Genomic DNA, 72,089 nt, shown 5'->3' on the forward strand with positions numbered 1-72,089 from the left:
ATCCTTGTCAGATGCCCGAACCACCTCAACTGGCTCCTTTCGATGTGGAGGAGCAGCGGCTCTACTCTGAGCCCCTCCCGGATGGCCGAACTTCTCACCCTATCTCTAAGGGAGAGGCCAGCCACCCTTCGGAGGAAGCTCATTTCTGCCGCTTGTATCCGCGATCTCGTTCTTTTCGGTCACTACCCACAGCTAAATGGCCATAGGTGAGGGTAGGGACGAGATCGACCTGTAAATTGAGAGCTTTGCTTTTTCACTCAGCTCCCTCTTTACCACGACGGACCGGTGCAGCGTCCGCATCACTGCAGCCGCAGCACCAATCCGCCTGTCGATCTCCGGCCCCCTCTCCCATCACTCGCGAACAAGACCCCGAGATACTTGAACTCCTCCACTTGGGGCAGGAACTCATCCCGACCCGGAGTGGGCACTCCACCCTTTTCCGGCTGAGAACTATGGCCTCAGATTTGAGGTGCTGATCCTCATTCCCGCTGCTTCACACTGGCCGCGAACTGCTCCAGTGCGAGCTGGAGGCCTTCACCTGATGAAGCCAACAGAACCACATCATCCGCAAAAAGCAGAGATGAGATTCTGAGGCCACCGGGCGAAAGCCCTCCGCCACTTGGCTGCACTCTAGAAATCCTGTCCATAAAATTATGAACAGAACCGGTGACAAAGGGCAGCTCTGGCGGAGCCCATCACCCACCGGGAACGAGTCCGACTTATTGCCGGCAATGCGAACCAAACTCTTGCAACGGTTGTATAGGGATCGAATGGCCCGTAGCAATGGGCCAGACACCCCATACTCCAGATGCAGGACAACACCTCCCACAGGACACCCGAGGGACACGGTCGAATGCCTTCTCCAAGTCCACAAAACACATGTAGACTGGTTGGGCAAGGTCCCATGCACCCTCGAGTATCCTCGAGAGGATAAAGAGCTGGTCCAGTGTTCTGCACCAGGACGAAAACCGCTTTGTTCCTCCTGTATCTGAGGTTCGATCTTATTCTTGTCCTTTCCAGCACCCTGGCATAGACTTTCCCAGGAGGCTGAGGAGTGTGATCCCCTGTAGTTGGAACACACCCTCCGGTCTCCCTTCTTAAAGATGGGGACCACCACCCGTGTGCCAGTCCAGGGTACTGCCCCTGATCTCCACGCAACATTGTAGAGGCGTGTCAACCAGGACAGCCCTGTACGTCCAGAGCCTTCAGGAATTCGGGCGGACCTCATCAACACCAGGGGCTCTGCCACCAAGGAGTTGTTTAACTGCCTCAGTGACCTCGCCCGGAAATTGGCGGGTCATTCCCTCATCCCCAGACTCTGCTTCCTCCTCGGAAGACGTGTCAGTGGGATTAAGGAGGTCCTCAAGTATTCCTTCCACCGCCTGACAATTTTCTCAGTCGACGCCAGCAGCGCTCCGCCAGCACTATACACAGTGCAGGTAGAGCACCGCTTTCCCCTCCTGAGACGCCTGACGGTTTGCCAGAATCTCTTCGAGGCAGTCCGAAAGTCTTTTCCATGGCCTCTCCGAACTCCTCCCACACCCGACAGTTTTTGCTTTCAGCCACTGCCTTTCAGCCGCATTCCGCTTGGCCTGTCGATACCTGTCGGTGGAAAATGCTTCCGGAGTCCCACAGGCTAACCAAGCCCGACAGGACTCCTTCTTCAGCCTGGTGGCTCCCTTCACCTCTGGTGTCCACCATTTGGTTCGGGGTTACCACCACGGCAGGCACCAACCACCCTGCGGCCGCAGCTCACTGCAGCAGCTTTGCAATGGAGACGCTGAACATGGTCCATTCGGACTCAATGTCCCCAGTCTCCCTCGGAATGCTGTTGAAGCTCTGCCGGAGGTGTGCAGAGCTTCAACTTAACCTGACAGTTAAAGTTTCTGCAGTCCCCTTCAGCCTGTTACCCACTACTCTCTACCTCACCTTTGGACTATTGAAAATTCTTTTTGGTTTCAGTGCTCTGAAAACTGTTCCTCCTCGCAGTTTGGGGTGGAAGCCAACTTTGTATGAGTGAAAGAACTTGGGAAACAGACACTGCAGAGGAATTTCAAATGCTGAATATGTAAAATAAAAATGAATAATATGCAAGTAGAAGTAAAAGGTGAAAAACATGTTGTGATCACAGGTCTCTGTGCCCCAAAGACGTCTGAAACCTTACTTATACATTTAGAGACAAACTAACTGTGGCTGTCAGCTTAAAACTGTCATCCGTGACACACGGGGTCTACAGTAACGGTTGCAGTGTTAACGGGTGATGTGTTTTCTGCCCTCGCTTGTATGGATGCACTTAGCTTTTGCATTTTATTCTGTGCTAACAGGAAACATCTTGAAACGCAGTACTTTTTCATTGCATGTTTTAAAGTGATCACAGTCTGAGGAGGCAGGTTTTTGAAGCTTGCGGTTTTTTCTGTCGGCTTGAAAGAGTTAGCGTTGCTATGTGTCTTCACAGTATGCTTAGCGGTGGCCTGTTTCACAGAAATAAATGAAAAAAAATAACATGAGAAATATTTTAGAGAGAAGAATATGCAAGTTTTAAATCACATCAAGACTTTGGGGTTTCTAATTGCCAGTCATCCAACCAACAGCAAAGTGATTATTATCACTCAAGAACTCATCCCCAAGACAATATTTTTTCCAGGAAATATCCCTGTCACTCTTTTTCTCTTCATTTAATGTTACACAATCTGTATGCCACTGCTATATCCATGCCATTTTTAGTATTTCTTCCCCCCTTTAGTTCTTCTTGTATATTCTTGTGGAGAATTTTGACATTTAAGTTGTTTTTTTCCTCCAACCTAAACCTACTCAGGGTTTTTCTCGGCTTCAGTTTTTCCCCTTTTAACCCAACCTCTACTCAGTTCCTGTGTCTTAAATGCTACTATCTCTGCTATAGAGATTAAATTTAACCCCCGCTGCTGCCTCTCTGCTAGCGTAACTAAACTCACACAGTCAGAAAAAAAATAAAGGAAAGAGAGTGTTGAGACGATGGAGAACTACGAGTGATAAGAGCCACGAGGTAAACAGAAGTAAATGCAACTCATTATCTCCTTTTCTTGTCCCCCATTTTTACTTTAATCTCTTGAGCGGATGGGGGAGAGCAGACACTCCCCAACTAACTGCCCATTGGCCTACAGGCATTTAGAGGAGATTTTAACAGTTGTAGAGGGAGGGAGGGAGAGAGCGCTGGCAGTGCAGAGATCCTTGACTCGTTGGCTCTGGCCTGTCAGCAGGTGGTAGAGAGAGAGTTGCTGAGTGACACTCGGTCTGTCAGAGAAAAGACAGAAAGAAGAAAGGTAGAAAGGAGAGAAAGTTAACAAAGCCCCCCCTAAGGGTAAGACATATTCATATTCTTTTCATTTTTAAGTGCCATTTCTAACTTGGATAAGTTAACTATATGCTCCTTTTCTTTTTTTGGAGGATTCAAATATTGCTTCACTCTTGCTTAGGATATTTTTATTTGTGCATTTCTTTTTGTCTGTTCTACCTTCCTTTAGCCTTTTCCTTATTTTTAGAACCCTGTTTACCTCTTTTTTACTCAGAAGGTTTGAGGGGTGATAATGAGACACAACGTCAGATTTTCTGCTGTTAGTTACATGACAGAAAATGAGCTAAACTGAGACCCAGAATTTATCAAGTGTCCCAGGACCAAAGCTGTTCTTGCATTAGTCTGGGTTTGCTTTGCAGGACTTGGTTTAAGAGAAGGTTTTTTAAAACTTGTGAGCAATACAGACTGATTTATGATGACGTTTGACACAATCAACAACCTGTGAGCATTTCATGCTTAATTTGCATAATCAAAGCATGCTTCTTAGTGTATTTCAATGAAATATTAGGAACATGCATTCAGGTAAACATTTATGAATGAAAAAAAAATATATAGATCATCTTAATGTATTATAAATGTGATCAGTGTGATTATTTTCCCATCAGAGTAACTGTGACAGCCTCAGTTTCTCTAACGGTGTATTAAAAATATCATGAATATGATTGTTGTCATGATAATCCCATGCTGTTTGACAATAAAGCTGCCATTATAGATTTTCCTCTGTGACAATAACAAAAATGATTAGTATTCAATTATGTGCTGAGGTGAGAAATGTTCTCACAGGACTGTTGATCCAGTAGATTTACCTTTAATGCTACTGTACTGGCACCGCGATTTCACAGAAGCCCTCGCAAAATGAGCTACAGATGTGGGCCTTGAGCCATGCAAAATGATAGAGGGGGGAGAGCGAGACCCGCAACCCTGAGTGGGGGGCTTATAAAATGTGTTCACATTGCATAATGTTACTGCTTTCATGGAAACATCAGTTATTTTATTTACTCAAACTGCCTGAAAATGACCCTACTGCAAAGCTATTGAAAACACTTTTATTATTAGAAAAGCTAATCTATGTCAGGTATTTAGCTGCTTTATTAATGCTTTTTCACTGGGTTCTTCTGTCAGCCCACTGAGGGGAATTAAGTCTCTGTGGTTCTGATGAAGCGAGGTCCTTATCGAGGTCTCCTTGTGGTCTATGTAGCAGTAGGAGACAGACAGAATCATGAAGATATGAGCTCTGCTCTCAGACGATAATTGCTTTCAGCTTTGTTTTATTCATTCTCGTTTCCATGTTCTGTCTGCGAGTTGCCGTGTGTGGAAGGAAGAGAGGAAAGGAGAGGAACGTCTACAAGTTTGCAAGTTTGCACATGAGGCACGACCTTACCTCTTCTCATCCTCCGGCTTGTCGGTTTGTTCCAGAGAGATTAGTCCAGAGTTGAAATCCGGTGAAACAGTCAGCCTTTTGTCTGATATTTAATGGCTCTCTAGAGAGGATAGGGCAAATGTGCAAAGACTGACCGGGCCTTATTCTACTTCACGTTTCTCTCTCGGAGTCTGTATTCCCGATACGAGCTTTCCTCTGCAGCTGTTTGTTTTTCTTTTTATGTGCGGTTGCCTTTTCTCCCCTTTCTCTGTATTCTTGTGGCCTATTGTTTAACACGGTGAGGTTTCAAAGGCTTTGACAGAGAAACACACAAATGCACAATCATCCCTCACAGCTTGTCAAGCAGCCTTTAGTGAAAGGTGGCTGCCAGTCCAGACAGTCTTGTCTCAGGGCGAATACATTTCTCTTGTTACCTTTGGAGGTCTCCTCCACTGCTTCTGGAGGCCATATATACCAAGTTTCAAAAACAGTACACAGATGGGCAGAGTGAACAAATATTATATCAGCAAACACTTTACTAACACAGCGTTGCTTTCAAAGGAAAGTTATTGTCAGGAAGGACTGTGTTTACGAACACACTGAATTAGGTTTGTGTTGGCTTGAAAGCCATAATGAAATGCTGAATGACCCATGTGGAAAGCCCATCGGTTTCCCTGCTTTATCCTGCAGTCTAGAGTCATTACTGGCAGTCAGCTGAATTATGTTTCCAAATCAACTGGACGCCAAAGCCAGAAAGCTCACTTTTACAATAATCGAAAATATATCATGGTTTATGTCATGGCAGATACTGAATTCTACACCTTTATTTAGAGCCCATCTGTTTCATTCATTGATATTTAATCTTGCCTGTCAATTTACATTTAATCACCCCCTCTTCCACTAGTCCATTAGTGGAACGAATGATTGGTACCTAATAAATCATACTGGCTTATTTGTTCTATACTGTCCTTCACATTTATACATTCATATGCCAATTATCCATCACCCCACCTTCTATTTCTCTCACAGACTGTAAATTGAGATGGGATTAGTCACTCTGATGTCAACCAATAGTACTGAAACACCTACATTAATGTTTTGGCTCCCTCATTGTTGCCTTTTGGAGCCAAAAGTAACCATATTTGGATGACAGGGAGTTGTTATGTGATGTTAGTAAGGTTGGTAGGTTAATAAAATACTTGAATTTCAAACAGCAAAACTGGAGCCCAAAGTCTGCACTACAAAGCGAAGAAAAAAAATTTCCTATGCTACAAAATGCACAACAGTTCAGTGAGTTGAATTAGGAAGGTGAGGCCTCGCAAACAGTACCTTTCAATCAAAACACATCCCTAGTTTTATTAAAGTCCAACAGGATGAGTTGTAAAGAAAAAAAAAAGGTAAAATTAGCTATAGATAACATTTTTGTAACAGGCTTTAAACCTGCCTGTGTTTCAGAGCTGACAGTGCTGCAATGTGCACGCTTACAAAGAGGGTCTGGAAAATGAAAAATATGAAAACATTGAACAAAATAATTTTTTCACTTATAATAAGAGTACCATCTGGAAATTCCAGTCTTTTGTAGCATTTAAAATAGACTAGCTCCTGATATTTTATGTTTTTTGTGGTCCAACTGTTCATAATTGCTCAAACCAGCATGAAAATTAAAATAGCATAATTTTCATTTATAACACTGAGAATTTGATATCAAAAAGGATTATATATGTTTTATTTTGCAATATTGTGAAACCCTATATTACTAATTATATAACTTTCAAACTTGACACAGTTTCTCTTTCGCAATGCGATTTGTTTTATTAGTGTGTGTCAAATATGAGACTTACACAGAACTGCTTTAACTTTTTAAATACATAATTCAACTAGCTAGTACTCAGACATTTTTTGATGCATCTGTCTCACATTACATATCGAGATTTAATATTATGATCAGAAAGACCAGTGACAATTTGAGGCTTCTATCTTTAATACTTTTTGACACATTCATGTTCAAACATGACCTCAGATGTCCATTAGCAAAAGAAAAAAAAAGAAAAAGAAAGAAAGCAGGTGGATGAGACTTTGGACAAAAATAAATACAAATACTACAAAAAATGTAACTAAAACTAAATTTCACAGCAAGCAATATACTGTATATGTCCAAACTTGAGCAGTAACATTTTTTGTTGAAAATGGTCAAGCGGAAGGACCACAATGATTCAAGACAGTGTTGGACCAGTCTCTAGAGGCTTTTCAAAGAACTGCAGTTTTTTCACACTGTAGCACTGGCACAATTTTTTTTTTAGCCCCAGTGGTGTCCATCCATCCATCCATCCATCCATCCATCCATCCATCCATCCATCCATCCATCCATCCATCCATCCATCCATCCATCCATCCATTCAAATGTAACTGCCCCAGTTCCCTCTTTATCCCATTTCCTTTCTCCATTAATTCCTCCATCTGTCTGTCTTTCCAACATGAGGACAGTCTCAGCAGTCAGACACGGCCCTGTGCTATGCTTGGAAAGTCACACTGCAGTCTCCTCCAAGAGAAATAAGAAAAGGCCTTGAAAATGGCAAGCATCAAATAAAACCTTGACAGGGAGCTATAAACATGCTTGTTAAGCATCTCTGTGAGCCCGTGCTCAGTGCTATTACACACCATACTATACCGTTTGTAATGTGGCTAACTGCTAGAGTGTCAGTGATTCCAACACACACTCTCCATCACTTCTTCCCTTACCTATTCACTCTCCCTCACCCACTGATCCATCTGATTCTCGTTCCTGTTTTCCGCTCTCCATACCCCTCACTTTATTTCCATTTTCCTGTCTTAAACCCTTAATCTCAGTTTTACGATCCTAAGATTTGGCCATTGACAAAAGACCTTCTAAAGTCTAGTTTTTCACCACAGCATAGGGTAAAAGACACAGCATGTCTGTGATGTCATAGCTTGGATTGTTTGCACAGGCACCGGTCTCTGACCTCAAGCCTTTGACCAGCAGTAGTTAAATACACAGCTAAAATAACCAAGCTGGATATATTGAGTTTGAACTGGTCATGATAATTACACGTGCATTTGCCTCCCTAAAAAAAGCACTGGGAACTCTGAATCACAAACCTACTTGAGTTGTGTGCATTCATTTGAGCTAGAACTCATATTCCAGCACTTAACTCAAAATAAAATGTGATGACTCGAGGAAGAGAAGCTTTCCACTTTAGAGTTTGAAAATATGTCATGTATAACTGCATGTAACCTAACTTTAACTCAAAATGTCAGATATTGTCATATTCTCAGTTTCCTAGGATCCCTGCTTAGATTATATGTTAATCTGATAATGGTGTCATCATGGTATTGGTTTTTACTTCTGCTTGTTGACAACTTAATATTCTGGCCAATGCTCTCTCTCAATGTCTAATGGGATTTTAAGTATTAGTTTCTCTGTCTGCACATTATTTTTTAACTTTTCCAGCTGTTTTAGTCTTTGATGCTCGAAGAGAAAATGTTTTGATAGATTTCCAAGTCATACATATTTTCCACTTCAAAATTTCACATTTCGAGCAAACAGGAATAAATCTCAAAATAAGAGAGCTGTTTTTGTTCAGCTCTTAGAGTTTATAGTAAAGTTGAGCTAAAACACTGAAATAAAACTGAGTAATAGTTATTTTTGTATATCGTGACATGCCGGAAAAGCCTGAGAAATATTTGCTGGTTTTATTTGTGCAGTAGTATATTTGGTCCTGTATTGGACCCAGTGGAGCCACTCAGTTCACATGAATAGTATAGGCCTGTGAGACTGAAGCCATGTATACACTCTGAAAGCTGCTGTTTCAGCTCCTCCCCCTTTAAGCAAACCTGATTGGCTGCCCCTCATAAGCAGAGGGTGGGATTGCTGTGCTCACAACCAGAGCTGTATGTCTGACCATAGTAAGGAAATTTGGGTTCATACGGATTATTTGCACATACGCTGACCTCAGTAATGAAAACTTTATCCATGTTGACCATTTGCATTCAATATTGTAGTGTATGACAGGAAATGTATCCACTTTAAGCATCTATGCAATTGTCTGATGCTACAGAGTTTCCATTTATCAAGCATGACAGGGTTTCTTCTTCTTCTTCTTCTTTCTTCTTCACTTGATTAGAGGTTTTGTGTTTCCATAGACCACATGAGCTCAGCCCAGTTAGCTCATGTGTTCCTTCAAGCCACCTTTTAAACTTTTGTACCAGAAAGTTCAATTCAAACCAAAGTCCGGCAAAAGGGCTATTGAAGCTTGAGCAGGATTTCTATTTTGAAAGCATGTAATTTGGCTTCCCGGGGAAGCCGCTGCAAGGTTTTAAGTTCACATGACATCACTGTCATTAGACACAATGACATCATCACCGAGGACAAGCTTCTGCATTCGCTGAAGCTTTGAAATGCCTGACTGAGCACAATTTATGGTTTAAGATCTCTGCCAAAGTGATGACTATTCACTTTCTACTGCCACACTGTGGAACGAGAGCACCATTAGGACACACACAGGGTGACATAACGGTTCAGGTTTCTTGTGATTAAATATACAGTAGTCTGCCCCACTGAATCTAATGTAACTTATGTATTTCTGTCCTCAGCTCTGTATAAAACACTGTTAAAGGTACAAATCTGGGCCTTTGTCAGCCACGAGACACAGGTTCAGTCAGGCGCAACAACAGACGCCTACAGTTTCAGGGGTTTGTTACACACAGTTATTGCCAAAGATACAGTCTGTACAAAATGTATAGTCCAGCACTAAAAAACAGATGGGATATTTCATCTCCATATGCTTTTGATCATACCAATGTGAGAGTCCTCGAAGTAAATTTGATGTACCTCACACTGAGCTGTGAGGTGTTAAATGTTATTGTCTTTGATTTCAAACACAGACTAGCAGGCAACTGTCTGGAGGACCCAAGACTCCTAGGCCCCCCAGTATGAGATATAATTTCTGTCTACGCAATTTGACTAACCACACATGCACGAATTCTGCTTTAAAAACTGGTTTTAAGAGATTTGGTGTTTAAGTTGGATTTTTCTCTTATGTTGCAAAATAATGTTCTGTCCAGCTGTTTTAACCTTTTTTGTTAAATATTTTTTTTTATTAAAACTACATCAATTTTTTTTATTCACTTCTTACATTTCACTGTATAAAATGTGTGTGTGTGTGTGTGTTTTCTGTGGAAAGGATGAATGAAAGTTCAACAGTAAATTGTGTGATACTTAACAGCTGGAAACTCCATAACCTCATACTGTAGCACATTAATCCATCCATTCATTTTCTTCTGCTTCAATGGCAGTCGTGGCAAAAAAGTACATCCTCTTTCAATTACGAGGTTTTACATGTCAGTACACAATAATCTGGTCTTTAGCAGGTCTTAAAATTAGATTAATACAAACACAAGTGAACAATAACACATGACATATTACACAGTTTCAATATTTATTTAATAAAAATGAAGCCAAAATACAGAAGCAGCATATAAAAAATTAAGTCCACACTTTCTGCTTCCATTAGAATTAACAATCTGAACTCAGAACACAATCCGCCCACCTATAAGCTGTTGAATCGTGAGGTATACTTAATTTTTCACATATAGCTCATGCATTTTGGCCTAAATAAATAACTACTACAACAACACAGTGTTGTTTACCAGATTTTAAAACCTACTCAGAATGAGCTTATTTTTTTATGTGTTGATATGTAAAACTACAATTCCCTTTCTGTGACTGTATGAACAAGACGAAGCTGATACCATTGGAGTTTTGTTATTTATATGCTTGAAGATATGTAAGATGCAGCACTATTGTTAAAGGAAAGATGATTATGAGGTAGTTAGTATTTTTTTCCAAGCTTAGCTAATAAGTTCTACCACACTTTGTACTCTTTTCATAAGAAGATTTTTTTTATACACGTATAATTCAGAAGGGAGTACACCACACACATGAAGAAAACGGTCTGCCATGTTTCCATGGGCTTCCTCACACTCCTGGGATCTTCAGACCATAGAACACACACGTAGAGTTCATATCCAGTCATTGTTAGACTATGTGCACCCGCAACCTCTGCTAACAGAGTCCACTGATTCATGTCAGTTCTTTAAGACACTTCGTGACATTTTCCAAATCTTGCTGGGCCAAAGGCAACAAATTCTAATGGTAAAAAGATATATTCAGAGTGAGTTTTGAAACTGAAGATCTAGTAACAATTTTACAGCTGGTCCTTATCCAGTGATTGTGTATAGGGAAAATGGTTTTGGGGTAACTGTGTGTCACAAGATGAATGAAGAAGGTGGAGTAACAAAGTATGACAGCTTAACCAAACCTGCCAGCAACAAACTCTCAGACTGAAAGTGAACAAGTTCCCGAATGTTGATTTTATTTTTGCATGTCAGAGTTGTTTTATATGTTGAAACATAAAACATAAGTGACCTCAGTTGCACAAATACCACAAATAATAATTTTCTTCTTTTTATTAATACTATTATTAAGATTCTTTAAATATGATTTTTTAAAGGATGCATGAAATGTGTGGTTATCAGCCTCAAATCAATGAAAATTGTGTGTGCCGTGTGTGCGTGTGTGCGTGTGTGTGTGCACCTATCTTACCACTAGCAATGACCGCTAGACCCCTGTGGAGGGCCCTGTGCCTGCTGGCCCTACTCTGCACATGGTCACGCACAAGTTCTGCTGACACCCAGCCAGACCCCTCAGCTGCAGAGCAGGAAGTCACCTTGAGCAACATCTATAAAATTGACATCCCGGGGAGCACCAGCTGCAACCTACAACACATATCAACACAGGATGAAACAGGTCATAAGAAAGATACAACTGAGAGATTAAGAGTGAAGAGCAACAGATAGGTGTAGCAGCATGAACTTAACAAAGATATCCATTTTGCAGGTCTGCAGATGGAGACCACAAAAACTGGAAACAATGACATTATCTTCAGACACAACATCAAGCTGCAGCCACCCAGATGTGACTGCGAGGAGTCGGAAAGCTTTAAGTCTCTGCTTTACAGAGTCAATGGACTCGAAGAAGAAGTCAACTACCTTAAGACCCAGTGTGCACAGGGATGCTGTGGTGCTGCAGGTAGGCCATTACATGACATGATAGACCTAGGCTGCTGGAGAATTTCCATGATGAACTGAGCGTTTCTTCTTCACTCACTTCTTTTCACTCTCTCTGTGTTGGCGTATCTCTTTATCAAGGCGTGGACAAAAGCTGTAGTGGCCATGGTACCTACCAACACGACACCTGCAGCTGCCTCTGTAACATAGGATGGGAAGGCCCCGACTGTTCTGAATCCTCCTGCCCAGATGAGTGCAACGACAATGGCCGATGCGTAGATGGCCAGTGCGTGTGCTATGAGGGCTACACCGGAGAAGACTGCAGTGAGCTGACATGTCCAGGCAACTGCAGTGACAATGGCCGATGCGTGGATGGCCAGTGGATGGGGCTACAGTGCGTGAGCTGACATGAGGGCTGCACACAATGGCCGAGAAGACTGCAGTGAGCTGACATGTCCAGACAACTGCAATGACAATGGCCGATGCGTGGATGGCCAGTGCGTGTGCCATGAGGGCTACACCGGAGAAGACTGCAGCGAACTGACCTGTCCAGGTAACTGCAATGACAAGGGCCAGTGTGTAGATGGGAAATGTGTGTGCTTCCCACACTTCACTGGTGAGGATTGCAGCATCCAGAAGTGTTCCAATGACTGCATGGATAATGGCCAGTGTGTGAACGGCAAGTGCATCTGTGATGACGGCTTTTACGGGGAGGACTGTTCGTTAGGTAAGCTTAACACAATCTCTATTGATGCTTTGCAAACTTTAACACAGGGGCGTTGGGTGGCCAGAATCGTTTTGAAGAAGGACAGAAACATCACAGTTAAAAAAACCTTTTCAGTAATCTGAACTTTGTGAGCATTGAGGTGCCTACTGGATATTAACTTACATATGTTGGGGAGTTTGACACAGTTAAAAAAAATAAGTGAACTTTGTGAGCATTGAGGTGTGGATATTAACTTTATGTGACCCAAACTTGCATTTTTCACTTGAGACTGAAGAGTCACATTTCTACAGTCACCTCTACGACACTAACATTAACCTGAGAATTTTAAGTGCTATGTCACGAAGCACAGATGCTAGAAGCAGCTCAGGGACCGTTAAAAAATATAACACTTGGCCCTAATGACCTGTTCACCTTCATATAAATTTCCATATGCATCATTTTAGTAGCATTTTCATGCCCAGACTGAATGATTTGCAAGAGCCAAAGCAGTGCAGTTTGGGCTTTAATCATCTATCTGCTACCATCTGTGTGATTCATGTACAAGTGTCCAGGGTCATACATCAACTGAATGGCAATTACCTTACAAGTAATATCAAGTCATATTCATATAGGTGCAGCTACAGGGCAGAAAAAGCTTTTCAACCAGCCTGTTTTAGTATTTGCTGTTACATCTTGCCATCAGCCGCTTAAAAATAAGATCCCTGCTCAACAGCTGCACCTTGCTCTGTTTAAAAAAAAAGAAGAAGAAAGAAGCTATTTTTACTAAAATTAAACTAGTCATTGGAGCCCAGCTGTTATCTTCACAGCTTTCTTCACAGCCCCTATAGCCTCCTCCACTGGCTCTGTACTTTTTGGTACTTTAGCTTTTTTAAAATGCAGTAATGACCTGCAGCAGAGTCCCTGATGGTGCTTGAACTTTAAGAGCTCCCTCAAAGGCCACTGTTAGCCAGTAAACCCCTAGAGTTAACTATTAGTCAGCTCAGTGATGCTGAAGGGTTTCTGACCAAACCTACTATGGAATTCAAAGCATATCTCCCGACAGTTATTTCAGAGATAGCAGCCGACGGGGCGCTTTCAATGGGCTGACCCGATGACCAGTGCATTTTTGGCCTCCAGACAACCTATAACATCAGGTCACATAATACCACAGAAATATAAGAATACCCATCAGTCTTTCAGGGCTTCGTCTGGCTTTTACCCTGCAGAAGAATCATCACCTTTCCTGCTAAATGCACTGCTCGCCAAATCACTGTTACTGTGCTGCCCGAGGAGCAGAGTACAAAATTGCATTTTACAGCAATTTAAGGCCAGGAAAGCAGAAACGTGAGCAGCAGCTGCCAGGCATGAGCACTGAATTCACACTGTGACAGTCAATTCTGCAGAGATATTGAACATTTGGCTGCAAGTGATCTGCACTTTTTTTTTTTCTTTTTCATAGCATTGATCTCTTACATTTAAAATAGTATTCTATTTATACACTAACATCTGTCTATGGTTGTCTTGGCATGTTTTTCCTCTGTATTTAATCAAGAGCAGAAAGCATGTGTTTTAAAGCACTTTTTTTTTAAAAAGTCAACTGGATCCATCAAATGCAGCTCCGTAAATGTTTCAGACTTCACAGTAGCAGGTCAGAAATGTCAAACCGTAGATGATGATTCCATTTCTTCAAGCTGTGTTTCGCGCCGCAGAGGTAGAGAACAGATCTGTAGCTTCGTGTTTAGGTGCTGTTGAATGCAGTCCAACATCAACAGTGGCACCGTGTCAGAGGAAAAGTCAGGCAAGAAGGGAAAGTGGGAGGTAAGAAAAAAAATACCCTGTGTTGATTTTAGGTGTTAGCGGTAATAAGAAGACTGAGAGGAAGAGCACAAAAGCAAAACAGTCGGTGCTTTCTTTGTTTTATGTGGCTACTTGCCATTTCAACACCTGGCTGATGGACGCCAATCTGTTTTTTGGGCGCTGATGGGAACAATACTCTCGAAGTATGGGTTTAGATACAGTTTCTGTCCTTTCCAGTGAGGCACGCTTTAATGTTCTTTTGTGTTCTTAACCATCAAAGGCAGAAGCCTCATGGCTTAGAAATCAGCAGCCCTTGCACAGTCGGAATAGTTGTTTTTAGCCTCAATTCATGTCAATCCAGAGGATTTAGTAAAAATGCAACCAAATCTAATGAGGTAATGTGAATATAATACAGGTGAGATTATTAAAGCTATCTCAACATAATGCAGATGGTCTGTATTTAGCTTATTATCCTTTATTTTTTCGCTGCCTCTAAAATGTTTCCTTTTATTATAAAGCACATTTAGAAAAGTTGACTTTAAACCATATTCAGCCATTTTTTTCCTTACCAGTTCTCTTTTAATGAGCTGGATCAGGATTTCCTCTAAAATATCAAGCTACAGACGGGAAAGATGATAGCACATAATAAATCACATTTCTTAAAGAAGTCCAGACATGTTGTTTCAGTAAAATTTTCTTCCTCTGATAGCATTTTGCTGATTTTCAAGCCGAGAAGGCACAAATCACCATTATTTTCTGCTTTTCCAATCTTATTATGCAAATGTATTCACTCCAGCTGTTCTGAAATAATATTTAAGGGCAAAGATGGTTGATAGTCGTGCCTGGATTAGCAACAGGAGGATTTTAACTGTTCCTTGATGGAAAAAGACTGCTGCATTTGAAGAAAAACATCAAGCTTCCTGACTTTACCTTGTGGAACAGCATCTAAATCTTATGTGAATTCCGTACTTGCCAAAGCTATAGTGGACCCCATAACCACTCATTTCACATTTCTCATTTTCCCTTGTAATAAGCTTTTTACTTGCACGCCATGTTTTGCTTTTTCTTTTTCTTTTTAAAAAGAAATCTATAAAGTCTACCATTTTATTTCCCTCTATCATACCCACAAAAGCTCACCTTGCTTTTAAAAAGCCTCACTCCCCAACACTGCTGACATGTCGTCTTCTGTGTTTTGGCTGCGGCTTTGGTTTGTTTTTACTCTTAACTCCCCCATCATGTTTTTCCAGAGTGGCCAGAGAAGCACTTTTGTCTTTAAAGGAGTATTTCTTTCCAGTTAGAGTAAAAAAACGAAACAAAACACCTATTTTGCCTGGTTCATGACTTGTTGGTTCTTTGACGATACAACTGAGAAGAAAAAAAGATTTAAGCCTTTTAGTAGATTGAATAAGTGTAGGTGTTATGCAGTGCAGTGAAGGTGTTTGTGGGGACTGAGATACTGAATTCAGAGGTATTTTACAGTTTTGTTCTGTTCTTCTAGAATATCATTAAATTTACATGAAATAGACTGTGATTTCACATTTCAAATGTAGATTAATGTAAAATCACTGTAATATAATAAAACATAATTTTCTTGTTTTTTAAATGTATTTGTCTGTACATATGCATATTTAGATTGTTAAAATACATTCACAAATGTATCATGATCTCACAAATATGTGTCCGTTATTTGAAAGGTTGAACTGTTAAGTTCAACTGTAATGCTATGGAAAAATATATGAAATGATTCTTTTAAACTTTTTTAACATCAAATAATTATTACTATTATTGCTATTTAGGGCGATCGTGGCTCAAGAGTTGGCAGTTCGCCTCGTAATCAGAAGGTTGCCGGTTCGAGCCCCGGCTCGGACACTCTCAGTCGTTGTGTCCTTGGTCAAGACACTTCACCTACCGCCTACTGGTGATGGCCAGAGGGGCCGATGGTGCGATATGGCAGCCTCGCCTCTGTCAGTCTGTCCCAGGGCAGCTGTGACTGCAATCCATTATTATTTAAACCAACTGTGAACTGTATATTTCTGTACATTTAAGTATTATTATTCATATTGCCGCATTCATTGACCTTGTTTATAGGTAATTTCATTGTTTAATCACATTAAAATGTTCCTAATTTAATGTTTAAAAGCAGTTGAAAAAGGCAAAATCCCATGTAAAATTAGGGCAACAAACTGTATTGTCATTACTGAAAATAACCGTATTTTTATGAGAAAGTTATTTTTTGTTATTGTATGGTATTATTTTGGCGCCCCAGCTGCCGGAATATTACTGTTTTTTTAAGATGTTTTTTCTAACAGTGTATCCAGGTTATGCTTTCATTATCTGTATTCACTTATCCTAACAGTCAGGTGGTGAGACCCTTGTAGGCTGGGGTCGATTATCCTGACCCTAGCAGTCAAGCTATCAAGCTGTTTATCAACCAGGAGTTTATCAATCTAGTGAGCAAATTCATATGAACGTTGTCGTGTTGGCAGCATCTGTCAAATCAAAAATATAGCTAAGTGTACAGCAGCAGAGCAAAACCATATTATGGGAACAATATGAAGAGGCTTAAAGCAGCACAGCTGCTGTAGACAATGCAGCAAGGTGAGAGTGTGCGAGAGGAAAAGAAGTGTTCAGTGATTTAATATTAAACGTGTCGTATGAATGTGTGTGCGCTTTGGTTGGTGAGACTGGAAAAGACCAAAAGAAAAAAACTTTAAACCCTGCCACTGTCCGAGCACTGAGGTCTGGGGGATCTTTTACAGGACAAGCAGTGATTTAACACCAGTTAACCCAAGGTTAACCCTGAAGTTATATGGATAAGATGAAATCCTGCTTCATAGTGGAGGCCTTAGGAGGACAACAACAGTTACAAATAAACAAGGCAGAGGAAGAGAAGACAGGGAAGCGAGCAAATAAGAAAATTAGAAATGCAAGCCTGAATAACAAAATCAGAGCAAGAACTTGTGGACATGATAGTGGAACTGTGACCATGGCTGATAAAAATAACAGTTAAATTCTGTTAATTCCTGACTTCTGTGTATATCTCTTTGTTCTCTCAGTCTTGGCACCTCAGGGTCTGGAGGTGGTCCAAGTGACTGACGTCTCTCTCCTGGTTGAGTGGGAGTCCGTTCAAGGGGCCGAGTATTATGTGTTGACATATTATCCGAAAAATGACGAGGGTGCGCAGGAGCAGGTAGGTTTTTCTACTTTGATCATTTCTGTGTCAAATACAGGTTGTAGCAAAAAAAAAAAAAGTATATTACCTATATCATCTTACAAACTTATCTTGTCAACTGCATATTAGATTTCGGTCGCCAACACAGAGAACTCCTACCTCATCACAGGACTGACTCCTGGGGTTACCTACATTGTCCAAGTACATGCAGTCATTAAGGAGATCCAAAGTGAAGCTGACGAGATTGAAGCCACCACAGGTGAGCACAGACGGCTCTGATCAGGACAGAAAAACAAATACGGAGCTTTAAAATGAGTATTTTTCAGACTAACAGACATTAGTGCTGTAGCAGAACTGGGCTGTGTGCAGCATGTTTCCTTTAAATGAGCTGGTGGTTTAAAGTGAGGGCAGATGTTACCTATTAAAGACTACTGTGGCTTTGAGGGCAGGTGTGGCCTGCAGGTCTTAGGGATTAAGTTAGATTTTCTCAGGACAAAATAGTTGCATTTGAAGTCAAATGTAATTGTGTGTGTGATTTGGCATTAAAACACCATAAATGCTGCCAAAAATTCAACACTGGTGATTTTTTTTTAACAGTATTAATAATATAGTTCTGAAACTTGAAAATGTGTTTGGAAAGGATGATTTTCCTTATTTTTTCCTTGAAAGAAATTGAACGTTGATGCCAGCTATTCTGGTAGAGTCCAGGAATGAAAATATGGAGCTGGCATGGATTGATAACCTACCTCACTTTCTCTGTTACTTTTGTAGAATCAGCACAATTGTTCCTGTATTCATCTTTGTCTTTCACAGAAATTCTATGGTAAAAAAGCAATGAACAGACTGAAGACTTTAATTACTAAGTGTTTCATTAAAGACTGGCTTGTTAGCCTTTAAATCTCAAGGTAATTACAAGGAAATGGCTCCATGGACTTGCTCACAGATGTGGCGGGACACAGATGTGTAGAGAAAGAGATTACTTGACAGGATTGATGGGAGTGAGCGAGACGTGCAGAAAGTGGGAGTGTGGTTAGATTGGTTTACCATGGAAAACCTCACAGAGCATAGCTTTCACATATGGGCATAAGAAACCACGCCATCATCTGGCTTATTGTTGTGTGAGGCAGACTGGTACATACTTTTTATTTTAACTTCAAACAATGATCTACTTCAAAAGAGAGTTTGAATGGATGTTTTTGAGTTTTCTTTAGGGAAGCACAACAGCTGGCATGAAAAGAAGCTTTTCATTTGGTAACGCTTGCTTTGTTTGATGGAACTCACTTTTTCCTCATGAAATTGCAGAAGCGTATCTCTAATTAATGTCTGAATTATTCAGAATATTCGGAGAGATGGGATGATGCAGTGGCATACAAAGTTCTGAAAGATCAGGCTCCGTCATATCTTAAAGACCTCATAGTATCGTTTCATTCCAACAGAGCATATCTCTCTAAGACTGCGGGCTCATTTGCAGTTATTCGATTATCTAAAAGTAGAATGGGAGGCAGAGACTGCAGCTATCAGGCCCATCTTCTGTGGAACCAACTCCCAGTTTGGGTTCACGATACAGACACTCTCTCTACTTTTCACATCAGACTTCAATCTTCATCCCTCTTTTATGCTGCTATAGACTGTGAGGAACCATTCATGATGCACTGATATCTTCTCTATTCCCTTCTTTTCACTACTCATACCAGGATACCAGGATTGCATGTCCTTAACTTTGATCGATCTTCTTTTTAGTGTTTTTTTCCCCCTTATTCTGATTTGTTTTGTTTTGTTTTGGGTTTTTTTGTTTTGTTTTGTTGTTTGTGGTTAGTGTGCCTCCTTTTCTGTCATCTCGTTCCCATCACCTCCAAATCTATTGCAGCTGACATGGGGAAGTCATCTGATCATTGAGGTTGAAGCGTTTTGACATGGCGGCTGCTTTGAGCTGTTACTGTTACTTAATTACATACAGGCAGAAGTGAAAATGCTCATGTGACATGTAAAGTTTAAAAATAAAAGTAAGTCAAAATGTACACTGTGTAAAGTGTAGCTGGCACTCAAGCATAACTATGATGTTTGATTCTTGAAGTGTAGTAGATGTCACAACTTTACAAATAGCTGTAAAGTGTTAGTCCGCAGAACTGCTCAGGATCGTTCTCGACAATTTGACCCTGCATGACTGTGTTTAATTTGTGTGTCCTGCTGGGTGATATTTGAAACCACTTTATCCTGACTTTATTGTGTGACTACTGTGACTTTAAATGTGGGAAATTACAGAGTACACAAAGGTTACTTTAAAAAACATCAATAAACCTTTATATGCACTTTTCTGTGATGACGCTGGCGATGTCAAAAAAAAGAAAAGAAATGCACTCATGAGTGATTTTAATATTTGTTTGTTTCGAGCCAAATACAAATATTTGTTTATTATTTGGTTATAATATCTTGCAGATGGCCAGCGGCGAAATTCTTGCTTGGCTCTCTTTCCTAGAAATGTCACATTTCAGTGTGCTGGGAGATCGTTGTCTAGCTCGGGGACATGTGGAAGCAGAGCAAGGCAGATGCTTCTGTTTGCAAAAGCTTTAAGGCAGACTTCTAAGTTTGAGCTTCATGTCTGTACACTCAGTTCCACCTAACCTTGTATCACCCTTCCCAGATGTCTCAACTATTGATGGTATCCGAGTTCTTGGCCAGACAGAGGTCTCTATTGAGGTGGACTGGCAGAACCCTCAAGCTGAGATGGATTACTTCAGGCTTACACACACTGACCCAGAAGGGCAGGAGGAGGAGCTGAAGGTACAGAGGAGCCAAGAGGCGCGCACCAAACACACTATTGTGGGTGAGTCTTACAAGTTTGTGAACAATGTACAAAAGTATTTCTCGAACTGTTGTGCTATTACAGTAAGCTAAGGGTTCTAAGCTAATCAATAAGAAGTAAATAGTCCCGTAACCTTGTTTCTTGAATCTTGAATTGGACACTTTTGGACATAAATCTTGAAATAGTCATCCAATTTGATTTCAAAGAATCTTCTGGTTTCACTTTGCAATTTATATTGCAAAAGTGCTACAAAAACTTACATATACAGACACAGTGACTTTAAATATTCAGTTCAAATAAAGCATAATAAAAATATTAATAATGTCAGAATATAAAAACCTGGAACATGACATCATCTCATAAACACACAGTATACAGCAATGGTAAAAAGAAGGTATACTCTCTGTCAGTTCAAATGTTTTACATATCACAAAACAATAAACAATTATTTATTTATTACCAGATCTTAAAATTAGGTATACACAACTGAGATGAACAGCATGACATGACATATTAAACGTCATTATTTAATTCACAAAAACTCAGCCAAAGTGCAGAAAAACTAAGTTCAGTCTGACCATTTCAGCCAAGCTTTAACTGTTGAACACACGGCCTCACATTTCTGGATTTCTGTGGTATACAGAGGAGTTCCTGGTCCAATCAGTGACTTCAAGGTGCCCAGATCCCATGATTCAAAAACAAGTCCAAATCATCAATCCATGCTATGATTGGTTTTCACCAAACATGGCTCTTATGCATCATGTAAAAACATCTCGACATCGCCTGATCGCTCCAGAGGTCTTGCGGTTTGTTCAGATGTAACTTTGCAAACATGAGCTGCCATGTTTTTGTAGAAAGAGTTTTTCTTCTGCCAAGCCTCCAAAACAAGCCATGCTTGTTCAGTCTTTTTCTAATTGTACTGTCATGAACTTCAAATTTAACATGTTAACTGAGGCCTGTTTGTCTGAGAGGCAGCTCTTGGGTTTGTTGCATTGTACAGTCTGGCCTTGGGGGGGAATTTGCTGGATGTCCACTCATGAGAAGATTGGCAGCTCTCTTCAATGTTTTCTGCTGAATCATCTTTTTCACATGATGCACTTGAATTTATTTGGAAATGACCTTCTCAGGCTGAACGTTTCCCCTACTTGGCATGGTATAAATTGAATACACTACTTCTGTGTTTTGGCTTAAATTTTTGTTAAAATAAATAATGACAAGTAAATAAATAATTACATGGGTTTATGTCTCATGTTTTCTAGTTCATTTGGAGTTGTATATGACCCAGTAAGGAGCAGAATTTCTTTTAATATAATTTTCTGATATGTAAAACTTTAGAACTGATAGAGAGTGAATTTTCTTTTACCAGGAAAGTGGGTATAATATAACTTTCATGTAGTCTAATAGAAAAGGGATCCCATTAATTTAATCTTGTGAGTTCTTCCGTAGTTAACAAAGACAAGACGAGAATTTGATTGAGAAAAATCAGAAAAGTAATTTCTATTTTACTCAAGATTTTCCTCAAAGTTTGTAAATACCTTGTTTTGGAGCATTATATCAGAGACTGATGGACATTTGCTTCTTTTAAGCCTAAATGTCTCTTTCCACAGGTTTGTATCCAGGAACAGAGTATGTCATCTCAGTTCAGGCCATTAAGGGAAACAATGGGGGCAAAGCTTCTTCTGTCACCGGTGCCACAGGTCAGTGTCAACACATCAGCATTCATGAGTTGTTGAATCTAATACTGCTGTGCCTTATTATCAGTTAGCATAAAGTGGGCCCAATTTTCTCAAAATTGACTGCTGCCTGACATTAATTGCATTGAGACTGCATTTCTGCGACCACCAGAGAAGTCTGACTGTGGATGACACTTAATATAATAGATCAGCCACTCTTGGAACAGAAAAACATCAGAGAAACAGCGAGGATAACCATATTCCACTTAGTTTTGAATTGGGTGTACCACCAATGAGTGCTCTTAGCTCTTGTTGTGTCACCTATAATTCACCTGTGGTCAGATGCTAAGAGGAAAAACACATAATCTGTCAGACACAAATATGCTATGGAGTATTATGCAAACTGCTGTTACCATCCTTACAGAGCCAATGATAACATTACAATGAATACAGCCAGCAAGAGGCAAGATTGTGGGTTATTGATGGAGGGCTGGAATTCACAACCTAATAATCTGAGCAATCTTTGTGGTGAGCATGGTCACAGAGGGGAAACATGATATGAATTCTGTAATGACTATGAGATGCTCCCTGACAGTCAGGGTGAGAAGGTCCATGATTTACAGAGTCCATCTGGTAATGTTGGATATTAGCATTTTGGTCTTAGCGTGAGTTGGACTGGTTTTAGTACGTGATGAGGAATACATTTTTACTCTTTACTTTCACAGCCATTCTTGACATTAAATTGCTACAAAGTTATAATTTAAGAGAACGCCAAATGCTCCACAGTGGCACAACAGGTTTTCAGTTTCTCCCATTATCTTCTTTTCTGTCTCTCATTCACCTTCCCATCTTTCCTCCTCTCTTTAGAGATTACTCACTTCTAAAGCTTTCTTCAGATCGAAGTCTGTTCATTTTGGGTGGGTGTTATTTTTGTTTTTTTTAGACGCTGAGGCAACCAATTTAATGGTTTTTAGTCATCAGCCTTAGCAAGGTATTTTCAAGACTCACCTCTCATCTTTTGAAGACAGTCAGGTACTCAAGAACTCATGTCTTCACTAATCTTTTTTTCTGTGTGTATGCCACTTACTTTTGTAGCAACTGCATAAGTGTGTGTGTGTGTGTGTGCGAATGGGCTAATCTACACCAGACAGACAGTGGCTTGTCTCCACTCCAGCAGCTACAATCCTTCATTTTAGGTGTAGCACGAAAAGGCTTAGAGGTGATTGAAGAGGATACTCCTCAGCTCTGTCTGGCAGAGAGGATGTGCTAGTTTCTCGATGACTGGCATGGCGCAACAGAGAGCACAGTCACCTATTATCTCGCCGAACATGCTGTTGCCTTTGGGCAGCGGGGTTATACATGGGAGGAGATAAAAGGAACATGAGGGGGAATATTGAAAATACACAAACAGAGAGGAAGCTGTAATAAAGAAGAAAAAGACACTAAGTGTTGCCATTAGAGCTAAAAAAACCCAGAGTCGAGTGATAAATCAAGATATTTATAGGGGAGTTAAGAACAGGAATAGGACAGGATATAAAAACAATGGGTCATAAAGAAACAATTTATGGGACATTATGTAATGCATTATTGGTTAGGTACTTCTAAGACTACAGCTGCCGTCTTACATACTGTGTAAGCGCCACAGTTGAAAGGTTTCCACACTGTTGCCATCTGTCCTATGTGCCTTCTCATCGTCTCTTTCGCAGTGTCTGTCACACATAACAATTGGCATCCTGCTAAATTTATTTTGCTGTGGCTCCTTTTATAGTTGTTTACCTTCTGCACTATTGATAACAAGGTATTACATAGCAAATAAAAGAATGACAGTGAATATTTATAGCTGGGCCTCGTTATGCACTTCCGGTGTGACTTTTATGTTGGATTTATGTTTATGTTGCAGAATATGCACAAGTTTTGGCTTAATGTTTTCATTTTATTGCCACCAATGACAGCACACGTAAAGAGAAACTGAAAAAAAGCATCTCTGCCAGGACCAGACTTGTCATCCTTACTATAACCTGTCCAAAGCTTAAGAGGCATATAAACACATCATACCACAGCTGCTACTGCTGATTCAGATTCAATAAAGTCACCACCAAGGCCTTTATAACAAAAAGCAGATGGCTTGACGTTAGACGATGGGTTGAATTTTCCACTCAAATGTGTCCATCAGAGGTTTTTGAGCCAGCTCTTTGCGTTAGACAAAATACAAAGAGCTGGGAAAATGTCAAATGAAAATGTGAGAAGAGACATTTTATAAAAGTAATGAGGATTCAAAACAAATTCCCGAAAGGTCAAACTGGGAATGACAGATTTTGTGTAGAACTACTCTTTGTGTGTTGATTCAATTGGAGCAGCTGAACAGCTCTAGGCGCCTATTAAGTGTGAGAACAAGATAATGTTGTTTGTAGGTATCTTCTAAATCTTGGGGTAGGTTATTGCATTAGTAGCATTGGTGTTTGAGCCTGTTATGCTCAAAAGTGTGTTTTTTTTTTACATTTTCTAATATTCATAATAATTTTAATTAATTAATTATTTTTTTAATTAATTTTTTAATTTTTAATTTTTGGTATCTTCCAAAATTGTGTAAACCTGAACAAGAGAAAAATCAGGATCTTTTCGCCATTGTCTTTTGAAATTTGGGCAAATTTTCTCAAACCTACTATATAATTTTGCTACAAGAATTGTCCCTTATAACACAGAAAATGCTCTATTTCTGCCAAATAAGATAACACAGATCGATTGCTTTTATTCCATGTTTAACAATCATGCTTCCATGAGTGGTCACAGCCAGAAGTTAGGCTGTTGTGTATAATCTGAGGGCTGAACTAAGATCACAACTTGTTTTTGCACATATTTGTAACTTTTACCTGAATTATGTCCATGTTAACAGTGCACTGTATTTTCTTATTGGCACATATTTGGATTATTTTACACTTACAATGGTGTTTACCTTTAACCCGTCATTCAGAAGAAAGACAAAATGTTCTCTTTGTGTATTTGTTAAAACTTACTTACAGCTGCCACGTGGAGTGAATAAATTATGAAAGGATAATTCATAACGTAAAAAAGGGAGTTTCACACAATTCATATTATATGTAAGGACAAAATATAGGTATGTGGATAAGTCAGTTCTGTCATTAAGACCGAGCTACTTAGAGCACATACAAGTTGTTGGGCAAACATGGCTAATAGACTCAACAAGGGCATATATCAAGCCTGACATATGAGCTCTATTGGCTCCATATGTAGCCATACTGTATGGCTTTAACTGTACGGTGAGGCTGTGAAGCTGTAGGGCTCTAAATGATGAAAGACAGCCTACTACTGAGTGCCTTGTGGTCAGTGTCTGCTGAACATGTCACCCATAATGGATAAGCTGTCCTCCAAATGGCTGTAGTCGTAGCTTGTGTTGTGTAGCCATGTAGTCACTGACGCTGCACAGCTAGTGGGGTAGAACGTCTAGAGTAACTGGATCCATCATACAGAGCAAATGCAGGCTTGGAGCACGTAAGAAAACGTATCAAATAACTTATAGAAAATGTCAGACCACTGAGGGACTGGACTTATTTGTTCAGAGGGGAATAAAGAACATTAGAAAAAAGAAAAAAAAATCCCAGTGGTGAGCAGTGACTTTAACACAAGAGAATAGAGATAATGAACACATTTAATCAGCATACCAGTGTATGGTTCTGTATTTTCATTTGTTCTTTTTTATATGCTGTACTTAAATAGGCATAGACATCTGCATCCTTTCTGCACTCACTCCTGGCTGAAGAATTGTGAAAAGGTCTGACTTTTATAGTTATCATCAGAATATTTAGCATTAGCTCACCATGATGAATTCTGCAGGAATTGATTAGAATTGTAGTAATAATAGGAGCAATAAAACACTATAAAAACACCTCACTACACATAAACTGTGCATTACTGGCAAACTGTACATAAAATTGTATGCAAAAATGACTTATTCTGCAACAATTTTCATTCACTCCTGTATAGTATTGGTATTTCTACTGTCAAATTTCTATTAATGTTCTATTCATTTTAAATACTATATTCTGTTTATTCTACAGCCGTGCATCACATTCAGTTAAATCATGTGGTCGCTCTCCTGTGAGAATCAGATATCTATTCTAAAATACTTTTCGTACATTTAATTAACCAAAGTATTTCTCTGGTTGAATTAATGTACAAAGGAGATTCTCACAGGTGACTCTCCTGTGAGAATAAGATATATATTACAAAGCACAGTATGTACATTTGTTCAACCAAGGTATTTCTCTGGTTTAATTAAAAGGCTTTTTTTTTTTTTAATTAAATTAGAGGTGACTTGAGTTCCCCTCTCCATCATAATTTCTTATTCAAAGTCCTGAAGAAGATATTAAAAACTTCTTTCACAGTGCAATCTAATAAAATGTACATGATAACTGATCTGAAAGTAGAGCCAGGGCAGATTGTCTAGCACACCGGTATCCAATCAATTTCCAGTCAAAACCCAGAGGTTTATCCACAATGTGCATGTGGAAGCAGCCAGAAAACTCTGCTGGCCTATAGATTTCATTGGAATCAGAGGCAAGGGGAGTTAATCCTGGTTCCAGAGACAATAGCCAACTGTGGACACAAGATGGCAGTAATTTAAAGGCAATAAGAGAAACTTTATGGCAAAATGCTATTTAAGATGAAAGGACAGAGACTAAGTTCATTTTTTATATTGATTTTCTGATTTTATTGGAAAAGCACTGCCGACCTTGCTTACCCTAAATGCTACTGCTATGTCCTAAAGAAGCTTTATTCAGGTCACAAAACAAATAATTTAATAATGAATGATGAAAAGAATGAAGACATTAAAACTGATAAGCTCTTTCAAGTGTTTTAGATCAGTTCAAAAAGAAAAACATTTTTGCACTAACAGGCTTTATATGTTGTGCCACATGCATCATATGTTGTTGCCTCACACCTCACAGTTACTGTCAATTTCCAGAATACATTGACATCTGCCTGGTGGTACATACTGCCACTTTCTGTTTTTAGGTCATGCAGTTCTGGTGCAGAATTGAAATTATTAGTCATTAATTGCAAAATGTTCTTAAATGTTCAACACTAAGCTTGTTTAGTGTTGTTCAGTTAAGGTACTTAGAAAACTGAATGACCTCCCATTTCCAGGCCTTGGAGGAAACACACAACTCTAATAAAAAGGAGCTATTATAAATTCTTTCTGTGGTTTAGCTCATGACAGGCTGTCAGGCAGTGCAGCCACAAGGACAGGGAAGTGACAGAGGGAGAGGAGAGGAGAGACAAAGAGGGGATATAGAGTTAGACAGTTGCACACTTCCTTTCTTCTCTTGGATGCATCATCAATCAGTTTTCACGATGCACACTGCACACTGACACAAGAACGACCTCGACTCAGCTGCTGCCACAGAGGAATAATCCTAAATGATGATTACTTTTACATTTCCCTTCACTTCCTTTGTGTCTCCTCTACTATGCCTCTGTGACTTTATTTTCAGTCTTACTTTCTTTGTTGCTCTCCCTCTACACTTTCATGATGAGTACCTCGACCGACCCCAAAGCCCATCCAGACAACACTCACAGCTTCACCAGAGTCTTGCGTGCATCCTTCATATTTCCTCGAGGCCACCAAAACAGAAGCTTAGTGTTCTGGTCTGCTTGTCTTCCCTCTGCAGCTCGTGCTTTGCAGTGCAGTGAACAGATCAGTAACCTAGGTTGCTTTGATGTTACAAATTCTCCTTTTGTTCATTTTTTTTATCTTCGGCATCCATTAATAAAACAGTAACAGGCTTATGTACATTTCTGTTGGATAAAAATGTGTATCACGAATGTGCCATGTTACAGCCTGACCTGCCATCAGTGAGATTTCTTCAAAGTGCTCTATTCTTGACAAAAACTGTTGCAGAATATTTGAACGGGCTGTTCTTGGGGGGTTGGTGAAACCTTTTAGAAGCGCTTGTGAAATGGTCAGAAAATGCCTGGCCGAACACATTTCCTGTGTCACAATTTGCTGGTTTTGTTTCCAAAACCAACAATTTGAACTTCACCTCAATTTTGCCAGCTGTGTTGAAAGTCAGCAATTTGAATGTCTCTCAAGCTGCCTTCAGTTTTTATTGTTTTTATTATTCTATTTTATTGTCTCCCCTACTCTTTTTTCACTTTCTGTGCACACATCAAGAAAAGCACAACACAACACAACATTGTCGGTCTTCCAGGAAAGACTGTCCAAAAATCCTGACTTTTATTTTCATAAAGCAAGTTGTTGTTTTTTTAATATTATCACGACTGGCTTTTCACCCTACCTTTAACGTTGGACATTCAGAACACTTATGATTACTTCAAGAACATAAAGAACGCTAATGTCTGATCTGACAGCATCAAAGTGTCCTTGCTTCAGGTAATGTCTAGAAAAATGCAGGGCTGCAATGTGCTGTTAAATCAGCTAAAGTGAACTAATGGGCAAGAAGACTGTCTATCAAATCCATGAGCAACTGGTGTCTAAGTGGGTGATTATAGACTACTTACATGTTTCTAAGAAAAAAGAATAACAGTGTCTGCAGAAGTTAGATGTCAACTTCTTGAAGTCCTCTCTGTATAACCCTTCAATTTGAATGTTCGGTTTAACAAGTGTTAAGTACTGTACTGTCTATTAACCACAGAGGACTCAAAACTTTGGCTGTTTCTCAACAACTGATGTTTGTTTGACTATTAGCAACAGCCCTCGTCACCTCATCAGTGGACTTACTGTGACTATATCTTATTCATTTGTGATGCTTTCATTTTTGAAAAATCTGTCAACGTCAAGTATTTATACACATAAAGTACAACACAACATATAAACCTTAATAAAAATATAAAATATTTGTCAAAATATAAAACCATAATATGCATAATTGCCAATAACTAAGAAAGGTTGAAGTAGCATGCAAACAAAGGCGACCACAGCCTTTATTTTTCTCAAACATTGCCAGATAGTTCATTCATCATTCTGGCTATTATAAAAGGCACTGACAGAAAAACCAGGTCATTTATTTATGAACAATTTGTTTGAGCTACAGAACTGACGGCGCTTCATTCGTTTAAGTAGCTACTTCAGGGTTATGTTGTTTAATCTTGCAAAGTTTGCCAATAGGTCCTGGTTGATGTTGTTCAGGTATTTCACTTTTCTTATTATATGTGCTCATTTTTTCATTATGCAACTTTATTTCACAGTATAATATTGATTGCCATAGTCTACAGTTATATGTTTCTCTCTCTAGCACCTGGCATTAATAAATGGATGACAGCAGTTTTTTTTTCTTTTTTAACCTAACAAAGACAAAATGGAAAATCTTTTAATTGACCCTAAAACCAAGTTGTTTATTTATAAGCGAGCAACAATAGGTGACACAGTAAAATTTCAAGTAAAAAGTAATGGCATTGTTTTACTTATTTGAGCTTTAAACCCTGCATTAACTTTACCAAGGCAGCTTTCCTTCATCTTAGGAATATCGCCAAAATATGACTCTTCTTGGCTCGCCACGACTCTGAAAAATATTTTCATTTTTAGTAGACTGGATTACTGCAATTCTCATTTTGTTGGACTTCCTAAAAAGATTATCAGTAGACTGCAGCTTATCCAATACTGCTGCAAGGTTATTAAGTAAAACGAGAGAATAACAGAGAGCACATCGCTCCAGTTTTAGCAGAGCTACATTAGCTTCCAGGATCTTGCAGAACTGCTTTAAAAAATACTCTTACTTAAATGGCCTTGGACCATCTGGACCATCTTATATTTCTGAAAGTCTGTCACTTTATATCCCGGCTTGCACTCAAACATCCTCTACTGCCAAACTCTTAGATATACAGTATTCCTCACAGAGAGAAATTGGGGATGCAGCTTTTGGTGTTTATGCCCCCAAACTCTGGAACAGACTATCTCAATATACAGAGGAAGCAAAATCTGCCAATGATGTCAAGAAACTCTCAACAACACACATTTTTAATCTGGCATTTAGCTAATGTTTACATTTAATAAAAATACCACTTCACTGCTTTAACTTTAAATGAGTTCAGCAGCCGTATTTAGTATTCTGGTACAGAACATGTGCACAGTTTCTTCTGTTCCTTCAATGTTTATTTTCTTTTTCCACATTTTTTTATGTAGAATTTCGTTTTATACATTTAGTATCCATGTGTGGGATGTATGTGGATGCATATATGAACATATTTCTAATGGGTTGTTTGACTTTTTCAGCTCTTTTTGATGCTTTTTTTTCTTTGCCTTTTTACGTCTGCAGATATTGATGCTCCAACAAATCTCGTCACTACCGAAGTAACAGAGGACACTGCAACAGTCTCCTGGGATCAAGCCCAGGCTGAAATAGAGGGATACATGCTGAGTTACACTTCTGCTGAGGGATCCAGTTCAGACATCTCTGTAGCACGTGATAGTACCTCATACAGGCTGATAGGCTTGAGGCCTGGAGTTCTCCATACTGTCTATATCTGGGCCTATAAGGGAGACAAAGTCAGCGGAAAAAGTTCAACAGAAGCTGAAACAGGTAAGTGATGAAAGGTGAAACATTACAGTAGAGACTGATTTGATTATTTGACTGTCAGTCATTGAAGACTCCCACAGAGGAATCATATTTTGGAAGTCAGCTAGGAATATCCACAAAGGTAAGGCACAAAAAAGAAACTCTTATCCCCTCTTTTTTAACAATGGTGCTGAAAGTGTACACAAATGCTTTTATCTTCTGTCTCTTGTCTGAAAAGTGATCAAAAGCACAACTGTTCTTTGCTGCCTTTGAACTTGGAGCAGTCTGTGAACTGAAGTAAGGTTGATTTTAGGGTCTCTTTTTCTTAAGCTCCTTTATGTAAGACCTTAAAAAACAGACAGATAATTGGTCAATTACTACCTCTTGATCTTGTGCATGCTAGGTTTTTTTCTGGCAAAGTGTGAAAAGCAATAATATAGACATTCCACACTTAGCACACCAGCCCCTCTTATCCATCTGCCAAGAGTGGAACTTGAACTCTGTGTGAAAAACGCTGTTTAACATAATTAGGTGGTACACCTCATTTAAAAGCAGCCCAGTTTAGCCTCGGGCTGAATGTTCATAAGAAGTTTGAGCAGAAGCATTTTGCTTGGTCAACGGAGCCAGACACTTCTCATGTCTCTTAATCTGGCTGTTGTGCAGATTAGCAGCTGTTGCTGTCTGCTGGTATTGATATTTTTGGAAGAAAGTCAGCAGAACAAGAAGTATGAGTACTTTGAAAAACATCGTTACACATCAGGATCACAATGACTGTGACGGCACAAGCTGGTGAAACAGACTGAGCTAGTAATAGAATTAGTTTTCCTTTACAGCATAGTATGACTTTAGTTTCTTAACAGTTCTTAACAATGTTTTCCTGCTCTTAGTAAAATGTATGCTATGTAGAATTTGCATGTTCTTTGCTTACAAGTAGCTCCTAGTACCACTGCTTACATATCAGTGTGTCATGCCGTCAAACTTGGATTCAACAAAAAATGTGTCGGAATAGGTAAATGTGGTATTTTTGGATACCATTGAAAAGATTTTTCATATATGTCATATATGAAAAACAACAGCTTTATATAAGAGGGGCTGTTGTTTAAGGCTAGAGAGCTGCTAAAGCTCAGCATAGAGTTTGATCCAAGTTTGACATCTATTCCAATGTCTTCAGCTTCTAGATACAGGTGAAGCTCCGCACTGCTGATGTTTTCAGTTTTTCTGTTTGCAACAGCTGTAATAGCGTGTTTTTACCAGTATCTACTAACTACAACTCCCTGTGCAGACCTGGATGCTCCTACTAACGTCTTCGCCCAAGATGAGACAGAGTTCAGCTTCAGGGTGCACTGGGATCCCCCTCAGGCAGAAATTGATGGCTACATGCTAACATATAGCTCTTCTGAGGGCTCAAGTGAAGAAATTGTAATTGGGTCTGACAGTACTTCATACACGCTGACTGGCCTGAGGCCTGGGGTCCTCTACACTGTCTACATCTGGGCTGTCAAGGGAGCAAAGCCAGCAGGAAGATCTCGACACAAGCTGAGACAGGTCTCAGAAATGTAACTTTCTTTTCAAACCACAGCATTAAATGGCTAATATCAACGTTAAACAAAACCTATTTCCTTGCCTCTTACATGATAATATATTTTATGTTACGTATAAAGATACAATATTGTCCAAAAGTCTTGAGTCAGCCCTCATTTTTTTTAAATTTTGCTCCCAGTGAGGCAGACTTTCTTGTAATTTTCTAAAGAGTTATTGAGCAATAGTTCCCCTGGCTTTATTGGTGTCTACACATAACACATAACTTTGCAAAGAAATGATTTTAAATTGTATTTTCAGGCTCTTTGTTACCAGCAGCCTGTTGCAGAGATATATAATTCGTTCCCATTTCTTGTTTGAATCTATGAAAAATGCCAAAGATAACACAATTTGACAGGCATAAAATATTATTTTCGAACTACCTGTTGGCCAAAATCTTGGCATATATCAGGATAATGTGTAGTGTGTCCTCAAAAATATTTAAGGACAAAAGAAGAAGTGGTAGGCTATCTACAGCAGATGAACAGTACCTGAAAGTCTTCTCCATAAGAAATAGGAAACAAGCCAGCAAAGTCCTGACACAGGATCTGAGAAATGTGTCTGGCCCTTCAGTTTTAGTCAGGAAAGTGGAACATGTTTGCATTTCTCCTTCAGATTCATCTATTGTTCACTGAAGCCTCATCAGAAATGGTCTCAGTGGAAAGGTGGCTGTCAAGAAGCCATTCTTAAGGAAGGGAAACAGGGAGAAGACTGAGGAATGTTAAATCATAGAAGAATCAGACTGCAAATCAGTGCCAACAGAGCTTGGGAAGTGATGAATCAAAATTTGAAATTTTTAATAAAATCATCATCAAAACCTCAGGAGAGAGGTACATCAGTGAGTGTCTAATGCTGTGTGTAAAACACAGTGGATCTTCTGTTGAAGCCTGGAGAACTAATGCTGAAGACTGCTTAAAGACATGACAAGATAGTTTGTCCAAAAGAGTTCAGACTGTGTTGAAGAATCGAGTTGGTCACACCAATACTGACTTTAACATGATTGTTTGAACATGTTTGAGTAAATCGCTAACCCTTCCCAATTCCTCCAAAAGTATTAATTCTAAATTGTCAGCACTGGTCTACAGTCGGTTTGACATACAGTTTTCACAAGGTTTATCAACCAAATAACTGCATTTATTATATTCCTTCAAATTTTTTAGAATAATTTAATTCGTCACCCATCACATTCCAGATGACTGTAATATTCATCATTAGAGTTTGTGTATTAATATCTTCCCCTAGAACTGGACGCGCCTGCTAACCTCTTAGCAGAAGATGAAACAGAATCCAGCTTCAGTGTTTCATGGGATCCCGTCCAGGCAGAAATTGATGGCTACATGCTAACCTACACGTCCTCTGAAGATGGCTCTAGTGGGGAAATCCCAGTGGGGGCCGATGAGTCTGATTATTTGTTGACTGGTTTGAGGCCTGGGCTCCTCTACACTGTTTACATCTGGGCTGTCAAGGGAGACAAAGCCAGCAGGAAGATCTCAACACAAGCTCAGACAGGTGTCAAATGCCAGTTTTGTTAAAACAAATTGTCTGTCTAGTAAATTCATGTTTAATACCCTAGAGCTTCAGATGCCCCATAATTACAGCTTTTCTGACAAGACAGCAAGTCAACCTCCTTGTAAACCTTAAAAAAAATGTCTCTCAGATGGTAGACCAATCAGAATCAGCTTGTTTGTTTAAAGCAATTTTCCAACGTATCCATTCATCAGTTCATCCATCTACTTGCCAACTTCTTCTTTGGGTCAATAAGGGGGAAAGCAGCCCAGACATCTTTTTCCCCAATAACTTACCTCAGCTCTTCCTGAGCAGTCATGTGCCAGCTCACAGCATGTACTGGAACAACCCAGCGATTTCCTCTCAGTCAGTCAAGCCTGCAGTGCAAGGAGGCACTCTGGCCTGCTCTTTCCAATTGACCATTAAGCTCACTATTCGGAGCAGTTGCTCCTTTTATAGTTCCTTTCCAGTCGAAGGACCCTTCCTTGATTCATGCAGACTCAGATCCATTCAGGTTGAGAACTTCATCTCAACATCTTTTATTCAACAGTATGCTAATTTCAATTGCTTCTCAGTGTCTTTGATTGCAAGGGAAGCATGGATTGAAGAGTTCTCTTAAAGCCATTTTCAGTCGTGACATAGAGTACGTCAGCAGTTTTTCAACTGCGGTGATCACAAGCACTTTTCTTCTTCAAACTACAGCACCTTAGACCTATAGCATAGCAAAACAGAGCTGAAACTGAAATGTTTCTTGACAGAAAAACAAGACGTTTTCAGCAATATCAGAAGAATATTTGACAAAAAAAATCTCCCTGCATCATCAAATATAAATACCACATTCAAGTAATAAGTACTCTCCTTTCTGACAATCAGACAGACGGTTTAATTTTTCAATCCTCTTCACCAAAATCAAGTAATTCGCCTGCTGCTAGATTTTTAGAGCCCCAAAATCTGTCTTTATTCTGTTCTCTATGCTCTTAATCATGTTTTTGTACAGAACTGGATGTTCCTATTCGCCTGTTTGGCCAGAGAAAATCTTATGTGCATCATCAGACCACATTAAGGCAGGAATCAGTAGATATAATTTTAGATGTGATGAAAACACAGTTAAAGAGACCTCTTAGGAGCTGAATAGTTTCTAACTGAAGTCCTGACTCATCATTTCCTTTTAACCACTTTGGGCCTGTGAAATGTGACGCAAACCACCAGGTTTCTAAATGGATAAAGTGAACTTAAAAAACATCAGTATTACATCAGTATTCATCATGTTCTCCCAATCATGATACTAATGCTTGTAGAAAAATCAAGCTAAGTTGTTTCATCCCCCTGATGTAGTGAAAGATGAAACAACACATCTTGTAGTTTGCACAAGCAGTTCTTGAAATGTGCATGAGTAGTGCAGTAAACCTCTTCTACTAACATCTTCCTTTAGAACTGGATGCTCCTGCTAACCTCTTAGCCCGAGATGAAACAGAATCCAGCTTCACTGTGTCATGGGATCCAGCCCAGGCAGAAATTGATGGCTACATCCTTACCTACACCTCTTCTGAGGGCTCTAGTGAGGAAATCCCTGTTGGGTCTGACAGGACCTCTTACATGCTGACTAGCCTGAGGCCTGGAGTTCTCTACACTGTCTACATCTGGGCCGTCAAGGGGGACAAAGCAACCAGGAAGATTTCAACAAAAGCACAGACAGGTCAATACAATATGAACAAGCAGATTTTTTCCCCCTTTTGGTAATATTGAAACTCTTCTTTCTTATGAAACATTGAAAAAGGTCATTTTTCTTCTCTTAAATTTGTTCCAGCCTTGGGTTCTACCTTTAAATACATTGATGCATTTGGGCAGAGGAGCAGGATGTTGTAAAACTTGCTTCTCCTATTAACATAGTCCTTAATTGAATGTTTACATGAGCCAACTCTGAGCTTTAACTGGCTGTAAATGCTGAAAATACCCATTATTTTTAAATAGTGTTTACCTGTTTGTCTGTCTGACTCTCTGTTAGGATGAGAAAGCCCCTGAAAAATCTACCCAACTAAATTTTATGACACTTGATGGCAAGATGGAGAGTACCCAAAAGAATAAACAATGGTGCAGCTCAAGATTATTTCCCTGATAATGAACAACAACGTTTGAGTGTCCTTTTGTTATGTGTCAGCAGTATTGCACAAAAACTACCAGTCAGAATTTCTTAAAATATCCTAGAGAGGCAGAGGACTGGCAGAGGAAGACACCATTAAATTGTAGTTCATCCAAAACAATTTATTTAGTATTCTTTCTTACTAGACATGAAAAGCTGCACAGGGCCCATCAGTACCTTCTTTTAGTAATCAGTCCCAGGTGCTTTTATACTGGTAATAAAAAGATCCGAACCTGAGACCACTAAATTATTACTAAAGTACATGTGGCCCTAGTTTGGGGGGGATATTGGTTGGAATAAAAGGCAAAAAGGCATCACGATCTCTGAGCAGCTGCAGATGATTCAAACCCAGTGAGTTTCTGATGAAGAGACCACCAGTTCGCACAGACTTGACTGCTGTGGAGTTGACTAGAAATCTTTTTACATCTTTTTCTGATGACAAGCAATATTGGAATAAGTTGTACTTCTTGGCATAGCTTGGTATTGAGAGGGATCAAAGATTAAGTATAGCTGGAGATTTTTAAATGACAAGTGGTTTTTTTTTAGCAAAGTTACAGCAGATGAGTGAACAGTCAGAACTGTCACAAACCTGTGTAGGGTTGAGGATTTGTGCACTCTAGGATTAGTTATAATATGAACTAACATGTAATCACAGAGTCAATATTTGTTTATTTGGAACCTCTAAAGTACCAAAGACCACCTTTCTGGCTGGAATATGATTCCCAGAGGCCTGGGAGGTCAGGTCACATGGCGTGCCTCAGAAGTTCGTGTGGAGTAAAAAGCAGCAGCACATGGTGATCGTGTTACAACAGGGGCATCTTTGTGATTCACAGATGATCTGTAAAATCATCTGGGAGCGCTAAGTGAAAGCTGGGTCTTTTTCAATTAGGCAGCAAATGGCTGAGTTTTGGATGATAAACTTTTCTCATCGTAACTCATCAGCGGGCAGAAGGCCAGTGTGGTGCTGTGTTCAAACAGGAGCGTTACTGTGTCAAACGATATCATCTGGGACACATAAAGGAACATGTTATAACATTTGTGACTTTATTGGACCTAGTAAAAAGCACCATTATTATGTCATTTAAAGCTGTCTCGAACCAAACTGTTTCACAGATTTGTCAGGAGCATTTCCTTCTCCTAATGATACCCAAGGTGCTGCTCAAAATGTCATTCTTCACGCTGTTTTGCCCTTTTATTTCAAAAAAAACAAATTTTTTAATACAAATAGAAGATGGTTTGGGATGATTTTGCACCTTATGGTGGCATAGACTTCCCCTAATTTCTTGAGCCATGGGAGGTTAAAGCTCCAACTGCTCTAACAGGCATCTTGGTGTCAGACAAATTATCTCAGCTTCTGCTTCAGGTCAAACTCCCAAAGCATTTAAATAAGAAAACATAAGTACTAGCTTATCTGCACAGGCAAATTGTAACTGTGCAGGCAGATGGTTGTCATATCTTGTGTTCAGTTTCATGTGGAGAAAGTCTGAAAATCTAAATTGCCAATTTAATCGCCGTGAATCAAAAGCTCTACATTTTAGGTTCATAGAGGTAAATAAATACAGACGAATGATTAACATTATCAGTAAAAACCAAATAAAAGCACCTATTGTTCATAGAAATCATTAATGTGTTCTTCACAGTTTACATTTTTGGGCTAAAGGGTTGTTAATGGAGCACATGTTTTTTTACCAAATGAAAACATGATTTTATCAAATGCATTAATGACTAATTGACTGTCGCTGAGCTGTAATCCACTTTGATTTGCACTCACACCCACCAGACATTGATTCTCCCAAGGATCTGAGGGCTGTAGATGTGACACTGGACTCTGCTTCTTTAACTTGGACTCCTCCTCTGGCTGACATTGAGGGTTACATCCTCACCTACAGGGATGAAGAGGGAAACATGGAGGTAAGTCACCATAATGATTAGCACAGGTAGTGTTTGCACCATAAATCACGGTATTCACACTTATAAACCACCTATAATATTCAAAGGTGCAATTTCTCAGGTGTTATGTTGTGTTCACTAAGTGTGTAACTTTAACAACAAAAAAACAAGCCCTGAAGGTGAAAACTGAAGGATGCAAGGATGCAAGGATTAAGGACGATTCCTCTTATTCTGTACTGGTTGTAAGCAGAATCTCTGGGCAACATGTTCTCCTAGTCTCAGTCATTTAAATGACATTTGGGAAATTGGCAGGGGCTAAAGGTGCACGTTAATCTTAATCTCTGTAGAACAGTGACCTCTTGTGGCAACAAACAAAGCAAACCTGGTAGAAGTAATCAGCTTCTTTTGTTGCTGTTTGCTTTTGTTTGGTTGTCTTTAAAACTGAGATCTAAGTAATTAAACCTAACACAATTTACTTTTTTGTTTTGTCAGAAACATTAAATCCATAATGTGATGCTATTATATTGAATGTTCTGTTATATGTTTTCATCAGACTGTTGAAAAGCAGCTTGTAGCCGGTGAGAGCAGCTTTGCTGCATCAAGTCTTGAGATGGGGAAGAGGTACATTGTCACTATTATTGCCTACAGGGGCAACAAGAGGAGCAAGGTGGTAGAAACCATCTTCAAAACAGGTTTGTGCCACGTCACTTAACATTTCGTACTCTGTTACAAATCATCGGTATGAAAAAAACTCTAATAATCTTCCCACCACATCCCCGTCACCAGTTGGTCTCCTATACCCATTCCCCATGGACTGTGTTCAGATCATGAAGAACGGCAATAAGAGGAATGGTGTCTATACAGTCTATATTAACAATGACCGCTCCAAACCTATAGAAGCTTACTGTGACATGGACACTGATGGAGGCGGCTGGCTGGTAGGAATTTTTGATATGATATCAATAAAGAAGCTCACAGTGTGGAACTTTTGTCTAACAATGAGAGCGACTGCATGAACACTGGCATGTGCATGTGACTTATTTGCTCCTGGGTTGTATTATGGGAAATGGATTCATTTCTTTTGGAGTCTGAATATATAAATTTTGGTCTCAATTCAGTTTATTAGACTCCAAGTGTGAAGCTGCAACCCTAAATCAAAGTATTATTGGCTGCATCAAATCTTAGTCTCGCTTTGAATAACAAAGAAACAGTGGTGAACAAACTGACCCAATGCTGGTTATGTGTATATAAATTTATTATATTTTCTGCATCAAATCAGGAAATCCAGTATCGATTGGGCTCAACTCCCTAATGATAGCACTAAATAGTTAGAACAAACCATTTGAAATGTTTGTGTAACACTTATGAGTGATTTCTACTTTTAGGTGCTTCAGCGCCGTAACATTGGCAAGCTGGACTTTATGAAACGCTGGAGGCAGTACATTGCAGGTTTTGGCAACTTAACCGAGGAGTTCTGGATTGGTGAGCACTTCAGTGTTTTGGGAAAGAGGGCTTTTCTACAGACAGGCATAAACATGCACAGTGTCTTCTTGATATTCTCTGCTTGTGTTTTCCCTCAGGTCTCGATAAAATACACGAGCTTACCAACACTCCTACTCAGTATGAGCTGAGGGTTGATTTGGGTGTGGGCTCAGAGAGGGCGTATGCTGTATACGACAACTTTAAGATTGCACCAGTCAAGCAGAAGTTCAAGCTCACCATTGGCAAATACAGTGGGACAGCAGGTGACTCTTGCTCCTTAACTATAGGCAACATAAAAGGCTGAGGCTGTGCAGACAAATCAAACAGCTTTCAAGAATTATATTCTCTGTTGCACTTCAATGGAATGAGTTATAGCCAAAAGGTGATGGCTAAAATAGCAATGAAACAGACAGGGTCAGAAAATAGAAGGGTTTCAAGCGGGAGGCACCCCACCGGTCATGCTGTAGGATGCTGAGAAAGAAATGTACCCAACAGTAGGTGGGATATTTGTTTCAGAAACTTACATTCAGTCACTTATAGACAGTATCTATATAGGGATGAAAGCAAGGCTTAAGTGGGCTTTGAAGCCAGACAGACACAGACACACACAGCAAGAGCTATGCTGTGTCTTCATATAACTCACTGTGCTGAAACAACATGTGCTGCAGAACTGAATCACTCTGTGTTTGGCATTATATTCAATTTCTTCCATCAAGCAACACAAGAAAGAAAAAGAAGTGACCAGCAGATCAGCAGTGATATATGTTGTGGTTAGAGGACGGTACAAAGTCTGTTGTTCTTACGGTAATAACTGTGCAATCCTAATTTTCTCGATGATCCCCAGGTGATGCCATGACCTACCACCAAGGCCTCCCCTGGACTACCGTTGATTCAGATAATGACCTTGCCCTGACCAACTGTGCTCTGAGTCACCGTGGCGCCTGGTGGTACAAAAACTGCCACCTGGCCAACCTTAACGGCAAATGGGGTGAAACCAGGCACAGCATGGTGAGTGAATGAGACTGTAGCACCTCAGCAGCAGTAAACTGTGGTTTATTGGATTCAGTGTTGATTTTCTAGTTTTCTGGATAGCATACACAGAAACACACACACACATATTTAAAACAACAGCATTGTGCAAATGTCTTGAGACTCATTTCTTTATATTTTTCAATAAAAATGGGAAATAGGTGCAGTGATTTACTGAAATGTGCAAACATTCATACATGCAGAAACAGTTAGTACATTTCTAACGAGCTTGAAAATCAATATTTGATATGAACACCTTTATTCAACAAATCGTTTTTATCATTTCTTCAGGTAGTCTTCAGAAATAGTTCTCGGGGGTTCTTAAAGAACATTCAAAGCTCTTCTTTGGGTGTTTCTTCCTTTTGTTCCATTCTATGTCAAGATGATCAACACTGCTTCAGTAACGTTGAGGTTCAGGTCAGATTCATCTCTCAGGGCCTGCATATGTTCTTTGTTGGACTTGTTTCCTATTTCTTAAGGTCATGACTTTAAGATACTGCTCATCTGCTGTGCAAAATCTAGCACCTTTTTCTTTTGTCCTCCATTTGTCCAGATGAGCAACATAAAATCTAAGCTCTGCATTAAGTCACACTTTTACTGTATGATCGTTATACCATACCGTTTCACCAATTGGTGGCTGACTGCATTACATCATAATAGACTTGTATTAACCCTGTAATTACCCAAAGGCTTTGACCAGTTAACAACATGGGTTTTACATTTATGGCAAACATTACTAAAAGCTTGCCTCCTAAACAGTTTAGGAGTTTTACTTTACTAAAGGAAACTTTTGGATTTCAAAAATCTTTTTTACTCTTTTTATTTATCAGTCCTCTTCAGTCTGAAAATATGTAATTCAATAGTTACTGTCCAGCTGTGACCCGTGATGCAGAGCAGGTTATCCATAAATCTGTATTACTGGGCACTGTGCGAATAGGTGAATGCGGCTTGTGGTATAAAAGTACTTTGAGCAGCCGAAACTTTTGGAAAAGGGCTCTTTGAATGCAATCCATTTTCCATTTCCATTTTGAAGATCAGATGCATTTTTAGTTGCCTTTCTAACCATTTTTCACAGTATATATTTCAACAATCTCTGTTAGGATTTAAAACAACACACAAGTACTGCAACTAACTGCTGTGAAGGAAAAACATCACTGTTATTTAGGATCTTTACTAAGCATCTTATAGGGAAACAACAAGAACAAAAAAAAGGTAAAAAGCTTTCTGGGAGGCTGCTCCCTGGTCAGCAATCAAAGACAACTTCACCCCAGCCCACTTCTACTTGTTTTGTTTTGGATTGTTGAGGTGAAGCAGAAATGGCCAGCATCCATCAGAAGTGATAAGAAAACACATTTCTCACACCAGCTATAAACCATAAGTGTTTTTACCAGGCTGCTTGGGTAACAACAACAGTTATTATGTCTAAGGAAGACTGATACTGAAGGAAATGCCAGGGGATTTCTCTGCTCTTGTCGAGATTTCATCCATAATATTGCCGTTGCAGACGTCTCCTGCAATGTTTGTCGGCAAAATGCAATAACAGTCAAAACAAGTTTGTACTCACATGAAATGAAGCCAGCGGTAGGTATTTATTACTGCATGTCATTCCGCCTGCCTGTCATGCCACTTGCCTCTTTCGCGACTCGATCTCTCCGCTCGCTGTCTCCCCCTTTCATTACGACTCTCCTGTCTAAACATACGCCATTTCTCCTCTTCCCTACTTTGCCCCAATCAGCTTCTCTCTCAATCTGCTGTTTCTGCTGTCAGGGGGTGAACTGGGAACCGTGGAAGGGCCACCTGACATCCCTCGACTTCACTGAGATGAAGATCCGACCTGTGGGAGCCTTGTCCAGCAGGAAGAGGCGATCGCTGGCGGCTAGGGAGAAGAGCAGAAATGCAAAACTCCAAAAGAAATAGAAGAGCACCTGTAAACACATCGGTCCCATCAGCCTGACATCACACAAGCTTTTGGTGTTTCTGTACATATGTACACATGCATGTTTTAATACTCTAGACTAGAATACCTACTGGTCTCCCTCTCTGTGTGTCTCAATTCTTGGACAATATGTACACTTTTTAGAAAAACTAATACCTTAATATCTGTTCATATGCACAATAGAAATTCAAAGATTTACTGTGACTACAAGAAAGTGGCAAATGACAAACGTCCTTTGACTTTTTTGACATTAATTGATTTAGTTTATCACTCAAACTTGAACCTGTTTATATTGCTTGTGTTATATTTGCTTATTTCACATCCTCCAAAGAAATTGAGTGCATGGTAGAAAACAAAAATAGCTTGTCTGTTGTTGGGTTTTTCGTGGATCAGGTGTAGACCATTAGAGTTAGCACCCTGAGTTTATTGATTGTGAAGCCAGCTGGCTTCGTCACATTAAACTGCCACTGTGCTTCTAACACTGTCACATCACATCAGTTTGTGTGGGACAAGGCCGTCAGTAACAACGGATGGCTGTCTAGAGACGCCAAAGTGCTCCTGCTTTACATTCAGATGACCAAGACAGCTAATATCCATCAATGTGACGTGCCTTTATCAAATGTCAATAGGAATGAAGTTTGTTTGCCCCATCCTCTGGAGCATAATGACCAAACGCTAGTTTTTCAATCTGGAAAGCTGACAGAAGTTATTAATACTTCTTTGACTTTGACTTTACTTGATTACTTTTTTCTTTTTTTTTTTTTTTTTTACACATTTTTATTACAAACTTGGTTTAAGTGACAAGGGCTGAGCACATCAATCAACTTTTCTCCTAATCTGCCAGATGTTATTTGATTTGCAGTCAGTGACTCTCACACATTACATTCTCCTAAAAGTTTTTTAACTTCCAGCTAATCCTTAGGATCAGGACTTTAAAGGTCAGAAATGAGGAAATAAAAACCTGTTTATCCATATTTTATTTACTAATTGTATTCTCAAGCTGACATTATAGCTGCTCTTTCATATTAATGCAATCATTCAGGGAATAAAAATAAAACATTTTTTATATGTGAAAATCTTGTTTGTTTTTCTCATCTCAATATAGCGATGGCCTTATGGGATATAGGCATGCAAGTGGAAAAGCCAGACAAAATGTTATAGCTGTTCAGTATATTTGTGTTTCACTGCTGTAAGAAGATATATAACAACCCCAAAAAAATCTGCAGCCACACTAGAAGCTACATTAAGTTTTATGCAGACCTATTGAAGCAGTAAATGCTGATGCATGCTTCTTTAACTTTGTCTTATACATTTGTCTGTGTATATATATGCATAGTAATGGACTTATTAGTTCTTTTCATTTTTTATTAATTGTCTTTTTGTCTGTTCATTGGACCTTAAGTGCTCCATTTAAGGACTTTCTGGAGACAAATCTTGTCTTCAGCTAATTTGTTTTTATAATAAATTATTCATGTTAATTTGGGGATATACAGGCACCAGGCAACTGACTAGGTACACCCATTCAACTGTTTTTTAATATCTAATGAGCTAATCACACAGCCATTCAATGCATTTAACATGTTAATTCTGAAGTCGAGCATAAGAATAAGGAAGAAAAGGTGATTTAGGTGACTCTGACCGTGGAGTGGTTGTTGGTCCAAGATGAGCTGGTCTAAGTGTTCAGAAACTGCTAACCTAATGGGAGTTTCCCACAAGACCATCTCTGGGGTTTATATAGAATGGTCTTAAAAAAGCTTCACAGCATACCCATCTTCTGATAGTTCCTTTCAGCAGAGAAGCACACAATGTCACAAAGCTCAAATAACCTGTGGGAATTAGTTCACTGTACTCAAACGGCCTCCACAGTCAACAGATCTCAATCTAACAGAGCACATTTGGGAAGTTGTGGAGCAGGAGATTCACATCATGGATGTGCAACCAACAAATCTGCAGCAACTGTGTGATGCTGTCATGTCAATATGGACCAAAATCCGTGAAAATTGCTTCCACCACCTTGAATCCGTGCCATGAAGAATTAGAACAGTTCTGAAAGCAATAGGAAGTCCACCCTGCAGAGAATGGATGGATGGATGTTCAGTGCTTATCACTATCTTGTTTTCCTTGTATAGATGCTTAATTTAATTAATAAGACATAAGTAAAACCTCTCAGTCAGAGATGAATTTGCTAAGGCGTGACTCTGACCTGTGAAACTCAGCTGTTCTTTCTTTAGTACCACACCACGCTTTCATCATACTGAGTTGAGCAACTACATTTGCAGGAACTGATGATTGTTTGCTGTCTGGTCTCAGAGCAGTTTCCCAATTCTCTATCTCATAATCTGCAGACAGAAGCAGCCACTGGCTCTCTGCGCAGGAGCTGTTTTTATCAAGCTGCTGAGGGTGTACGGAAAGGATATAAAAAGGTCATCACGCCATTTAAACACAAAAAGATACCGAAATAAGATATAATCTGTTCAAACAACAATGGAACACTTTTGGAATGAGTAAGTGAAAAATGTCTTGGGTTTTTTCCCCAAGTGTTTATTCATCAAAATCAAATAAGAGTTTGAGAAGGCTGCTGACAAAAATTTTGCCAGCAAATATTTCTAGCATAGCAATTCATATCAACTTTGAAATGAAAGGTCTCACAAAAGCTCATTGATGCGAGAGGCCTTTTCAGGCACAGTGATTGCAAATTACTTTAAGGAGATTGGTTCCTGCCATTGCTTTACGGGGCAAGTGGTTTGCTCAGTGCCAGGATAAACAGAGAGGAGAGAAAGCACACTTTGCCCTGTTTGTCTCTCTCTTTCTGCTTCTCCCTTCTACATTTGTGTATATATATAGTACAGTATAAGGTTGCTGACATACACATTTGTCTGAATTTTGACACTTATGCCTTGGGTTCAGTGTGATGTATTTTTTCCATGAGAGAACCTGGTACCGTGGTAACAAGGGGGTGTTTGTTTAAAGGGGTGGAGTGTGAGCAGTTCATGGAAAGAGAGAAACTGCAAAACAGAAGACATTTGAAATTCAAGATAGCCACTGTCACACAGCACACGGGAGCACTAAGAATTTCCATTGACTCATTTCAGCAACACTTTGGATTCTTTCTTTTTCTTTCTCGCTTTCTTTCTTTCTAGGGAAACTGAATGTTTATTTAAAGCTCATTATCAACCAGGGATCTATAAACCCTCAGGCCTTGATTGACTCTTTTTGAATCATTAAGCATTCTGTAATTAACAACCATGTTTTCTGGCCTTTCATTAAATTTATTAAAGGCGAAGGTGTAGCTGTTCTTAGTTTCTTGTATACACTCTTTGCAGTCTATAACTGCCTTAATTCTTTGTAGCATCGATTCAACAAAGTCCTGGAAACACTCCTCAGAGATTTATTTCCTTGTTGACATGATAGATTTGTCAGCTCCACATCCATGATGTGAATCTCCCGTTCTACCACTACCAAAGGTGCTCTATTGGATTGGGATCTGGTGACTGTGAGGGCCATTTGAGCACAGTGAACTGATTACTGTCATGTTCAAGAAACCAGTTTAAGATGATTTGAGCTTTGTGACATAGCAATTCTGGAAGCAGCAATCAGGGCACACAGGCACATCGGTCATAAAGGGATCGACATGGTCAGGAACAATCCTCAAGAGGGCTGCGGAGTCTAAGTGATCCAAAGTGTGCCACGAAACTATCCCCCACACCCTTACACCACCACCAGCACGAACCCTTGGTACCAGGCATGATGGATCCATGCTTTCATGTATGAACTATAGCATGAGTTTCCTGTTCTTAGCTGACAGGAGTGGCGCCCGTTATGGTCTACTTCTGCTGCTGTAGCCCATCTGCTCCAAGGTTTGACATGTTAAGCATTCAGTGATGCTCTTTTGCATACCTTAGTTACAATAACTGTTTATTTAAGTTACTGTTGCCTTCCTATCTGCTCAAAGCAGTCTGGCCATTCTCCAGCAAGATTCAGAAAGCTACTTTCACTCAGAGAACTTCTGCTCACTGGATATTTTGCCTTTTTGGGCCATTCACCACCACCAACAATGCCAAGATTAACATTGTTTAAATAACTTTCTGTAGGCACCAGATGTCTATGAATGATTAAGTTCATGTTTGGTTTATGATTCATAGATTAGTTCCATAATTAATCTTTTCAGGATTAATACCTTTGAACATTTAAGTTATGTTTACATAAGGTAATGTAAAGGACATGTCATTGTTTGGGATAAGAATCTAAAAGAGGTGCCTACCACTTTAAGCATGTAAGTGCAATGGCACCATGTGTGGTTTAGGAAGAGGAGGAGAATGGATGTAGAGGTTAGGAGTCTCATGGTTTTCTGACCGTGTACACAGGTTGTTCTGGATAAATACCTTTTTTTTGGAATGTTCATGTTTATTTTGAAAGGAGTTCATAGTTACATCTTTAGTTTGTAATAAATAAAACAATCTTCAATTCAACTGGAAGCATTTGTCTTGGAAACCAGGAACCTTTTTGAACATGGTCTATTGGAAGTGTCCCTACACCTTCCTTCCATAGTCTGATGCTTAATTTTGACCTTCATCAGGTTCTTCATGTTGACCAAGTGCATCGAGTTGCTCCCATGTGATTGGCTGATTGGATACCTGCTTTAAGTTGAACCTAAAAAGGTGATCAGTGAGTGTCTGTCCTAATCGCTCAAGTGTTACCATTTGCATTTATGACAAACTTCACATATTATTTGCACGATTGTGTTATGAGTTACATCCAAATACTCAGATGAAGTGCTCACTTGAAATGCTAAAAAACCTGTCATCACTGCAATTTTTGTGTTTCGTTTTGCCTTGGCAAAGCATACACTTAGTTGTCAACAAAGTGGTTACACCTCCTGGCAGAATGTGCGGTGCCTAATTTTTTTTTATTTTCTCACATCGCTGTAAAAAAAAAAGTAGCAAGTTGTCAAAGATAGTACCCAACGACACCTCAGGCTTTAAAAGAACATGTTTACATGTTGAAATTCAAGTTATGGTAATACTCTGACAACACCAAAATTCAGGATCCGTGAGATGTAACGAATTTGTACAAAGTGCACGTCTTTTGTCAAACACGAATTGCTCCTCGAGCCAAACAGATTACGTGCATCAAAGATTTCTTAGCTACGGCTTTCAAATCAATGATGAAAATTATATGTTCACGAGGATCACTGCGGGCAGAAGTGCTTATTAATTGCTCTTCTTCAGCAGCTTTCCGTTTTCTTTGATTACAGTTCATACCTAACTAAACAATGGTCCAGCTTTTAGTTGACTTTTTGCTGCAGTTTGTCGCAGTAACGGTGGATGGTTCTGTTGTGTAATAGAAAACTTTGCAGTATGGAATCATTCACAGCAGGCGTCATATTCTATGTTTATGCGCCACAGCAGGGATCATAGTCTATGTTTATTTTATCCTCACATTTCACAGTCCATCATACTTCCTGTGGTCTCTTCAAGCGCGGTGTGTTGACACGCTGCAAAAGCGATCAGGAACTTTGTTCTCATTGGCATGCATATGCGCTCCAAGTAAACGCATTGCTTGTATACACAGTGAATTTTTGTAAGCATACTGTCCTGGCAGCCACGCTGAATGAAGACGCCTGTGCAAACGAAAACATAATGACTTCGTGTCAAAACCTAAAGGCTCCGTTAACTTCAATTTAAATTAGAAATAGAAAAATGAGATCCCACAAAGCTAGGAAAATACTTTATTTCTGTCCCTGTCATCTCCCATACTGTTTTTATATGCTTTATCATTGTTTCTCTATATATCATGATAAATTATGCATGCAGAGCAACCAACAAAACCCAGTCATGCACATAATTAAAACAAAAGAATCACATCAGCACTTTTTTAACTGTAGAACAATGCAAACATGTCTTAAGTAAACAATGTCATGCATAATTAGATGGGCGGAAAGAAAAAAACATAGTGCGATCTTGCAGGAAGCTATCCACAAGGGTAGATCTGGTGCTCAAACAGATGACAAATACTCTCACCTCCATTTCCTCTGATCACAGAGAACTGACGACAATGTACACTGCGTGTTATTTTCCCTCCCCCAACTCCTGCAGCTAATTTAAACAGTGCTTTGAAAATAAATTATGATCTGTTTAAAGTGACGGAGGTCAAGTCACTGCCTAACAAGTATTGAAGAAAAAGGCATGGATGTGTGGACATGAGTGGAAATGAAGTGTTATCAGACACTTGAGCTTAATATATATATTTATAGCACAGAGACGTGAAAAAACAGAGCCATCAACAACCCATATTTGGAATACGTTACCCATGGCTGTCGTGTAAACAAATTTAGCGGCAGGCAAATGAGCAGGAATGAATTTAAAATATGATTAGAATTCATGTGTGAAAATGTCAAATAACAACCATAACCATGTTTTTTTTCTATATTTGCCACAGTGATAAAATGGATCTTTGGATCTTACTGCATGTGTGACTTTATGCTAGTATTTAATGGGAAAGCCATGGATTAACCTTTAATATGCTTTCAGTTTAAAGCACGACCCAAGGCATAGCAAATGACAGAAAACGAGAAGTAACTACTCAACCAGCGACCAAATTTCACAAAAAGCACGTAGTACCTCTAAAAGTCTCTTTTGGTCGACAAGAATAGATTACCACAGACCCGCCAATTTGTGAATTCCTGTTTCACAAGTACTGATTTGACTGATTGCAATGTTAGTAATTATTTTCTTACCTTTGCACAGTGTCAGGCAAGCTGTTTTCTCTTTGTCTTTGTATTATAAATGCCAACCAGCTGTCATAACCAACCACAACCATGTTTTTTTTCTGCAGTGACTTTTCTAACCTTACTGATAACTCAAAGCTCAGGTGACTCTGTCAGTGAATATAGAGGTGACGATTTTTTGCTTGCTAGAATTAGCACCCTGGTAAATATAGAATTCCTGGTGTACCTTCATAACCAAGCAAGAAAGCAGTGCAGTATAGAAAACCGTAGAAACTACAAAAGAAACCTTAATATAACAACTGTGGCCATTCTAAAGCCTCTAATATACCCATATTTACCATCATTTTGTGACCATTTGAAGCCTGAGGGTGAACTAACTTTTAAATGTAGGGACACTACATGCTCATATGTTCCACTAATGGTGACCAACATTAGAAAATGCACATCATGTTGTATTAGATAAGACTTTAAATTAGCAGAGAGCATAAACTCGTCCGGACATTATTTAATGAGATCATAGATCAAAGGAAGGGTCATTTCACTATAAACTTCTAAACAGAACTTCTGTGTTTGCAATTAGAAAGGATGCAGTTTTAAGGCACTTTCTCACTGTCATAATTTTTTTAGATGTGGAAGCCAAATGCTAGTTTTTTACATACAGTCTGTGATAACTGCGGTCTCCTGCCTGCCGGGTCATTAAAATATGCTGAAAGACAAACACATCAACAACAACAATGTAAACAAAAAATTAAAGGGGAATTTTGAAAAGGTGAACTTGTTTTTATGAGGGGTTCAAAATGGGACACAGTGGAGCTGGAGCACAAAGTAAATAATGTGGGCAACATGTTTGTTGTGTTTTTGATAGAACAGATGAGTATATACAGTCATGGAAAAAAGAAAGTACACCCTCTTTTAATTCTAAGGTTTTATATATCGGGACAGTGTGTGATACTCAGTTGATTACTTGATTAATTGATAATCAGCAAGTGCGACCACATCTAGGAAATCTGCATTTTTGTCAGTTTTACAGGTCTGAACCATACAGGTGATCTTATTAAAGCAATTATTTCTGCCTGTGATTCTGGAAAGCGTTATAGGTCCATTTCCAGATTATCTGAAGTCCATCGTTCTACTGTGAGAAAGACTATTCAGTGGAAAAAAGGGTGACCTTATTTTGATTTCCAAAAAAGCGGACACCTGGCTCGGTCATGAAGAACTTGCTTAAAGAAACATATTTAACATATTTAAACGATGCCTTCTCTGTGCGGTTAATGAATTGTGAATTGTAAACTATGTCAGTGCAAAAAAGTGCAAAAGAAAACTTAAAAGCCCCTGACTTAATAAATGGTACAGAAATAATACCTCATCTGCATAAGAAAAATTACCAGTACTGGGTCGGTACGAGGGAAATTTCTTTTGCAGTTCGTCTGAAAAGATGCACTTGCACTTTGGGATCTTTTAAACATTATTACGTGCGTTGCTGTGCGCTGTCAGTCCCATCTGTGAGCGCAGAACAACTCACAAAGCAGCAGTTCGGGGATGACGTCACACACATGGTTCCTCTGTCGGAATATAGGAAAACCCGGGCATTTTTATCAATCTCGAAAATCCCCGGACGCCCGGACAGAACGTGAAAAGTGGACATGTCCAGGGAAAAGAGGACGGTTGGTCACCCTAGTGGAAAACATTCAAGATAGTGTTCCCAGTGTTGATGCCCCATCAGATTCACCCCAGACTGTGCCACACTAAGAGAAACAGCTAAAAATCCAAGAGCTACACCTCAGACTTAGTTAGCATGTTAAGGAACATAACAGTCAATTAGAAAAAAAGGTATGGCTTAATTTGGAGACGTTGCTAGAAGAAAGCCTCTTCTCTCGATAAATAGCATGGCAGTCTACAACACTGCATGTGAATAAACCACAAGATTTCTATAAAAAGTCCTTTGGACAGATGAGACCAAACCACATTTGGTGAAAACTGAAACACCATATCACAACAATCATCTCGTGAACTGTAAAGCATGGTGATGGTGATGATTTTGGTTTGTTTTGCAGCCACAGGACTTGCATGCCTTGTAGTAACTGAACTTTGTAAACCAAAGTATGCAGAAATTGGGTCATGCAACAAGAAAATTAACCGAAGAACAACAGCAAATCTACAGCAAAATGGCTGAAAAAGGAAAGATGAGGTGTTGCACTGAGGCCAGGAAACCTCAGTGAACTGAAGCAACATTGTCAAGAAGAGTGGGACAAAAAATCCTCAACAGCACTGTGAGAAATTGAGAAAGTCACACGATTTTGATGACTACGTCAAGTTGTTGCTGCTAAAGTTGGTTCTGAAAGCTGCTGAATCATGAGGTGTGTGTTTTTCACACCTTGTTTCTGCATTTTGGCTTCATTTTTGTTGACTATATAACCAGATCATTTTTTATGATTTCCGTTTACATAAAACCTTCAGCAGAACTGAAAGAGAACGTACTTTCTTTATGTCATAGCTGTAGATATGGTTAAATCTTTTGGTTTTTAAAGTGTTTCAGTTGTGGAGAAATATCTTTCAGCAAGTGCTGGGAACAATGACCACATGGATTTTCTGTATCAAGTGAACAGCATTAGAAATCTTCAGCAAAAGCCTCCTCAAGGGTCACCATTACAACAACCAGCTGCTTCTTTAACATGCATGTATATTTCTGAGATAGCTGCATTTCTATATTGTCAGGTTATTGTTTGAAAATGGGGAATTCAGTTTTATCACATGTTGCCTATCAACTGCTAGTGCTAAATTAAGGAAATTGGCAGAATGCTAGCATCCCTGCATTCTGTCTAGACGCAAGTGTAAACAAATATATTTGCCTGTTAGCTTCTGTAGATCATTTGGTTAAATGATCACTCTGCACCTCCAAAAGTTGATTCTGTTTATCTGGACGTAGCGTTTTGTGGGAGAAACGTTTCGTCACTCATCCAAGTGACTTCTTCAGTCACAGCTGACTGCAGGTTTCCCCAACCTTATAAACAGTACATTTCAGTGGGCTTTGATGAGTGGGCTTTGGTCAGTGGTTGTTCATGATCATGAGAGTTTGCACTTTAAGGAACTCACCTCACCTTCAGTGGGCTGGTTTCAGTCATTATGCAAATGTACTGTTTATAAGATTGGGGAAACCTGCAGTCAGCTGAGACTGAAGTTGTCACTTGGATTTCCCACCTGGATGATTGACCATCATAAACAGTCTGTTATGAGCACGCGTTACTGTAATCTGATTACTTTTTCAAGTGGGCTAATTAGATTGATGAGTGGGCTTTGGTCAAACCATGATTGTTGATCAAATGATCATGAGAGTTTGACGTTCGTGACAACAGCTGTCTGCATTAATATATCAAGGCGGGACAGATTGACCTCCCAGCGTGGAAGTACCCTTATTTTGTTTGAATCCATAAAAGTTCAGTGGGCTGGTTTTTACAGCGAAAAACCCCTACACTTCCAAGCAAGCATTACTGCAAATGTACTCACAGTTTATTCTTCCACTGACCGCTGCGGGGTAAACCTCCGCACCCCAGTCCTGCTTTTAGGTGAGCAACAGGACCGCTAGTCTTTGATTTTATTTATTTTCTGCTGTGTTTTATGAGTGAAACACAAAAAAAAATTTATTTTATGTGCTGGAATGTGCAGAAAATAGGTTTAAATGTTGAACAAATTTCTTCCAGTCAGAGAATGTTGCATATAATTTAATTTTTGCTTGATGCATAAAGTTAAAAGATTAAAACTAATAAAACAAGTTTTAAAAGAGACTTTTCCATTTGATTACATTTTGTATGATGAATTATGCAGAAAAAGTAGAATTGGGCTGAAAGATCTATCGCTTTATCACCTATTCAGGTTGTAAATCGTGATTTTAAAAAGTAACTGCAATTAATTACTTTTGAAAATAAGTAATCGTTATCGGGATTACTTTTGGGGAAGTAATCTGCAACATTTTTCAAGTAACTTGACCAACACTGGTTATGAGCCACCCCTGTGTGGGCTAATCCATTTGGAACAGTACATGGCAGGATTGACCATTATGTGTATTGTGTGCTTGGACTGATTAAAGTTTGCAGTGAAATAATAATATCCGGAGTGGTCATTGACTCATACCACCTCACGAGACAGCTACAGCTTCATTAACTCCTTCATTAACTGAGCATATTGAGAACTCTGGAAGTCCTCACACCAACAGGTAGCATCACAGTAGCATCCATGTTGGACATACAGTTTACATTTTCACCCCAATTCCAGTCTCTAGAATCAGTGCTTATATTTGTTTATGGTGTTATGTGTGACTCATATTCTGGTATTTAAGGGGATATCCTTGGATTAACCTTTAATATCCTTTCAGTTTAAAGTACTAGGAGAGTTTAGCAAATGACAGAAAGCAGGAAGTAACTACTCAACTGTTTACCAAATTGCATAAAAAACACCTTGTGCCTCTAAAAGTCTCTTCTGGTCGATGAGAATAGGTTACCACATAAAAAACCAAGCAACCTGTGAATTCCTGTTTCACAATTACTGATCACTACTTTAGTAATTACTGTCTTACCTTTGCACAGAGCCAGACAAGCTGTTTTCTCTTTGTCTTTGTAATAAGAAAAGGTAACCCGCTGCCCACAGCAGGTGTATATTTAGCATGCAGACATGAAGCTGAATCACGTAACTCTCACAGAGAAGTAAAAGTAGTAAGAATAACTCTGAAAATGTCAAACTATTCCTTTAATTTTTTCAGTCTTTCACATCATTATACATTTTTATTTATGTTGTAAAAAGCCTGCCACAGTCAGCATTTAATAACCAGTAAAACCTGTCAATTTTACTTTGACAAACGCAAACCACAATGACGTGCTCAGCAAAAAAACCCCGAACATGGCAGTGTGTTTTCTTGTTAAATGTCTCACTCTTGCAATTATTAGTCATCATACGTTGCCTGTGTTTTGCAAGGCAAGCTTTCAAATTAAGCTCAACATGTACAGTTTCTCTCTGCGAACATAAAGCAGAAGAGACAAACCCAAATTTCCACATGGGGATGTATCTGTCTGAGCAGTAATGAAATGAGTGGGGCCGGTTTTCCCAGCAGCACTTGAGCAAGAAGATCAACTTAGTACCAAAATAAGCTAATGCATAAAGATGATGATACTGCTGAGACGACTCTGCTTAATTGGGCCTTGAGATGTCGTACACTTTCAAAACAAGGAGCCTTCAGGCACAATCCACTCGAAGCCCAAATCGTTTGATTATTTCAGTTTCTTTTTACTGGAATTTTTGAAAAGTATGTGAATTTAATTAAGCTAAAACAAAAAAATACTTTGAATACTGTTCAAACCCGTTTCTAAAAACGTTGTATACATGTGAATAGTGAGGACTTGATCAAATTAATCAGCATTATGTTTGTATCTCAACAGAATGGCAATAAAATACTGCTGGCAAATAATGTTTACCAGCAGTATCCATGTAAGCACTCATCAAACTTTTTAAAGAAATGCACGTAAAATGGATTTTGCAGTTATAAGGCACAATCACAAGTGTAGGGGAAGCTCTCAGCATGATGAAGTATACAAAGATGTATGCTTAGACAGTGATTTGTTTTAATTAAACACACTTTTGACAATCTAAAATTGTCCACATCTGTGCTAGGAAGTTAGCCAAAAGTGATTACAAACAAACTTAATGCCAGTATAACCTCTTAAGCCCCAACGCCCCCAGATATAGGGGCAAAAGGCAGGAGATCGCATTTGGGGTTAGGCATTGGGGCTTAAGTGTGTTGTTGGTCCTCCTTCCAAATTTTCTGTGTGATGACTTCAAAACAGAATAAAAGTGCATATGGATCTGCTCTAAACCAACTTACGCCACCTCTTTCAGTCGTATTCATACGTTTTAGAGGAATAGATGTTCAAAATTTCCATAAATACATGGCTATTCATTATTGCTAACACCTCCATTGGTATGAGTATCTAGTTTCTAGTTTCCAGTGTTGTTTGTTTGTCCTTTGGGGGGGTTCTCACTTTATCTTTTACAAATGGTCTTTTTTAATGCTTGCTTGGCCCTGAATAGTGTAATAGTGTAAAGAGAAACACAAAAAAACCCGATGAAAGTGAAGTTCCACTCCTGTGACAATGCTGTAACATCTTCAAGAAATGGGGGAAAAAATGTTGGAATGAAGAAAGTTCTGTAGGCAGTGAGTTCAGCTTTTTAGATGACAGTGCCTTTTGATTTAGAAATTGAGAGTCAATCACAGTCTGCATTGCAGCCTGAATGTGAGTAATACAGCTTTCTGAGCACTGGGCAGACCCTAAATTGGCTCTCTCTCCCAAATACACACGCACTGAATTTCACATGGGAGCTCTAAGAACAAAGTGCTCTCAATAACACTGTGCTTCTCTTACACACACACACACACACACACACACACACACACACACACACTTGCAGTTATATATGTGCTTCTGTCTTCATATTTCTTCCTTTATGTACCAAACACTAAAAAAAATGCTCATAAAAATGCTGTAAACATTGTCATAAAACCACCGCACGACATCTTATGAATGCAAAGTGACAACAATATATACACTGTTTACATATTTCAAACACATCTGTGCCCACTACTAGGTGAAGTTCATCCTTTTTGTTTGAATATCCACGGAGTCCAAGAGCATCCACGGTTTATGCTTTTCGGGATGCTCCATCAGCTCCTTTCCATAAACTCGTCAGCAATCTCAGGTCAAAAAAGGGATATTTACTCCATGGCCAGAGCGACCCGGTCGGGCGTCATCGGCCCGGGCTTGACCGAGATCCACAAGTCTTCGGTATTGGCAGAATTATATTTCTTCTTTGTTTCTGACCTTGAAGACGACACGGCGTCGCCGCAGCAGCAACAACAGCAGCTGTTGGCATGACGACAGCAACAGCAGTGGCAGCACACCACCACTGTTGTGAGGAGGACGAGCAGGGGAAGCGTCAGGAGGACCACCAGGCAGACTGTGTTATAGGCCCCCTGGTTGTGTTTTTCTGAAGCAAAGTGCCACAGTTGGTTGAAAAAATCCTGAATGCTGTCAGTTTTCCCATCCATGGCTTAGGATACCGGCGTGTAAGCCCTTTAAATGAGACTATCTCACTGTTGGAAAAGTTTTGCTAAATCCTTTAGAGAGTTGAAATAGTTGTGAGACAGCAAATGTGCATGTTAGGATGCTGGGGTACTAAAATGATAAAAATACAATGTCCCTCTGAGCCCTTTGGGTGGTTGGATTAAGGTTAAAAAACTGCCCAAAATGAAATAGTTTCCCTGAGACTCTCGTCTATCCAACGAAGGCTGTACTCTCTGTGTTAAATGGAAACACCAGAAGCAAACGTCACAGATGCTTTCTGCTTTAAAGTGTTCCTTTGGAGAAGGCCAAGGCCCATTTAAACAAATCCACACAACCAAGAGGTCACTTGGTTAGAGGAGGCTTTCAATATGAGGATTCTGATCTCGAGGAAAGCGGAAGTTTCTTTATCCAGGTCGACATTCCAGTAATTGTTTTCTCGAGTTTCCTCTTGTCCTCCTCCCCTTTAACTTTCAGTCTGACAAGCTGTAGAGAAGTTGCTTAATGTGGATGTAGCTGCAAAAAAAAAAAAAGAAGGTTAACATGAACAGAAAATTTGGGTCCAGGCAGACAACTGGTCTCCCTCACTCTTTCCCTGCCTCCCAATCTATCTTTCTGCCTCTGTCTTTAACATCTCTACTCCTGCACCCCACCCCCCCATCTTGTCAATGTCAGCTTCGGATTTTTTTCAGCTTTCCCTTCATTAATATTGCAGAGGGGCATTCATGATTCAGGGCAGCTCTCTCTCTCTAAGAGTCCCACTGAGGAACACAGCGGAGAAGAGAGAGAGAGAGTAAGAAGGAGTGGAAGAAATGGAGGGAGATTGTGTCTGAGGGAAGGCGAGACCGAGACAGAGGTAACCAATCTTCCTAAGAATCCCGCTGAGATGGAGAACGTGACAGTGTCAGAAAAAAAAGAAGCGAAGTGGGAGAGAGGTAGGCCAGAGAAAGATCTGCTATAGGAGGCTCATGAATATACAGGTCTCATGGATCCCAAAGCAAGAGATGGATGGAATGTGGCCTAAGTATTCCTAAATGTCTGAATTTAGCAATTTTATGCTGGCCTCAAATAAAACCACCCCATAACAGCTCTCCCAAATAGGAATCCTTGATGTAAGGAACTTCAATTGTCAGTCCTACATGGAAATAAAAGTCATATTGTTCCTTACTCTGAGACTAAAAAGCTATTTGATTAAGCCTGAAGCCTTGAGGCAACATTTTTATTTAAATGCTGTTAAACAACTATAGTTTTTCAAACACCATTTGACTCAAGTACGCTCCTCAGAGTCTCTGTAGCTTTCGGCTACAGGGCTTCTTTGTATTCTGTTCGCAGGAAGGAAAGAGATTTTCATCTCACATTCGGTTGCTTCGTATGCAGAGAAAGAGAGATGAAGATGCACCTGCAAGTGGAGAGCAAATAGGCACGGCTTCCACCGTGCGTTGTGCCTCATGTGTGAAATTAGTTTACCCACAGACAGCCCGCTAACTTCCCTCCTGTTCATTTGCTCAACAGGAAGCTAAGCACTTAAAGCTAAGTAGCACCTGAAATGTTTAAGTGAGAGATCAGAAAGAGCAATCCCATTTCAGAAAATAGAAGTGATCCAAACCACCACATGAGAAACTGTGCTTGATTTCTTTTTGGGTTATTAGAGACTTTTCATGTTAGTTTGTGCAGTTTTGGGTGTTCATAAAAAAAAAAAAAGAGAAGCAAATGAGGTCACCGGCAAATTTAAGAAGAAAACTAATCTAGATTTTGCTAAAGTCGGAAAATTTGGGTCTACTAATGAAGTAAAATGCAAACAGCACAGACTGACAGTGAGTTTAATGCCACTCAGTGCTGCTCTGATGAGAAGAAAAACAAGGGCAGCGCGCGTCGTTATCTCGTTCTGCTGCGATGGTTTAATAACTCCACCAAATATTCTTCTCCATATAGCAGCAGCACATAAAAGCTGCGCACGGGAATGTGCCTTATTTCAAAAATGTGCACCACATTCGGAACAAAGGCTGCCTGCAGGCGACATGGAAAACCGTGCATATTCCTGAGAGCGATGGCGTCGCTGCTACATCTTTCCTGATTATTGGCTGCAGGTACATGTTGTTGTGATGAGCTTGGCTGAGCTGCAGCACCTCTGTGCACGCTCTGATCATCCCGCCATTATGAAAACTCTGCCACCGCGGCGAGCCAGAGCCGCTGAGCAATAAGTTTGTCGGAGAGGGACAGAGATCGGGAGTGAAGCACGGAGGTGTGATCTAGCCGGTAGAAAAGAAGTGACTCACAATGAATCAGTAGGAAAGTCATTAAATGGAATGGACAAGTCACTGAGTGCTATGATAATTATAGCCTCTGGCCAGGAACAAAGAGCCCACTTTGAGATGTGTTTATACACGGGTGAACTATAGTTGAAACACTAGCAGAAGAAATACAATGCTGCGTTATGATCTACGTGTCATTTCATCAATGTGCTAAGGGAATTAATCCAGTAAGAGAGGTAACAACAAACTGATTGCTGCTGTTGTTTCGTACTCAGCAGGCCGTTTCTGTGCAGTACTGTGAGATGACCCTGTTCACAATGTTGGCAACATCCATGTGAGCCGGTACTTGTTCCTAACTTAATGGCTATTTTAAAGATTGTAGCTATATTTTCACTAAAAATAAATAAAAATGAGTCTCACTCATGTCAACATTCTTTCAGAGACTCTCACCGGCTGTTTCACTTTCTCATGACTTTGTCTTCTTCTTGAGGCATTCATACACAGGAAAAAGCCATTTCTGGGCCACACAAAGCCAGGAAGGGGCTGAGAAAAAATGTTATGATTGCACACAGTTAGCCCCTGCTACTTTTTTAAGGAACACGCGTGACCTAAAACACAAAGTTGCGACAGAAGGCAAGGCAGGAATCTTTAATGACTTGCCCCGAGCACCGAGTCAGAGCAGTTCGCTCATCAGTCAGCATTAATTCAGAGCACTTGGACGTGTTTGTTTTGACCTGAGTCAAGAACCGGTAAACAGCTAAACCTCTAGATATGTTTTTTTCCTGCAGAAAATATGATCTGTGTTTGATCTCGAAGTGCAGCTGTTTTGCTGTCGTAGCAACAGGCCCGCTGATATGTTTCTCAGTAAACAAAAGCAAGTGCACAAGCCCATTACATGTCAGACGTGTCAGCTCAGTCCTAACTGGAATGAAATGAGCAAAGTGGAGGTCACACTGACAGTAAGAAAAGGGAGGGAGCAGCCAGATGAAGCTAATAAACATCATCAGTAAGTTAGTCAGCCCTTTAAAACTAAAGTGAGGGACAAAGTGAAAGTTCTTAGAAGCAGACGTTTGAGTGAGATGGTTTGTTTTAAGGGGACGAGATTACAGACACGTATTACAGACGCTTTTGGCTGAAATCTAACCCCAGCCAAAATTAGGCTTTTTTAAAAAATGTTTTAATGAAGATTGTCCGAAAAGCAGCAATTTTACCTGAGTTCTCCTTTAATCAAACAACAAGAAATATCACCACACTACCAACTTAAGCCACAGCTGTATCAAAGTATTCAGTGGCAGTTAAGATCTCGTTGAAAGCAGAACCTTACCCCGCAGGCACTTGTGAAGTAGCAGGTCAGGTCTCGCGTCTTGTCTAATCCAGTTAGCTGCTCAAACTTCTGTTGTTTCTGTTTTGGCATCTGGCTTCAGCTCTGTTCTGGTCCCCCTCACTCTGACATCGTCACTTTCTGTTCCTGTTTCCCTCTCTACCCTTGTTTCATCCTCCTCCTTTTCCTCCTCCTCCTCCTCCTCCTCCTCCTCCTCCTCTCTGTGTAAGTGTGTGTTTTGGTCACAACGTCACTGCACCCTGCCCACTTTGTGTAAGAATGGGCCCTCTGTCTGCGCTTACATGTTTCCTACACACTGTGCTCAAGAGTTGTGGTTGCTTTACTTTACCCTCACTAAATGACGTCAGGCAGAAAGACGGAAAGTTAGACAAATGAAGTTTAAAAGTCTGATATGAAGTCAGAGGAATGCTGTATTAAAAGCTGAATCCCTCCACAATGAGGCCTCTATGCGTGCACTCATCCGAAAACCTTGCGACTACAGCGGAAGTTGCACGCAAAGTTGAAACATTTTGCATAATAGCACTAAATGACTGCTTGAACAAACACCGCTCCACCCATCTGTGGGCCCCAAAACAGGAATAAAAAGGGGGAACAAAAACTGCGCAAACCTACGTTTGCGTGTGCTGTAAATACAACCAGGTGAGTGACAGAGGTATGAGCAAGACAAGAAAGATATGAAAAAAAGAGGTCATGTGAAGTGCACACACACACACACACACACACACACACACACACACACACACAGAAACCCACTTTTTATGCCTGTGGCGTTGTGGTCGATGCCCTTTCAGTTCAGTCAAGCAAAACAGGATTTTTATTCAAGTAAGAATCAAGAAAAAATAGGGTTCAGCTGACATTAAAGAAAACTCTGTTCACTATTCTCAACAGAGGGGTGTTTTATTAGAACACTTTGACACGCAATCTGTAGGTCCTGTGCATTCATATATTTTATGATGTGTGCTTAATATATACATGCACATATATATAAACACACATTATATGAGGAGAAATCAGTTCAAAGAGTGTCTAATGTGTGCAGGGCCTGGTCATAAGCACTGTGAATTTTATGGCTTCATTTTCTGCCCTTTTTTTTACTGAGCAGATAGAAAGGAACTTAACTTTTACCACCCTCTTAAGAAGCAGTAGTTGTGGAAGAAATCAAAAAGTTAAATATATAGATAGCTATATGCAAAAGATGTCTCTGTCCTTTACCTGAAACATGATGAGATCAGATGAGCCGCTGCTCTTTTATAGTTATCCACTGCTCATGGTGTATGTAGATGGGATGATTTTATCTGATAATCTGATTTTTTTTTAAAAATCATGCCTCCTGACAGGTTTCAGACTGCCTGAAGAAGGAAGTGGGCTCTTTTGTAGCTATGAGGCATGGTAACGTGAAAACTTCTGAGACAAGCCTCACCGTGTCTGCAGGTGTGTCTGAGCTATTTCAGACACATAGCAACCAGGCGTTCACACACACACACACACACACACACACACACACACACGCGCGCGCACATACACATACCAGCACAGAGGGTGCCGTCTGATTGCCAGGGCATGCAGTGCTACACAGTGAGACTATATCCCGGCTGCTGTTGAGGCAATACAGTGTCCAGTCACCTCGAGCAAGCGTTGATTAATGACCTGAGTGCAGCAGCACTTCTCTTGATGGAAATCCTTCTTTACAGTAGTTTGTATGAAAATGATTTCTCTGTGTATTCCATTTGCTGCTTTTGATTGCTGCTTCAAACACCTGCGCGCAGGAGCCGCCTTTTCTTTTGCTTAGATCTACTCTTTTGCACAGGCACACTTTTAAACCTGCAGGGTTGTATTAACCTAGATTTTATGTGTGCTGTTGGATCTGCTTCTCAACCTTGAGACGACACAAGAAACAATCTGAAAGGTGTCGGATGTAACAATTTGCCTTTTCAAGTAATGGAAAAAACAGCAGGTTTCAGTATCGGAACAAATGAGAGGCAGATACTGTAGAAATATGTTGTCAGGCATATTTTTTCATTTTATTTTATAAAGATATATATATAGGATTTATACACATTTCCTTGACAGACTGTGTTTTGTTCTTATAAAATTCAGTCTCTATTATCTCTTTCCTTCACTCCTTCATCCTGTAGACATCTTATGTTTAGCTTATACTGCAGTGACCCTCATATACGTCCCATTTCCTCTATGGAAATCTTACTCTCCATTTATACTACCTCGACCCTGTGCTATAAAGGGTGCAGCTCCCATCTGGTTTATAGAAACTGCGCACAGTGGAGCTCACCTCAGAGAAAAAGGTTCCAACAATATATCCCTTTATCCTACTCAGGTCTGTAGCTGAACAAATTGCAGGAAAGACCACTGAGCTCATGTCGGATCACTGGTCATACAATCATGATGGCAAAAAAAGTGACTTTGACATTACCAGCAGCATTAAGTAAAGCCTCACGGAATCAGTGGACTGTGCAAAAGGGCATTACGAATCACCACGACCTGCTGGTTCTGCCAGCACACACTGAAACATGAGTATGAACCCTATCCAGTGCACTGTGAGAGTTTCTGAATGGGAGTGCTAATGAAAACTGGCTAAAGGGTTGTTGTAGACGAATCTGACAAGTGTCCAGAAATAGCCTGCTAATAAATCCAGTGTCCCCGGAGGAAAACCTGAGCTATAATCCAGTCCTGTAAAATGTCTAAGGCCAACGCTGTGACAACGGGCAGAGAGCAAGACAGAGAAAGAAATGATTTTGTCTATATAAGGAATTGCCTCTTGCTCTCAGAGAAAGTCATCTTTCAATAGCGATTGGTGGGCATTATAAACTTTGGGCTTTTTTTTTTATGAGCGCACATAAATGCAAAAATCTAGCTATGATGTCAGCGTGCTATTTTAACATCTATTTATGTAATAATCTAAGCATAGTTCTCATGTGACACAAGCTCTACTTTGGGAATAAATATGTTAATTATATCTTTCTTGGAAGAAGAAATGTTCTGCCTGTTCTGCTGCATAAATAAATACAGAGTAATGCTGTCAGCTTGCAGTGAAGGAAGTGTTTTTCCAGAGCACTTAATTATAATCAGCGGGGACTTTCTAAGTTCCTCTTCCCTGGCCCAGGATTTCCAAATTCAGAAGAAAAAGCATGACACACTGTGGGAAAATAAAGTCACTCGTGTTAGACAACAGCTTACAAATACCTTCAGTGTGAATGACGAATACAAACTGCAGAAGAAGACAGTCGAAAGTCATTTGCAGATGCATGCCAGGCATTCTTTCCTATTTTTATGCAGAAATCTCAGGCACCCCTCATTTCTTTATGTTTTGCTTCCAAGGAGTCAGACTTTTTTGTATGTTTTTTAAAGTGGTCTGAAGCAATAGTTCTCCAGGCTTTCTGAAGGTCTTTCAAAGTTTTTCTCTCAACGTAAGTGGCTTTCAGTCTCATTCTTAGTCCAGCCATCATACCTGAATCATAGGAATGTTTTTTGACAAAAAATATCAGTCACTATCAGTCATGGATTGGCCTCCCAGAGACCAAACCCCAACATTACTGAAGCTATGTGCAATCATATAGACAGAAAATGGAACAAAGATTATTGAAGACCACCAAAAGAGTTATAAGAAACCTTAAGAGAGTTCAGAATAAGGGTGGTCATACTGAATATTGACTTTGATGCTTCTTAAAACTGCACTTTTTTCCCATTTTCTAAGCAAAATCCAAAGAATTAAGGCCGCTCAAGACATTACTGCACTGTTTGCAGTGCCCATTAAGGCTACATAACATTTACTGTCTTTATCTCTTCCAGACAGACTTAACTTCTTTTTGACAAGTAGAAAAGCTTGACGGACAGTCTTGAGACAAAAACAAGCTGTGTGGCAACAATATGGGGTCATAAGATAACAGAGAAACATAAATACACTTCCTTTCTTTTTTTAAATGCATACGCGCGTTTGGTTTGTCGGCTTTGTCTGTTTGCTTCAAAGGAAAGAACCTGTGTAGTGTTTCACAACTGTTTACTGCAAGTGAAAATGAAGCACATGTTTAATTTCTAACATGTAGTCAAAGTAACATTTTGCCACAGTAAACAAATCCAATCAGAAAATGTTGAACCTGCACTTTTATTTAAATTATTATTAAAACTCAAAAGCACTTAACTGTTCAACCTCAGTTTATATCAGTGCGATGGTAATTGAATATTTTTCTTGCATTAATCTCCCCCACCGGGTCAAATTTTCTCGTCTTGTAATCACCATTAATCAGCTATTCAGACTTAAATCTAAATCACTCAGAGGCCATTATGTAAGTAAGGCAAATATGCTGGTATGGTAAATATGACTTAACATCTTCTGTTGTTGTTGATGGCTAATCAGCATGTGCTTGTGTTTACCCAGCGTGGTATAAAACAAGACGATTTAGCCTTGAGGCAGTCTATGGAAAGTTCTCAGTAAAGTCCTTAACTTGGGTGATGATCACTTTGATTGTGCACGTGCTTCATTCTGAGTAACTGAAAGTTGGATGATGATCATATTTTGTTTTAGGGAGATTTTATTTCCAAGCATTCCTGGCATCCCGTGTTTGTTCCAAGTCTTTACTAAAAAAAAAAAATAAGTAAAGCTGACAGCCTTACTGAAATGCCATTACAGCATAATTACCATTTGCTACACTTTAATTTAAAGCGTGTATGCACTGAATTAAGGCTGAAATCTACTCTCACATAGCGAGAGGTGTAGCGGTCTCACGCCCTCATAAACGCACAGACAAAAACATGTTTTTCCACCGTTTTCCGCAAGAATCACTAAAAAAAGAATCTCTATCCAAAGTCTACTCAGTGTAGGATTGCTTTCCCTCTAGGTGATGTGATGAAGTACAGAACATACTCTCTACTGCGCTCGTCCCTCGGGTCACTGTAGCCCTGAGAGACACTTTTACATGTCTCAGCTCTCATATCTGAATGGCTCCCGAGGACTTCTGTGTAGTTCAAATGATGAAGGGGGCATTAAGGATCCCCGCTGGCACACTACAAAATCAAACTCCATTTCCTACTTGGCCTTAAATCATGGAAAGAAAATGGCAAAGCATGTCTTTGCAGGAAAGAAAGGCAAGGGGTGGGGGGGGAACTGACATACTCTGAGTACAAAAAGTAAACAAATACGAGCAGTAGCAAAATATGGGTTAATCAAGTGTGGCTCCCCATGTGGGTAATGCGGTTTTTGGTGTATGTGCACACACATGTTAGCGATTTATTAGCTGGTGCATCCATATGCTGGTGACACTGCTGTTGTAGCTGGATAAGGTGGAGCTAATCCATCCAGTTGGTCATAAACTATCTGTTATGGGTCACCAGCTGATATACACTAAATAATGAGATACTCTGTGAGCATTTTTTCTTCACTTTTTATCTTTTAATAGATTTAATAGGAAATGAGCCTTGGAGGAAACGGCTTTTTATAAAGCAGGTCACAAGCCAAATATTTTTAGCGAAACGCCTTTGGTCTTCAGTTTAGGCTATATATTTTAAATGTTAGACCTTAATCTTGCAAAAACAAGCAACAGGAAATGGAAAGTCTCACTGTCCTCCATGTAATGTTTGGATACCCACACCCCCACATCCAATGTATCTTGTTTAGCTGATTTCCAAAAGCCATAAAGTCAACTATGACAGATTTCTTTACAATTTTTTTTTTTTTTTACATAAAACACAGTAATATAGAAAGCAAAAGAACAGAAAACCCAACACAGAACTCTGGACACCTTACTGTAGTACTTAGTAATACACCCTCTGGCAAATATCACAGCTTGTAAAGGCTTTTTGTAGCATGTTAGAGTCTTTCACTTCTTGTTTGTTGGCTTTTTGACCATTTGTCCTTAAAAAAGGCTCCTCTGTGCAATCCTTGGGCGGTCTTTTATGCACTGCTATTCTAAGGTCGCTTCACAGACTTTTGATGATGTTTTGGTCTGAGCCACAGACTTTGAGGCCCTGGCAAAACCTTCAGCTGTCATAGCTGATCCTTGCATATTGAGCCTATTATCTGTGTCATATATATATATTTCTTTTCCTTGCTTTAATTTAGTTCTTTGTATTTCTAATCTTGTTATCTCAATCCTCTGTTCTCAGTAGTTACAGTGGCTTTCAGGCTGTTTTTAGTTACTTCCCTTTTGTGTTTCATTCCACTCTAAACTATGTGCCTCAACTTCAGTGTTCCTCTTTGTCAAGTTAATCTTGTTCTCCATTTACTCGCTTTAATTCATGTTTTATTTTGTTAGCAGTTTTAGCTTTTGTGTCTTGTCTAGTTTCACTTCCTATCCCTGCCTTCACTGTTTCCTTGATTGTCTTCAGCTGTGTTTAGTTTCCCACCTGTTTCCTCTTCCCTCATTACCTTTTGTATATATTGCCTCAGTCTCTCCATCATCAAATCCCTGGCTAAGTGCTTCAGAAGCCCCGGGATTTTCGGACTTGGATTTGTGCTTTGTGATACTCTGGGCTAAGAAGCATTAAAGCTTCCTTAAAGTCACCTGGGTCCACGCAGAGGTTCATAATGCCAGCCAACCTGTTTTTCTTGGTCATTATTTTGTTACAGACACCATTCTCTTTTTATCCACAGCCCCCTTTTTTTTTCTAGCTGCCGTAATACTTGTTAGAGAACTTTCAGGGATTGAACCCATTATTTCCTCTCCAACTTCACTTGAGAATGGCTGCAGCACAAGCCCAAACCATGATCGATCACCCCGTGCTTATGGCGTGCTTGACAATTCATCTTCACTCATTCTCTTATTCACAGTAATGGGCTTTCACACCTTACTGCAGCTATGTGAAAGTTGGGCTCTGATATGCAATCAGCACCACAAACTGGTATAACACTTATCTTAAGTATAGGGTATGTTTACTTTGGTGCTCTGCCTGGGTCAAAGTCAGCTCATTAAGACTGCATAAGAACTAAGCGGGAACAAAAAAAAGTCACACTGTAAATTATTGCAGTGCCCTGCTTCTAAAACTCCAAAATGGTAGTTTAAAAACAAAAAGTCAAGCTTTAATATCAACAATTGGAGTGACCATGCTTTACATGAATTTGCATGCAGTTATGTTTTCTCTGCAGATAAATACTACTCTACAAGCCTTTCCAAAAATTCCATCTGTCTGTGGGGGTATGATAAAGGCTTACACAAGCTCATCTGATATGGCTGTCAGGGCTACGCTGAAAAGGACTGGAGACCACTGATTTAAATTATATATCAAATACAACAACCTCATAGGAAAGGAGGGGAGGCAGGGGGAGGATGGTAACAGTCCTTAATGGGATGAATAGAATCAAAACTAGAACAAAGAAAGTGTGTGTCTTATCCTTAAAGAATTGTTTTTTTAATCATTTTCTCTTGGTTTACTCTTTTCTTAAATCTTCTCCGGGAGCTCAGCTGTCAGTTCTAATGTTTTACCCGGAATAACCGCACCATAAGAATCACGTCAACTCATATCTACTTTTGCAGGTCAGCCATGTCCAGAGGGATGATGGTTAAAGTTTAGCTTAGCAGCTGCAGACAGTAAATGATTTGGACTAAATTTTAAAGATGAAAAAGTGCCGGTCATACCTAGTCAATCACTACAGGAAAAAAATAGTCTTATGAAAAAGTACTCAGGCGTCAAACCTTCAATTAATGCATTCATTAATTAGCTGCAAGTGTCCAAGTGTAGTGAAAGCCCTAATGAGGGTCAGACAGTCTTCTTGAATAATAGGAGTTTTTCCCATTTTCATTTTTTTTTATCTTCCAATTTAAAAATAAAACTGGAGCATCACACACAAAAGCTAACGGAAAAAAGCATGAGACTGTGACCAGCACAGCCAGATCTTACCTCACATTCAACTTGCTGAGGCTGCACAGACCAGTCTTCATGCCTTCCACTGCACTTGTGATGTATGTGAGGCCCTGCTCATGCTCCCCCATCCCAACTCATGGAGCGCCAATAAAAGCATGATGAAAATCAAGCTGTTCACCAGCCGCATGCCCAATTAAGCCCCAGTGTTTACAACGCTATCACAGAGAGAGTCTAACTGGGAAAGCTGGATTGCACCTCCTTCTTATTCAGATGCCTGCCAGGGCCTGTTAGCTGTATGAGTTCAGTGAGATGTAAAGAGACTCCAGGAGCGCACGGGAGACTCGGGATGCCTCACAACGCCGCTTTTCATCAGCTTCAAGCCATCTGCATTCAATCCTGTGGAGAGATGTGGAGACATTACTGGATGGATGGGACGAGGAGAAGATGAGTGAGGGCAGAAACGGAGTGAGGAGGGAGGAAGAAGAGGATGGCTCACACGAAGAAATGCATGTCTGCTGTTCCTTTCACCAAACGCTGAAGTCATGTAGCTGCATTTTTTGTTTTGTATGAAATTTGTGGCTTGTTTTTTAAACTTAACCTTTTCAGTAAAAGGAAAACGTGAACTTCTATGTCTCAAAGTAAATTTTCTATGTAGTAACTGATTGTGTCTTTTCATTATTATTTCTTTTTTCAGAAAGCAATATCATATCATATATCTTTGGTTCTGAATTGCCTGATTAGAGCTTAATTAGTTTTCCATGTGAAAACATTGCTTTGTAAACTCACAAAAAGTCTTCATAAGACTTCACAACAAAGCCCTCTGGCACTTTTGTAGAGTGGACTCTGTCGATTTTTCATAAGCTGGACTTAGCAGGAATGCACCCAAACATCCACAAAGCAGAGAAAGAAGACAACGGGATTTAGCTGAGTTAGTGAGCTGACATACTGGAGTCAACAAATCATCTTATGGCTGGAACTGTGTCAGGGCAAAGACATCCTAGTGTAGCAGTTTGAGCCTGCTGGGCTTTAAAGAGGCTTCATCAGTTGTGCTCTGTAACTAACAAGCACTATATGTCCAGTGCAATGGCTAGTGAAATAATAATTTAATTAAAAAGCACAGTGTTGCTGCTCCACATAAGGGTATGATGTTTACCTGACTTCATTAATGTTTAAATTCTGTGTTTAGTTTTGAATAATCTCCAGGCTGGTGCACTGTAGCCCCTCTGTCTGTATGATTGGTAATTCTTTTTATCCGGACTGGCACACGACTGAACCGAAGTTTAGTCACAACCTCATTTCTAATAAAACTGTTACAACTTCCTCCGAGTTTATCCCTTATTTTCACACAATGAGCCCTAAGAAGTCATGCTGTTCCACCTGGGAGTTCTAGATAATAAACATGCTGCTATTTCTGTTTAGATATATAAATGTAATAAAGTTATTTTAAACACCAGTGGCCCTGGGGTGGAAATAAATGATTTAAAATAATTGGGTTTGCAAAATAATGTAACAATACTTGCAATGCACAAATGCCGATGGCATTTTAGTTCTAAACTGAGTTGTAGTAGCTTTTTTTTCCATCATACTTTGCATACAGAAAGCCTCATATTTTTTTCCCCACTGTTGTTGTCACAGTGCAGTAGAGCATCTTATTCCACACATTTGTGCTTTTTTGGTATTTAATTTAATGTAAAAACAAACTTTCTCAATACTTTTTCATGAGAGCATTTACAGTTAACAAAGCAAACAAACAAACAAAAGACAATGTCTTGATTAGGCATGACCAATGGTTCATTAGTTATGATCACAGATAGTATAAAACGTGGACGTGGTTTCTGACAAAGTGCCTCAAACCTGCATTCTACTCAAGGCCACCAGCTGGCGATAGTTGCAGTTACAAAAAAACTTCCAGGATTATAGAACTCTGTGGGAAAACATCCCTCTGACTTGACATCTATAAACACTTTTCTCATAATTTTATGGTCCTAGTTACTAATTTTGGGGTCATGTTGTATAAAAAAATCAAGTTTGTTTTGTAAATCTTGGTCATACCATGTTTCAAAATGAAGGATTATCTGTGGTATGAAACTTCTGGCTCATTGGCTAATGACCTGTCAGTCAGCTCGTTAGGCAATGATTATGTGTTTTAGCAGTCAGACCTGCCCCCCTTTATCATACCTTGGTTTTTGCAGCCAAAATGTTGACAGCAGGCTTCAAAACGGGACTTCATAAGCCAGTGGGTGATGTCATAGTAGATACATTATCCACTGTATCTAAGGAAACTGTCTAAAATTAAGATTAATATTATATTTTGTATGACAATTTCCAAGATACACAGTATCCATATGAAATACAGAGTACAAAATCATAACACATAAATGGCAGTATGCAAATGAAGCAGATTAAAATAGAGCTTTTTTTAAGTGCAAGAGTTACAGTGACAACAGACATTAAACATGAATGGTTTTTAAAGCCTTTTCAAAGAAAAAAAGAGTTCCGTTTCCTTCATGAAAATAGGGAAGTGTGAGTCTATAGCTAAGATTAGCACAGACATGCACAGAAAGCATTTGGGGAAGATTGGAGGGAAATGAGTAGTACTGAACCTGATACTTGGGTTTTAGTCAGTACAGTAATGCATAGCAGTACACTACAAAAAGCCTTTTTATAATATCTCTGCCTGAAGGTGCCATTTTGGCTGCTGCTATGTTACGTTTTGGGGTAAGACGTACTCTTTGATCAGCTAAATTAGTGGAACCTAGTGGAAAGTTTAGCTGTAGCTACATCCATAAATTGTATAACCTTTCAAAGGCACAGATCTCATAATTACTGCAGTAACAGCAAAATAAATCACTAACATTTCACTCAGGCTACACAAAAAGCCATTTTATTGGTTAAATAATTCCATTAAAATGCTCCAAAAACCACCAAGACCGCAAACATGGTCAAGAGGTCCTGTTAAGATAAACTCCAATTACCCCATAAAGATGAAAGACCATTGTGTTTTGTCTCCTGTTTCAGCAATTCTGTCAATCACAGCAGCCATGCACCCTACTTTAAGCCTCACCAGTACTCTATCCAAATAAATTAGCTATTTAAAAATAAAATGTACCAACTGTACGGTTTCAGTGAAAGGGGATACTTTCCAGAAAACAAAACTATTTATGAACCATATTGTAAATGTTTGTTTCAGCTAATAAGTTGGTCTCTATTTCTCTTCTTCTTTCTTCTGTTTAGCTTTTTTATTTTCATTCACTGCAACTGAGAAATAATATTTACCTCTTTAGCATTTATGGAGCCTCACTTCTTAAAAGGGATAGAAAGGTGATTTAGAAGTTAAGTTAAAAGGGACAAGATAGGAGAGAGCAGAGGGAGAGCAAAGGCACAGATCTGGCTTCCCACACTGCAGTAACAGCAAATCGGGCTCACGCCATTTCCCACTGCCTCCAGAAAAGGAAGAAGAGCAGAATATTTCTTTTAAGCGATTTATGGTTAAATAGCAGAGATCAGTGGTGTTATATATTGTAAATATGTTTATTTTTACGTGTCTAATTAGTCTTCTATGCTCAGTTTTGGGTTGTTTAGGCTTTTTGTTCTTGTTTTGGTACATATGTTTTACAGTATACAGACCAAACCAATATTTAATTACATTTTTTGTATTTTTTACATTTAAGGTCAGTTTTTAAAGGTTTTGTAAATTTAAAAAAAAAAAAAAAAACTTCCCTGGTGCTTCCAGTTAAAAGAGAGTTTTTCCTTCCCACCATCACAAAGTGCTTGCTCCTCAGCGGTCACTTGATTGTTGAGGTTTTCTCCACAAAATTGCACAATATGGTAATATCTTTAATATGGAAGTGTTTAGTGACCTTGGATTGAGTCATTGATGCCCTCTTGGAGTAGTTTTGAGTGGACAACGACTGGAAAAGTTCACCACTGTTCCAAGTTTGCTCCATTTGTGGATAATGGCTCTCATTGTTGTTCACTGAAGTCCCAAATCCTTAGAAATGCTTTTGCAACCTTTTCCAGACTTGTAGATGCCAATGACTTTGTTTCGCTGCTGGATTCTTTTGAGACATTTTAGCCTTCCTCTCTTTGCCAGACAAGTTCAACACAAATCATTTCTTGGTTCAATAGGCTTAGTAGTACTCAGGCCTGGGGGTGAACTGAACTCAGCTTTCCAAAACTAAAACTGGTTAATCATTTGTTTTCAATCATTCATCAAACAAATCAGTTTGTTTGATAAACTGGAACATTTAAATGCGGCAAATATACAAAAAATGGCAAATACTTTTTCACAACACTGTAGCTTTGTGAAAAGGACCTTGTGTTAAGATATCAGATGTAAACATCATTCTCAATAAAAGCTTAGACATAGAGAAGACTCTTGAAGTGTTGGGACAAATCAGGATTTTTTGTGTGACTCCCAAATCTGTGTCCATAAACCAGTGTAGCATGTGATGCTTAGTAGTTCTGCACCAGTCCAACATAATAACTGTATCCCCCAGCTTAATCTTGCAAAATGAATGAGTAAGCTAATAAACACTAAGTTGCTTCATATCTCCACTACAATGTTTTCTGTTAAAGCACACAATCAAGATTAGACATACTTCTCGTAATTGGTTTTGACGTCAGAACAGATCTAATCTAGCCTGGAAATTTTATTTCATCATTTTTGCAGCCTCGGCAGGTTCAGCTCAAAGTGTCATGTGCGCTGTTGTTTGACAATGTCAAATATTGGATTATAAATATACACAAAGTGCAGATATATACTATACTTTTGTGAGATATAGCCTTTGCTGCCTTGGTAACAAACTCTCATATTTTTAAATATTATAATAA

General features: G+C 39.5%; 2 protein-coding genes and 1 long non-coding RNA gene across 3 annotated transcripts; 1 reads left to right on the top strand and 2 right to left on the bottom strand.

Moving 5' to 3' along the window:
- Positions 1-3,198: 3,198 nt before the first annotated feature.
- Positions 3,199-43,153, top strand: tnn (tenascin N). Its single transcript, XM_039601665.1, is given in 23 exon segments — positions 3,199-3,337; positions 11,320-11,517; positions 11,608-11,799; positions 11,919-12,119; positions 12,331-12,504; positions 17,337-17,470; positions 17,582-17,711; positions 20,094-20,276; positions 21,863-21,952; positions 30,223-30,486; positions 31,745-31,966; positions 31,969-32,007; positions 33,283-33,549; positions 34,979-35,242; positions 37,467-37,597; positions 38,130-38,268; positions 38,363-38,383; positions 38,386-38,438; positions 38,440-38,514; positions 38,962-39,058; positions 39,157-39,321; positions 39,903-40,066; positions 41,855-43,153. Coding segments are annotated over 22 exon segments (3,351 nt in total). The 5' UTR covers positions 3,199-3,337; positions 11,320-11,321; the 3' UTR covers positions 42,005-43,153.
- Positions 30,338-41,802, bottom strand: LOC120434129. Its single transcript, XR_005608958.1, has 3 exons — positions 41,652-41,802; positions 37,464-37,569; positions 30,338-30,436 (listed from the first exon to the last, which is right to left on the bottom strand). It is a non-coding gene; the product is annotated as an uncharacterized LOC120434129 (long non-coding RNA).
- Positions 43,154-53,475: 10,322 nt separating the features above from the next.
- Positions 53,476-59,582, bottom strand: LOC116332849 (uncharacterized protein KIAA0040). Its single transcript, XM_031755921.2, has 2 exons — positions 59,430-59,582; positions 53,476-56,369 (listed from the first exon to the last, which is right to left on the bottom strand). The coding sequence occupies exon 2, from the start codon at positions 55,838-55,840 to the stop codon at positions 55,508-55,510; it is 333 nt and encodes a 110-aa protein (XP_031611781.2). The 5' UTR covers positions 55,841-56,369; positions 59,430-59,582; the 3' UTR covers positions 53,476-55,507.
- Positions 59,583-72,089: the final 12,507 nt, after the last annotated feature.

The sequence above is a fragment of the Oreochromis aureus genome, linkage group 18, assembly GCF_013358895.1.
Source record: "Oreochromis aureus strain Israel breed Guangdong linkage group 18, ZZ_aureus, whole genome shotgun sequence".
Classification (NCBI taxonomy): domain Eukaryota; kingdom Metazoa; phylum Chordata; class Actinopteri; order Cichliformes; family Cichlidae; genus Oreochromis; species Oreochromis aureus.

Excerpts from the sequence above, each read along its gene's own strand:
- LOC116332849 (XM_031755921.2), bottom strand. The coding sequence starts at position 55,840 with ATGGATGGGAAAACTGACAGCATTCAGGATTTTTTCAACCAACTGTGG.